General features: G+C 56.4%; 11 protein-coding genes across 11 annotated transcripts; 5 read left to right on the forward strand and 6 right to left on the reverse strand.

The window, feature by feature from the left end:
- The first annotated feature begins 2,053 nt into the window (after nucleotides 1–2,053).
- Nucleotides 2,054–5,289, forward strand: VOLCADRAFT_121229 (uncharacterized protein). Its single transcript, XM_002953856.1, has 7 exons — nucleotides 2,054–2,247; nucleotides 2,336–2,413; nucleotides 2,872–2,968; nucleotides 3,520–3,682; nucleotides 3,929–4,115; nucleotides 4,295–4,465; nucleotides 4,995–5,289. Exons 1-7 carry the CDS (start codon nucleotides 2,126–2,128, stop codon nucleotides 5,059–5,061), a joined length of 885 nt encoding a protein of 294 aa, XP_002953902.1. The 5' UTR covers nucleotides 2,054–2,125; the 3' UTR covers nucleotides 5,062–5,289.
- Nucleotides 5,290–6,478: 1,189 nt separating this feature from the next.
- Nucleotides 6,479–10,283, reverse strand: VOLCADRAFT_76038 (uncharacterized protein). The gene is made up of 8 exons (XM_002953938.1): nucleotides 10,091–10,283; nucleotides 9,663–9,832; nucleotides 9,505–9,576; nucleotides 9,029–9,212; nucleotides 8,705–8,848; nucleotides 8,093–8,290; nucleotides 7,677–7,787; nucleotides 6,479–7,477 (listed from the first exon to the last, which is right to left on the reverse strand). Exons 1-8 carry the CDS (start codon nucleotides 10,244–10,246, stop codon nucleotides 7,244–7,246), a joined length of 1,269 nt encoding a protein of 422 aa, XP_002953984.1. The 5' UTR covers nucleotides 10,247–10,283; the 3' UTR covers nucleotides 6,479–7,243.
- A 2,163-nt stretch (nucleotides 10,284–12,446) lies between these two features.
- On the reverse strand, nucleotides 12,447–16,672 carry VOLCADRAFT_82536 (uncharacterized protein; the record flags this gene model as incomplete). The annotated part of the gene is made up of 9 exons (XM_002953939.1): nucleotides 16,634–16,672; nucleotides 16,326–16,542; nucleotides 15,628–16,029; nucleotides 15,183–15,345; nucleotides 14,460–14,736; nucleotides 13,826–14,092; nucleotides 13,328–13,490; nucleotides 12,986–13,073; nucleotides 12,447–12,639 (listed from the first exon to the last, which is right to left on the reverse strand). The coding sequence occupies exons 2-9, from the start codon at nucleotides 16,402–16,404 to the stop codon at nucleotides 12,447–12,449; spliced, it is 1,632 nt and encodes a 543-aa protein (XP_002953985.1). The 5' UTR covers nucleotides 16,405–16,542; nucleotides 16,634–16,672.
- Nucleotides 16,673–16,866: 194 nt separating this feature from the next.
- On the forward strand, nucleotides 16,867–20,726 carry VOLCADRAFT_82539 (uncharacterized protein). The gene is made up of 6 exons (XM_002953857.1): nucleotides 16,867–17,898; nucleotides 18,171–18,321; nucleotides 18,684–18,820; nucleotides 18,899–19,139; nucleotides 19,302–19,529; nucleotides 19,914–20,726. Exons 1-6 carry the CDS (start codon nucleotides 17,124–17,126, stop codon nucleotides 20,185–20,187), a joined length of 1,806 nt encoding a protein of 601 aa, XP_002953903.1. The 5' UTR covers nucleotides 16,867–17,123; the 3' UTR covers nucleotides 20,188–20,726.
- A 442-nt stretch (nucleotides 20,727–21,168) lies between these two features.
- Nucleotides 21,169–24,876, reverse strand: VOLCADRAFT_94720 (uncharacterized protein; the record flags this gene model as incomplete). The annotated part of the gene is made up of 8 exons (XM_002953940.1): nucleotides 21,169–21,271; nucleotides 21,528–21,811; nucleotides 22,242–22,424; nucleotides 22,703–23,038; nucleotides 23,678–23,749; nucleotides 23,996–24,049; nucleotides 24,330–24,473; nucleotides 24,832–24,876. The coding sequence occupies 8 exons, from the start codon at nucleotides 24,874–24,876 to the stop codon at nucleotides 21,169–21,171; spliced, it is 1,221 nt and encodes a 406-aa protein (XP_002953986.1).
- A 189-nt stretch (nucleotides 24,877–25,065) lies between these two features.
- On the reverse strand, nucleotides 25,066–27,588 carry VOLCADRAFT_76046 (uncharacterized protein). The gene is made up of 8 exons (XM_002953941.1): nucleotides 27,410–27,588; nucleotides 27,131–27,333; nucleotides 26,996–27,063; nucleotides 26,716–26,920; nucleotides 26,553–26,630; nucleotides 26,083–26,418; nucleotides 25,841–25,960; nucleotides 25,066–25,719 (listed from the first exon to the last, which is right to left on the reverse strand). The coding sequence occupies exons 1-8, from the start codon at nucleotides 27,483–27,485 to the stop codon at nucleotides 25,546–25,548; spliced, it is 1,260 nt and encodes a 419-aa protein (XP_002953987.1). The 5' UTR covers nucleotides 27,486–27,588; the 3' UTR covers nucleotides 25,066–25,545.
- A 2,111-nt stretch (nucleotides 27,589–29,699) lies between these two features.
- Nucleotides 29,700–33,231, reverse strand: VOLCADRAFT_106173 (uncharacterized protein; the record flags this gene model as incomplete). The annotated part of the gene is made up of 7 exons (XM_002953942.1): nucleotides 32,787–33,231; nucleotides 32,200–32,285; nucleotides 31,532–31,685; nucleotides 30,997–31,210; nucleotides 30,664–30,835; nucleotides 30,224–30,392; nucleotides 29,700–29,894 (listed from the first exon to the last, which is right to left on the reverse strand). Exons 1-7 carry the CDS (start codon nucleotides 33,105–33,107, stop codon nucleotides 29,700–29,702), a joined length of 1,311 nt encoding a protein of 436 aa, XP_002953988.1. The 5' UTR covers nucleotides 33,108–33,231.
- Nucleotides 33,232–33,491: 260 nt separating this feature from the next.
- On the forward strand, nucleotides 33,492–34,682 carry VOLCADRAFT_64147 (uncharacterized protein; the record flags this gene model as incomplete). Its single annotated transcript, XM_002953858.1, has 4 exons — nucleotides 33,492–33,701; nucleotides 33,823–33,965; nucleotides 34,078–34,130; nucleotides 34,369–34,682. The coding sequence occupies 4 exons, from the start codon at nucleotides 33,492–33,494 to the stop codon at nucleotides 34,680–34,682; spliced, it is 720 nt and encodes a 239-aa protein (XP_002953904.1).
- Nucleotides 34,683–35,083: 401 nt separating this feature from the next.
- On the forward strand, nucleotides 35,084–36,918 carry VOLCADRAFT_64247 (uncharacterized protein; the record flags this gene model as incomplete). Its single annotated transcript, XM_002953859.1, has 5 exons — nucleotides 35,084–35,201; nucleotides 35,467–35,563; nucleotides 35,843–36,025; nucleotides 36,443–36,526; nucleotides 36,744–36,918. 5 exons carry the CDS (start codon nucleotides 35,084–35,086, stop codon nucleotides 36,916–36,918), a joined length of 657 nt encoding a protein of 218 aa, XP_002953905.1.
- A 3,932-nt stretch (nucleotides 36,919–40,850) lies between these two features.
- Nucleotides 40,851–44,630, reverse strand: sdc1 (serine decarboxylase). Its single transcript, XM_002953943.1, has 8 exons — nucleotides 44,287–44,630; nucleotides 44,131–44,207; nucleotides 43,931–44,051; nucleotides 43,583–43,789; nucleotides 43,262–43,414; nucleotides 42,791–42,972; nucleotides 42,316–42,499; nucleotides 40,851–42,082 (listed from the first exon to the last, which is right to left on the reverse strand). The coding sequence occupies exons 1-8, from the start codon at nucleotides 44,512–44,514 to the stop codon at nucleotides 41,813–41,815; spliced, it is 1,422 nt and encodes a 473-aa protein (XP_002953989.1). The 5' UTR covers nucleotides 44,515–44,630; the 3' UTR covers nucleotides 40,851–41,812.
- A 5,280-nt stretch (nucleotides 44,631–49,910) lies between these two features.
- On the forward strand, nucleotides 49,911–52,908 carry VOLCADRAFT_34420 (uncharacterized protein; the record flags this gene model as incomplete). The annotated part of the gene is made up of 2 exons (XM_002953860.1): nucleotides 49,911–50,050; nucleotides 52,710–52,908. Coding segments are annotated over 2 exons (339 nt in total), but the record flags the coding sequence as incomplete, so codon positions are not given.
- Between the last annotated feature and the right edge of the window lie 1,981 nt (nucleotides 52,909–54,889).

The following is a 54,889-nucleotide window of genomic DNA, read 5'->3' on the forward strand; positions in this document are numbered from 1 at the left end:
TGGACGCGTTACATGTGCGTTCTTCCTCTTGGCGCCGCGCCCCATGACTCTCACTGCTCAGTGCTCAAGTCCTCCAAGCTATTCGGACGCCGGAGGTTGATGTTGTTCGCCAACTTGGGAAATTTCCCCCGAGAATCCTAATGGCCATGCACGCACCAGGCTTTGCCAACCTGTGTCACTACCACAGAGAAGCCCGTTTGGCCCTGCAGGCCCCCTGCGTCCAGCGACGTCCTCAGCGCTCAGCACTTACGCTTGAAGAGAATTCATGGCTAAACCCACTCTACCCTGCAAATGCAAGGCACGTCCGGAACCCCCGCTCGGGTCCCGCACCGCGCAGACCCACGCATGAGCCCCTGCCCCACAGCCCACAACGCGCATTGCCCTCGGTCGTGATCCGGTAGTCATCATCCAGCACAGCCTTCAAGCCCCCCGAACAGCCTTCAAGCCCCCCGAACAGCACACATTCGGGCCAGCCCAGCTCCTGCCTGGCTTCCGCCCAGCCACCCTGTCCACGACCCACCGATGGCAAAGCACACCAAGTATTTGTTGGCGCTAACCAGCAAGCTGTCCAGGGACGAGCTTGCTGCCTGGTCCGCACGAAACACCGTGTCATCGTACTCCTCGTAATCCAGGCTTTCGTAACTCCGCTGGCCGCGGCTGTCCGTACTGCCGCCACCACCACCGCCTCCCCCTGTTGCCCCGCCTGATGACATATTCCCATCCAACCGAAGCCCTCCGTCCCTCCCGTCCGCACGGTCCTTCTGCAGTGACATGGGTGTAAATGCGACGGAGGCTGTAGAAATTCCCGCGTAAAGGAACGGGGACATGCGTGTTAGCCCGTTTGGGGCTGGGGCCACGGCACTGGCCTTGTTTTGATTACGCTGAAAGGCAAGGCTTTGGGATGACAACGCCGGGAATTACCCTGGCTGCCATAACCTTCAGACATTAACCACTACCCCAGCTCCTGCCTGGCCATTAACAGCTTCAACGACCCAAAGCGGGTCAGGTGAGGTCCAGTCGCAGGAAGGTCCCGGTGGGACCCCCGGGCCGGGCTCCGATTGCAGGGGTATTCCTGCCAGAATGTGTATCACCGCCGTGCGGATTCCCCTTCGGCAATCCACGGCGGCCTCGGGGCGCACGAGGAGACGCCACGGGCCAGGCCGGGCGGCCGTGGTTTGGCGGTGCATCCAGTCCCCATACAACATGATACGCGAGCGTGTCCGTATGCGGTAGAGTACATGTTTTTTTTACCTAGTGTGTTCGGGACTGTCGAGGAGGTAGATCACTGAGCGCCCAGTGGCGATAACAAAACCCCAGTGAGAGTACATACGCAGAAGCAACGCTGACGCTGAGCTCCCTGTTAACATTAAGGTGGTAATCATGTGGATTATGCAAGGAGCCGGACTAAGGTCGTGGGACAGGGGGTACCCTAGTACCCATGTCTCTGCATGATCCAGATGAGGTAAGAGGGGAGCGACGCTAGGAGGGTCCTGGGAGGTGTGTAGCACCATGCAAAGTGGGGGCAGTGGTCAGCTCGATGGCTTACCGAAAGCAGGCTGTGTAGCTCGGGGTCGTCGGCTTGCCGAAGCCGCGCAGAGCCATCCAGCACAGAGCATCCGGCAGGAACCACACCATAAGACATGTCGACCAGAGGATCAGGGAACACGCAACAGTTGTGGCTGGTCACCGACTGGCTCTGACAGCGCACGGGGTAACGGCGCATCACTCGCTCAGCCCGGCCGTCCCGGCCGACATTGCTGTGGCCCTAAAGTGAAAAAGTCTCCCAGCATCATATGTGATTTACGCGACGAAGTTCTAATTCGACAGTAGCACACTGAATTGCTGTTGCCCTGCCGGGAACCACACAACCGTTAACTCGCACAATAAATTCAGATTAAGTACAGATCGAGCACGTCGTGTTAGTAACTATATGGTCAGGCCGGTTTAACGCGTCATGGTGGGCGGGGCCATGCAGAGTGATACGAGCGTCCAACTACCATGACGCTCAGGGGTAACCTAAGTCCCGGCCGACTTTTAGGCACAGAAATCGCAAAACATAGCCTTCACGTTGATGGTTTTACCCCATATTAGCGTCCGTGATTCATAAGGGGGATTAGCAGTCTTCATGCCCCGTTCACGAAGTCGTTCCCGCTCATATAGTCCTAGAGCTCGCCCGACTGGCGGTATGCGGCGTGAAAGGGACCTCAGGACATCCCTTTTGTTTCGTAACCTGTCAAAGACCACGACGTGAGGCACTCTATCGCCCGTTATAGCCGCCAAAGTTGTTGTTGGCTTTCGCTCCAGTTTGACTCTTTCCTTTGTATCATGCATGCAGTGCTGATGACTTACGCCATACAACAGAGCGGTTCGGGCCCATTCGGGACATCTATTTGCCGAAGGACTTTTACACAGGGTAGGACTGTTTTGAACCCGCTCTGACCCGTCTGTCTGTGACCGTCAACCAATGATTGTTGCTTTCGACAAGTACAATCTAAGGAGTTGATCCTCAAAGCACCTGCCTAGAAAGTCTTACCGGTACTGAAAGGTCGGCCTAATGGTAACTTTTTCCAGCCCACCCCAGGTGTTTCGAATGTCAATTGCATCTCTGACTTCCATGTTGAGTTTTAAAGTTATCCGGGCGGACCTCGGCCCGGCGGCCTCAGCCCCGCAACCTGTTTTGTACGGCGTACAAAAGTTTAAGGTGGCCGCGTGCTTGCCACTTCATTTGGCGTCCCTTGTCTTGTGTCCCTTGCTGAAATTGGAGACCGTGAAGGTCAGTTGTCATGCCCTTATCCCTGCCACTAGATTGCCCTTCACACGTACGCCCCTATCCGGCTGGTCGATTGCTTGTCAAATCCTTGCTTGCTGCAGGGATCCTCGGGGCTTAGGGTTTGTCGAGTTCTCTGACCCCAAGGATGCGGAGGAGGCGCGCCACTCGCTGGACGGGTCCACTTTAGCAGGACGCGTGGTGCGTTTGGGGTCATCCGGGGATATAATTCAACCGACGCGTTTGTCGAGGCGGGCTAGCCTTGCTGTTGCGCCGGCAGAAAAGCGTGCCGCTGGCCTGTGGGATGATACGGAGTTTCGGTGACAGGGAAGAAAGCCAGGGCTGCGAGCCGTAGCGGAATTGCATGCACGAGATGGAGGGGTATGTCCGGGGCCATGATGGAAATTGGAGAGGCGAGTGCGCGGGAAGGGCCGGTGACGGAGTGTTCAGGTACAGGAAATGCTAAATCAAGCTTTCCATCTGTGGCTTCTGGCACAAGTGAATAATTGGCCTTCGCACTATCAGGCGTGGCATCAATGCATAAACCACGAAAGGTTTACCTTTCCTTGTTTTCTGTCCTTCGTGGACATCTACTGCGTGGCAACTCATGAGTGTGTAAAGCGTACCACCTGAGTTGCTTCTGCAAAGCAGCAATGAGGGGGCAGAAACGCTGACATGAGGCGATCACATCCGTGGTTGATTAATCTGCCATGTGCACCGCCACTACCATCGTACCTTGTCTTTGTTCACAGATTTCGGTCCAATTTGCCCAACACGGCCGGAAGCGGCCGGAAGACTACCGCAATGGGGGCAGCGGTGGTTACCACAGCGGCAGTGGGGGCGGCTATGGAAGTAGCCGCGGCGGCGGCTATGATCGGGACCACCGGGACCGGGGATACCGGGACTACGACTACGGTGAGTGAATCAGCGGGCAAAGTGTGGATGCAAATTGTGCTGTAATAGGATAGCCTCTTGCCATTAAAAGCTACATACGTGCTGTCCTTAGCATTTCCTTGCAAGGATGTACTTCCCAGTACATTCCTGCAGTGACCAACATGAATGCAGGCATGCCTACTTTAAATGCCCCTAAACCTGTTGGTAATGAACTGGCCGAGAGGTAGCAGGAAACAATATGCGTTCTGGCCTTTTCACTGCTAAAAGGTCGTGACCGGGACTATCGTGACCGCGATCGGGACTACCGCGATCGGGACCGGGACTACCGAGACAGGGACCGGGACCGGGACTACCGGGGCAAGGAGCGTGACCGGGACCGAGACAGCCGACGGCATAGTCGCAGCCCGCGACGTGGCCGCAGCCGGTCTCCGCGCCGCAGCCCTCGCCGGGACAGGTGAGATGCGAGGGAGGGGGTACGCGTGGGCTACGGACGGCTGAGACCTCTGAACGGGGTAATGCCTTCTAACGCGCAGCCAACCGTTTCTGCGGTGTGCCTGCGGACCGAGTCAAGTGTCACCTGCTGCTCAAAGCGCTTCTGTTGTTTCCATCATTACTTGCTCTTTTTACCCCCAGGTCCGTGAGCCGTAGCCGCTCCCCGCCGCCCAACGTTAATAACGACACTCGAGACCGGGAAATCCGGGACGACCGTGGCCGGGACCGGGAACGGTCACCAGATCAAGGCAGGAGGGATAGCGGCAGGGAGCTGGCCCGCTCGCCGGATGCAAGGAGCCCGACACCGAACCGGTAAGGGGTTCCGGGCCTAGGACGTTGGGCTCTGGGATTCAAGGGGCGCACTCTAGCGTGGCGTTGTCAGTGCTGCTTTCAAGGTTGTTGCACGCGCTGCGTCGTGAGATGGCGTTTGAGATCTCCGTGGCGTGTTGATCTGCAGGGAATGAATGCAGGGCAAAGGTGGAGACGTAACATTTGTGCGGCTTACAGGACGAGACAACAAGGCGGCTGCAAGGTTACGGCCCTGCTTGCCTCTTGGGGACGCCGTGGCTCTACACCGCTCTTCTGCCTCTGTAGACAGTGACCATGGCGGGTTGCGATGGGGTTAGGCCTGCAGCACGTTCATTAAGGGGCAGGGGGCTATAGGGTTCTACAAATTTAGGGATGTTACAATGGCAAGGGTTATGTCAAGGGCTTTAGATCCGGCGCAGCGGCATCAGGGTAGTCTGCCTGGAAGTTCCTGCGCTACATATGCTGGTGTTACTAGTGCCGGTCTGTACGTCTTGGCGTAGTGCAGTCTCTTCGCCGATCCCCGTCCTCGCAGGTCCAACGTCCTGTCGCAAGAGATGGTCCTCGCACGGCATGATGCGCTGATGAACATGGGCCCGTGATGAAGTTGACATGGACAAGGATTTGATGATGGGGCACATGGGCCGTCTTCCTCTGCCATGATGATGCTGATGATACATGACGGAAAGGTCTGCTAGCTGGCAATCCATCTTCTTGGTCTAAGAAGCTGTGGTACAGCATCGCCATTTTTTATACACTTTGCATCATACATGTGCTCGTCATACTTGTTCACGAAATTTTTAATATATATATTGTAACAAAATTACGGTAATGTGAATAGATACATGATTTTCACGAATACTGATAACGTTCGTTTAAGATCAAGGTGTACGTACTGAGTGTATTCATTTCGATTACAGAATGTATACCTACAAAATAGGGGGGTCCTTGTGAAGCAGCTGCCCGCGTTTCCAAAGCACGTATGGTGTTGGATTGTAAGGTGCCCAAGTACGTTTGCGAGGAAGAGAATGTGGCCAGGCTGGAGAGGAAAGTGCAGTGGCATATTGGAATGTGAGATTAGCGTAAGCGAGTTACAGGGCGTTTTATTGCACGGGCGAATTTACGTGCAAATCTTTCACCGTAGCATCAGTCCTCAGTTCATTTCTTGGAACGAACATCAGCATAGGTGCAAGCCCTCTCGCTTGGAGGGATATGCAAACAAACATCCTGATAGGGGTAAACTCGCACGCTACCGAGCATTCAACCGAGCACATGCATGCTTAGTTGGATGGTGAGATGCGATCCCCCCTTCATTTCGTGCTCGGCAAGCCTGCCACCGCGTACCGGATATGTTGGCGATGTTACAGAGACGCTGCACCTTGGTTTCTGTGCGCATTGCGTACGTTGCTCGACCCCGCCGACCAAAACTACACGTGCCCAACTGAAGACATTCCCGGTGGTTGTGCAGCAGCTCTTGAGGCTGTTGCTGGCTGAAATCCATCCTGAGCTGTTGCAACACGGCTAACGCGGGCACGTCCCTATGCACAGCAAATAGCTGTTCCAAGCCAACAGCGGCGTCCATGTCACCGACAAGGCTCTAAACGTCTTATCTGTTCTTATGTTTAATTAAGTTTATGTATGTTATACTTTGCGCAACTTTGTAATTTAACTTTACTCTGAACAAGGTGCTGCATACAACTGCCTCTTCGCCAGCGCTTCATCTTCCGCGGCGGTTTCACGAGCCCAGAGTTGCAAGCTAGGACGTTGGCATTCGGTGCTTTCAGTTACTGCAAAGCATCCAGGCAATAGTCCAGCCTGCATGCCGCGTGCGGCTATGGCCAACATGCCCACTTGCGCAACGCGCTGGCGCACGTGGTCCTCATCCGCCATGAAAATTTATATACACTTGTACAGGCGCATTTTGTGAATCGCACGCGCGCATCTGCGCGGCAAAATTCGCTCCTGATTTTTAGGACGATGTACGAACACTTTATTCGCGAAGTACGACCGGACACATTTCTGCGAGGGGCTGCTTAACCAGAAATTCTCATATGATGCATAATTAGCTCAGTATTCCTGAATATGCATCGCTACACAAACAACGAGTGGTAAACAGCGAAGGAAGCCGTAAAAAACATTGAAACGTGTACATGGGTCTTTTGAGTCACGATAGAACACATGAAAGGAATGGTACACCATACAAAACAAACACGTCTCTGGCTGAATTCTGTCGTTTCTTCGGCCGAAAATGGTGGAGTCTTGAAATGAACAAGGAAACGTCATTCCTTGGATTCACACGCTCACTCAAACCCTCGGAACCTTGCGCACGCGTCTGCACCTCACCCCTGGCGGCAAGAAACCAAAGGTCGTGTACAGATCACCAACAAGGCGAACCCGTGTTCACTTGGGAGACTCATGCTTAGTCACCCGAAGCCGTCCCAACGGCCAACCCCGCTGCTGCTTAGCCGGGATGGCGTGAAGTGCTAACGCAGGTCCACACTCATCGCAGCTGATGTCACATCTCATCGCCGACAAGCACATTATATCCTAAAGCCCAGCTTTATCGGCTCCGGCAGTCAACCAATATCCAGCAGCACACGAGATGTCTTTCCCCTTAGCTAAAAGGAACAACCAATACATGAAACCTCCGCCCTTCCAAAGCGGCACATTTATCAATTGGCGTGCCAGAATGGCCCTCTGAACCTTTGTACTCCGCGCCAGCTGAAACACCCCTAACGCTAGAGGTCGTCAGCTAGCGCACTACCAGTCCCCAAAGCCAGTCCATTACTGCTTGGGACTGGCAGTGGCAGCGGAACCGATCGACGGGAACTTGGGGTCCGTCTCGTAGAACACGATGTCGCCAGTGTCGGCAACGTAGTGGTCCTTAGTGAAGGAGCGCACCAACGGCTCCACCAGGTGGAATGGCAGAGGGCCCGGTGACTTGACAGGCTCACGGTAATAAGGCCCCATGACGGGCTTGACAGCCTCAGTGGCCGCCTCGAGGTTGTAGTGCGGGATCTGCAGGACGCACAGGCACACGCAAAACCATGTTGCCTTTAGCGCAGGCGATGACATGCTTACCGTTCCATATCCACAGCAAGGCCAGAACGTCAGAAGCGGGAAGGATGCGTATTTGCATAGCATCCATAACGCTGGGGTGGCACAGCACAGTTGCTGCAGCTGAACTTAGATGGCTCACTCGCCCCGCGCAACGCACCTGGGGAAATAGGTGATGCACGACGTGGGTGCCGATGTCATGGTGGATCTTGTTAAAGATACCGTAATCGCGGTCAATGGTCGTAAGCCCACCACGCAGGTAGCTCCACTCCTGCGCCATGCCAACCCACAGCGGTAGGGCGTAAAATACAAATGTCACAAAGTATTACGACGAACCATGAGTATTGCACATGAAATGTAGGACTGTGAGCGCTGCCGTCTTCGCCGCCCTCACCTCATCCTATAGTCACATCTGGCTGCCTCCATCCCAGAATCCAAAGCATGCTACAAAACATAGCCACCATGCCAACCACGAAACCTTTTCGCCCTCAGCCCATGAATACTGACGTGCATATATCGGAATGTAACATCCGCACGGGCGGCATGGGCACAGGTCCTCATCCGCTCCAGTCTTACCTCGCCACGGTACCAAGGCATCTTCTCATTCATATCGTGACTGCCGTGGTGGTGCAGGTAAGTAACGACATCGAGCCATACAACGTTGATCCAGTATGGCAGAAAGTACAAGTTCAACATGGCTAGCGGGCCCAGTTTGACGGTGCACGCCACGAGGACCGCGACCATTCCGAGTAGGTAGGCGTTTGTGGTGAGGACCTGCGGGAATGTTTACATGTTAGTGAACAACATTAGTCGGCGGACGTCCTGGGTTTGTGAATCCTCGGTTATACCGTAGAGCATACCTGAAAACCCATGTCCCAACACATAGCATGCACCACCGTTATCATCTGGACTGACTCAATAGGTTGCTTCCTAGCTGCCGCCCCGAACCCTAGTTGCTCCATTGGCCCGGCCTCTGACCTAGATGAAAGCATGCATTCCATCCACAATCAAATAAGGAGGCAGTCGGTTGCGCACGGACATTTCATATAGAGGCGCTTCGGGCGGCAAACCTCTCGGTTGACCCGTACCGCGGCTCATTTGACGAGCTTGTATCGTGTTTGGGCATTCACCTGCCCATTGCCAGATACTCATTAGGCTAACCCCGGCTTCGGTTTCTCTCCCGCCCACCTGGTTGCGCTCAGACTCCGTGAACAAATCGCACTCCGGGTCGTAGTGGCTACCCTCCTTGCCCGGGCTGCGCTTCCACAAGTAGAATGGGAAGGCGAAAAGAGCCCATGGCATGGACAGGCGGCCAACCCGACCCCAGGAGTCCTGAGCAGTGCAAAAGGTCCAACGAGGGTTAAGTGTCATTTTGGCATTCGGGGGCTTTCCAAGCCATGGGGGATTACGACTCTTTTTGAATTGCGCAGCGAGGGTAACGTAGCGTGCAGGCCCTTATCCACACAGGAGTTTGGATCATCAGTATGTAGTTCGAGATGCCGCGAGACCTACCAGTTTGTCGTAGAGTTTCTTGGTGACTGGGTGCCACGACTCATCGTTCTCGACGTGACCGTGGTTGGCGTGATGCGTGCGGTGGCTAATGCGCCAGCCATGGTATGGCACAAGAATTGATGAGTGCGTCAGATGACCCACGAAGTCGTTCAGGGCCTTGTTGTTCGAAAAGCTCTGGTGGCCGCTACAAGGGCAGCAGCGCAAGGGGCGAGGTACCAACTAAAGCCTGTCGACATCCGCGAGCATGGCTCTACGCACTGTCATACGAGGCACAGGCAGAGTACAATCAAGACGGCAAGCTTTCAAGGTGAAACTCCTCAGTGAAGCTGCACACCACTGGATTTGTACTTCAGCGAACGACAACACCGTGGATCTCTTTCGCTCACAGCTGCAAGGTGACATAACCATGCACCCAAACTAATATGGGAAAAATCTCCAGGAAGCTCTGTAGCAGCCCGAGTCGCGAAGCCACTTACCAGTCGTGACCGACAACGAACAGCGCCCAAAACATAGTACCCTGGGCGAACCAGTAAAGAGGCCACAGCCACCTGAAGGGCACAAAAATAATTGGTTATCATGTAGATGGGCTTACATAGCCGCTAAGAATGTTGTTCGCAGTGCAAGTCCCTCCTACCACTGGTTAATGGTGTAGGCAGCCGCAGCCAGGCCGAACACAATTCCAACATCCAAGGCCATATGCGCCATGGACTTGAATGTGTTCTTCTCCCAACATTGGGCAGGGATGGCAGCGCGCAAGTCTTGCAGGGTGAAGGGTGGAGGCGCCGAAAGGTCATAGGTGCCATCCTGCCGAAATTGGAAAACATACAGCAAGCGACAACAAGAAACGCAGCGGTGAGCCAAATCGGCACGGCCAAGCATTTACAACCATCCCATCCTTCCCTGTTACAGCACCCGGATAGGAAGTCATAAGTCCTTTAGTGCATTGCCAGGTGTTATTTCCGTTAAGATTATGTCATGGGCCGCATCAAAGACAGAACAAACCACTAGAGGTCATCAGACGGAGATATCAATGCCAAGTCGATAACAAGGCCCAAGTCTTACCGCATTGCGTTTGAAGCGATCTGTCGATGGCGCCTCAGGTATAGCTGCAACGTTGGCGACACGGACCACAGTCCTCCTCCCTACTGCCGGCGCGTGCGCGCGACGCGCGCGCGTAAGCGCTGGGACCCTAACACCACTGCTTACAAGGCACTGCATCTTCAAGTGCCGAAAGGTTGTACGTGAGGCGACAAAGAGCCGACCTGCTGATCAATACGCTGCCGGTCATTTTTAGCCGGGGAAATGTTTCCGTACGACCATCCGTGCATGGACAATCACATGTGTGCGAAATCCTCGATGAAGCTGATGAATCGGTAAGAGAACAATTCGACTGATGACAAGCGTCATTCCAAATAGAATTGATTGGTCACTTTAGGATCGGAGGCGTTGCACTTTAGGCCTTGGCAGCGTGATATGCATCTGCTATAGCTTTGCAGATAATGCTTCTCCAGTTGACCTTAAAACACTCAGTCGCTGTGACCTTTGGGCCGTTGGGCTCTCAGCAACCCCAACAGAAGTGTATGAAGTAAGTTTGTTATAAGATACGAACTTGCACGTTGTTACTAGATGAGGCCTGAGCGAGCTTGTGTATGAACAGCCACATTGCATTGCTCTGACAGACGAAGCCGCAAGCCGCAAGCCACTTCAGCATATTTGCGCTTGCGATCGGCCATAGCCGGCAGACACGGAAGCCACGAATGCGCAGTTGTTTACAACATACAGGCGCGAATCACGTACGTATTCGCGTAAAAAGATGGGCGAGATTTTGCGAGTTGCGAGCTTCGAGTTGCGACTTTAGCCGTACGTAAGAGTTCACTTCGCCTCGCATCCCGCAATTTGTTTGTAACCAGCCATAACGCGTTATATGCAACTTATTGTCGGCCATGCGATTTTTTAAAAATTACCAGGGGCGGTGGAAGGCTAGACGCTAATGCAGAACAGAAATACGTATTCGCTCGTCAACCCTCGTCTTGAGCTAGGCCAGTTCTGGTGCGTAACCCCACGAATATACAGGTCTGGCGACAGCAATATTATTGCCGTCGACAGGAAGCCTCGGCCTCCTCGCATGGCAGAATTGCTGCAGGCAGGTTTAACAGTATGGTCATTGATGGGCGATGCCCGGACTGTTGAGAGCGGCACAGGAAACCCGGATGCAAGCGGCCCAAGGACCCCGCGCCCGGCGCGCCGTGCTCCTTAAAAGCCAAAAGCTCAAGCATCTTTGTTTCATCTAGCCTGCCGGCAGGGACAGATAACCCCCTGCCGGCCGCATAGGCCGGCAGGGGGTGGCCGCATAGGTGGCCGCCACCTTCATCTTGCATGAGTGGTAGAATCTCGCGAGCAATATGCTCAAACGAAGGGAAATTAGCTCTGGTGGCGTCCAGCCCAGCCCGGCATTGTTTTCTGGCTTACAGATATCGTTGAGGAAAACCTTGTGACAAGATGGCCAACGGGCACCGTGTACCCTTTGTCAGTTGTCCAGCTTGCTCATCTTCCCTATTTACCCACTTTAAGAGCAATTGTTGCGTTCGGGTTCAAAGCCTGGTTTGCAAGCTTAGCAACCAGAGCAGCACGCACACACACCGTGACCCGCCGCACTAATGAGAAATACGCCCATGATACACGAACCCTCTCTCCATGGGGATGCACGGCTCGCGTTCGAATGCATTAAGCCAGTTGCAGACATAATTCCCAGGTCCATCGGGACTACATGTAACGACACCCAGGCAGCAATTACCGGTCCGGAAGCGCCACCGGTATAGATTATACCAAATACCCTGGATGCACGCACGCATATCATATGCGTTGCCTTTTCGGGTCCACGACACATGTTCACACCATACCAGTCCGTACAAACCACGTCCATCCCAGGCCCACAACCAGCTGGCCATCCCATACAAGATATGCACTTTAGACCGCATCTTTAATGCAATCGACAGGCGCCACAACGGGCATGCCTCGTGCACACAACCCCTACAACCACTCAGTAGTCACCTACTGCCAATACCAGTCAACTGCTCGATGTTCATCACATGTCGGCCACCACCGTAAGATCTTCACACGTGGGCAGTCCCCTTCGCTTAGGAAATGTTATGGAAGGGTAAGAGCGATGGGAAACACGCTGCAAGCAACCCTTAATGCAACATGCAATACTCTCGCTGAATCACCCAGCTGCTGCACAACTGCAGGGCTGTGCCATATGCGCCATGTGAGCAAAGACGTCCCTGCAGCCCATGACCATAAGAACTGGGCAGGGAGGCCCGGGGTTATTCCCCACCAGTGGCACCCCCTACGGCCGTCCTACAGCCTCCCCGCAATGCCGCCCGGAACCCAAAATAGGTTGTCGGCGCTGCCGCACCTCTCACGCCGGGCTTGGGGTCAGCTGCTGCTGCTGTTGGTCAAGGAAACCTTGGGCGACAGAGCCCAGAGCCTTGCCGTATTGTGCCACTGCCGCTGCCATGGCGATGGGGTACTGCACGTTCAGCAAGTACATGGTGGCCGCCCGCCAGTCCCATTTGGCCACCTCCTGGCGTGCGCGAGCACCCACACGGGCCCTGTTGTGCACGAAGAAGAAGAGGGGAGTAAGTGGTAGGCACGGTGGGTTAGGGGTTAGTGGGTACATAGCAAAACTACATTGCCAAGACAGGCGTGTGCATCTTGCGGCCCTGGAAACTGGGCGGTATACCTCTTCATTGCACATCGACGTCGAAAGCGGCGCTCTGGACGGGCAGGTTTGAAAAAACTGGCCAACGCCCCATCAGTCTGTCCGTCACGACATTGCAACGCTTATCCACATTCCACCACTATCAGTCTTGTCCACAATGGCCCTGCTGACAGGATCCCCGAACCCAGCATGGAAAGTGACAAATACCCCTATCGCACATCCAGCTGCTGCATCACCTCAGCTCAGGGTTGGCTGCCAGAGTTCCGATCAGCTCCGAAGCCTTGTCCACATCCGCCGGCTCGTACAGGAAGCCCGTGACGCCTGCTTGAGAGGTCCACAAGGGATTGAGGGCGGACAGTAAGGGCCTACAAGCGAAGCTGAAGCTGCTCGGTATCCTGACTGGGCTTCCTGTGCGCTGCTGAAGCAGGATCCTAGAGGCCATTAGTACAACCAGCAATGCAGTCTGCAATGGGATAGTAAGCCTGGCTGCCAGGTCCACCATGTCCGGGCCCTAGATGGTTAAACCAGCAGATGACACATGACATCACAGATTACTTAACTCCCCTTCCCGAACGTACCGCTGTCCTCGGGGCATATAATGTCCGGGATGCCTCCAGCTCGTACTGCTACCACCGGCAGCTCCGAAGCCATGGCTTCCAGCACCACGAAACCCAGCGTCTCACTCTCGCTGGGCATCACGAAGATGTCCGCGGAGGCGTAAGCGGCGGACAAGTCCTCACCCTGGTACGAGGTGTGTTCAGGGGAGGAAGGGGTGTTCAAGGGTCGGGATGGTTTGCCCACTTCATCATGAAGGGGCCGGGGCACGAGCAAGAGACGGCTGCACGTGCGGTTTGCCTCCTTCGCCCAGCTCTCTGCATGTAGGACTGGCACGGCCCACGGCCATGAAGCCTGAACTCTGGACTTCACCCCTCCATTCATCCCTCCCGCCTTCACACCCTTTACTCATTAACGCCATTTCCAGGCGCCTCCCGAAGTGCTGGAGAGAGATAGTGCTTCGTTCCAGGCCCCAGTCTTCTATCCCCCTATCAAGACCCTTCCCGGACTGCAGCCCTCACATGCAACATGCCCAAGAAGGTAGTAGGTGTGCCCTTGAAGGTGGCTTGCAGCTCCGAGCGCGCGGGACCGTCGCCCACAAACGCCAAACTGACACCTGGGTTGCGATTCAGCAGCTCCCTCAGAAAGAAAAGGTTCTTCTCAAAGCCCAGCCGCCCAACGTACACAATGACGGGCCGTTCGGGGTGGCCGCCCGTGAGGCGAGTGCGCATGGCTTCGGAGCGGAAGCGAGGGTGGAAGGTCTCCGAGTCGACACCCTTCTTCCACACCTAGGCATTGAACAAGCGGGGAAAATATGTACAGAAGAACGGACACAATAACAGTAGGGGTAATGGAGAGGGCGTACGGAAAGGAGGTACAGCGCGGCCATTTGGGCACGTCGTGCCCACTACGTGCTGTTGGGTGATAATGCTCAGCGCAACTGTTTCCCCTGACATCTAACCCACCAAGACTGCGATAATAACATCCACAGCCAATCCTATGAACCATGACGATGGCGAAATTTTACGCTAGGGCCCGGTCCTCGCAGTGTGCCGCCTTGCAGCAACGCTTCCCGTCCCAGCGCCCTCCCGACCCCAAGTCCCTATATGCACCTTGATACATGCCCAGCGTGCGATCCGCTTCACGTCAACGTACCTGGACCTGCTTGCGGTCATTCACCGCCCGGTTCGCCACTAGCTCGTCCACCATGGCGGGGCTGACGGTGAGGGTCAGGTGCGCCGTGACGTGCAGGATGCGCAGGAAGCCCCACATGGCGGGCACCAGGCACTGGATACCGTACCGCGGAAGGTATGACGGTACGTGCGTGTGATACGACAGTACAATCGGCAACTTGAGCAGCCAGGCGTAAAATTTTGCGGCAAAGACCATAACGCCTGGGGAGGAGCAGTGGATGAGTTCGGGCCGGAAGTCCCTGCGGGAGCCCGGGTGATGGTGGCGGTGGGGCGGCAACATAGCACGAGGAAGGACGGCAGCAGTAGCTGTTGAGGCGGCAACCTCCCAACAGTAACAGGCGCCGCTGGCCACATTCATCCAACCATTGCAATGACCCGTGGTTCAGCCGTTAATGGAGGGAAACCAATTACATAAAAGCCCTGCAAATCAGGCCCATGGCATTGAGACACGAAGGAATGGTATCACAGTAGACAGGACACGGCAAGAGCCAGTGGCCACGTGAGCGTTAGGTGAGGTCAGGTCAAGTCAGCGCTTCCATCCTCTTCTGTCATTCGAATGGTCTCTCTGGTAGTTCCTGAGCAGACTTCTGACGGAGTCAGCCCCTCCACGCCACGTTGCATAACTCCTGATCTCTTTCAGAGGACTTTGGTCCGAATGGCGCAATCCCCCGGATCGACCGCGTACCTGACCTCCCGCCAAATACGCGGGGACAGCGCGAAGCTGAGGGGCACTTGCAGGTACCAGGGGCATCCAAAGCTAAGCGCCGAAACCACTCGCGCACCACAAAACGTCTCAGGCTGGTCACAGAAGCTTGAGCTGTCCACGCTTGGGAGTGTGAAGCCCTTGCCTGCATGTAAGGCCAAGCCCCGAAACATGTCCGAATGAGGACGGAGCGGGAACGTCGGGAGAAAAGACCAGAGGCCAGCTGGACACGTGTCCCCTAGAGCTCCTCGGCGTTCGCATACGTCATTCACCGCAACTCATATAATGACGTGGTCATGACATTGACCAGAAGGCTATCTGGTGTGACCCAAATCAGACACTTATTGTTTGGAATACCACATGTTCGAAAAATGCTATACAAGGCGTTTTGTCCAAACGGATGTATGATACCCCCTAAGGCACGCACCTGTAGTGACGACCAGCACTTCGCAGCCCGCCTCCACCAGGTACTTGATCATGGTGGTGAAGCGGTTCTTGTAGCCGGATACGTAGGTAAAGGGTGACGGCTCAACGAAAATGCACACACGGCGTGGCGCATTTGGTGACCGGGTCTGCTGACCCGAAGTTGAGGGTTGTTGAGAAGTATCCCAGGTACTGGCCGCTGGGTCAGACACACTGGAGGTGGAGGCCCCGTTTCCATACTCGGGGAGGTTGTACGACGGCGTAGTGGGCTGGGAGCTACATGTGCGCACCTGCCGCGTTCGTTGACGCAGGCGCGGACAAGTTGCAAGGTGCCCAAGGACAAGGGTTGACGGGACCACAGCGGTCTGCACTTTCGCCAATCGGACAGCGCGGGTATGCGCCCAACCTGTCGTATGTCATCCAGTTTGGTTCAGCGCGTTTGGTAATCGATAGGTTTGCAGGCTGACACTACCCGGGCACTGGTGATCACAAGCAGACAGCGGTTGGGTCCCTCAGGTGCAAACGTGAGTTAAATTATGCCGATAATCGGTCGCCAATTCACTGCAGGCTAACGGCTTTTGACACCGTTCGCTATCATCGGGATGACTAATTAACCGTCAGCATTCAAGGCTAACAAGGATAAGCATGAAAATGCCACTCGACAAAGGGCACAGGGTCAGCGCGATGTCTTCATAGGCACACCTGTCACATTGATCAGGACGCCAACGCGCTGGGGCCTTGACGCTGCATCTGGAGCTGTCGCATGGTGAATAACGTTCATTTTGTCACAACATAAAGAGCGTCACTGATTTCTGATCACTGGGTTGCGTGAATCGTCAGGCCAAGAGGCCTATCGAAAGTATCTTTCTTGTCCTTCACGTTATGTAAAAAGGTAATATTTCAGGTGGTATTGCAGCACCTGCAGATTGCATATTAGATGGTTTCAAAATTTACGATCATGCTTCGGCATATGCCAATGTTATGCTTGCCGGGTGGACTATGCGCCGCACCTGATGTAGCCGCTACTCACGGCGTAGCCTCCTCAAAAATCAAACCGTAATCATGCAAAGTCCACAAGGACTAGAAGACTCGCATCCGCTCCAGCAGTGCTCCGGATCCTGTACGATACCGCTTGCCGTTGAGTTGCGCTTTAGTCAGGAAAGATGCAGGTTTCATTACTATATCTACATGAAGTCAATGAGCAATGTCATGTCCACAAATTGTCTTTGCAATACGTGTCGTGGACAATGCAGGAGCGCAATTTGCATAGTTGACAGAGAACTTGGATCTCTCAGCGATTCACACTCCTGGTCGTGTGCGTCTTCTGCTTATGAATTGAATTAGATGATCAGCGCATTCCTGCAATGCGACAGTGAACCTATCCGTGAAGCCTCAGCACGCTACAGGGCGCATCGCACCGCATGCGTCCCGCGACGAGCAAACAAAGCCGACAGTTAATGGGTTGCCCCCTGCCCCATCAACACTGGTTGACAGCTTAGCATGGCCGTAGGCGCCATTCCAGCCTGGAGTCGATGCGGCCCCGGACGCACGCCATGTGCGGGTGTCACGCGAGCCAACGCCAACGCAGCACAGCCTGTAGCCATTCACCCACCTGTAGAAGCCCCCGCCGTGGCCCCGCGGCCTCAACCGCCAATCTCCGCCATGTATTCCTTAAGAGCTGTGGCGCAGAAAAATGTTGCCACGTCCAGTAATAGGACCACCGGCGGCGGCAGCAGCAACGCCGTACCTGCAGCCTCCGGCGACCTCCGACTGGACCTCTGGTTTAGTCTGCTGCAGGCCACTGCCGTGCAGCTGACGGCTGCAACAGCTGCCGCCGCCACCGCCGCCAACGGCGTAGCGTTGCGTCTGCAGCGCCTATCGGAGCCGGCCCCCATGAACTTCCCGCCCGGGCCGGAGGGCGACCAAACACTTTCCCTCCTCTCCGACCCCCTAGGCTTCCTTACTTCCACCACTGCCCAGTACGGCCCGCTGGTGGGCCTGCTGCTAGGCGGTGAGCGTGTTGTACTCGTGACGGGACGAGAAGCGGCGCGTACAGTGCTAGTGGAGCAAGCCGGGTCGGTGTACGTCAAGGAGGGTACGGCGTTTTTCCCTGGCAGCAGCCTGGCTGGGAATGGGCTGCTGGTGAGCGATGGGCCGGTCTGGCAGAGGCAGCGGCGGCTGTCCAACCCTGCGTTCCGCCGGGCTGCTGTGGAGGCGTACTCCGGGGCCATGGTGGCGGCCACATGCGACATGCTGGACAACCAGTGGGTGGCAGGTAGGTTTGCCGTCTATCCTAGTACTTGGCTGCACAGCTGCGGGTGGGCGGGTGAATGGTCTAGGCATCTCACTGCATTTGCGTGCTGCGAGGGCGGGTGATCCTTGGGGGTCATCCTTGGCTGGCATAACCGGATGGGGGGAACTTTCACTTCTTTGAGTGACCCTTCCATGGAAACTGCTCAAGTGCCGGGACGCGCCTCGTGTACTGTCACGTACCGGGGAAGGTTGGATGAAGCTGGCATCGCTCCGCCTGCCCGGTGCACCCCACAGGCGGCACTCGGGACGTGTATGCGGATTTCAACGAGCTGACGCTGCGAGTGACGCTGGAGGCGCTGTTTGGGTTCGTCACCACCAAGCAGCAACACCATGACCAGCAGCGGCTGGCTGCGAGCGAACCGCCTTTATTCGCATCCTCCTTAAAGTCATCGCCATCACCGTCCTCAGGTACAGGCAGTGAGGAAGCGCAACAGATCGTGGCGGCAGTGGAGAAGGCTTTCACGTTCTTCACGCAACGGTACGGCTGCTTAGACAGATTTTGTTTAGGGGTCGTTTGGGGGAAGTTGGGCCCTTGAGCGCTGCCTGACCGACCGCTGGACATCACCCGCTTGCAAGTTTCCGCGCGCAGCCATACGCTAAGGGTCTTTCTTTCCTTTGAGGACGGCACAGGTTTGTCGCCGAAAATCTAAACGGAACGTGAGCGAAACCAGACGCAAGCCAAAGCAAAGCTTCAGCGACACGTGAGCCCCAGGGCATTGCATGTTGGTCCCCTTACGTGCCCCACAGAGCCGCGACCGGCTTCATCATCCCCGAGTGGCTGCCCACATGGGACAACCTAGAGTTTGCCGCTGCCGTACAGCAGCTCGACAGAGTGGTGTACGGCATGATCGCAAGGCGGCGTGAGGAGCTCGATGCTGCGTTTGGTTCACTTGCGGCAGCGGCAGCCGCAGCTGCGGCGGCCGGGCCCCGCGGCGGCGGCTCTACCGCCACTGCTGCCGCAGACGCCCTTCCTTCTGACTTGTTGACCAGTCTGCTGCTGTCGCGCGATGATGATGGCACCGGAATGAGCGATCAGGCTCTGCGGGATGAGCTGATGACGCTGCTGGTGGCGGGGCAGGAGACCAGCGCCATTCTGCTGGGCTGGGCGGCAGCGCTACTGGCAGCGCACCCCGAGGTGCAGGCGCGTGCGGCTGCAGAGGTGGCGTCGGTATGCGGCCGGGGCGTGGCGCCGACAGCTGCCAGGTGAGTGCGCGCGAGCAGGACATGATCCGTGCCTTGTGATGAGGAACTTGTGTCAGTAGTACTCCCCTGGGGAACGCGGTATACGCGAAGGCCACTACAGGGTGATAGTCCTCAATAAGCACGTGCTGACGCGCACCTCTAAATTCCTCTAAATTGCCTCAGTGTACGGGACATGCCTTACTTGGAGTCCATCGTGCTAGAGACGCTGCGGCTGTACAGCCCGGCCTATATGGTGGGTCGCTGCGCACAAGTGGACGCCACGCTGGGTCCCTACAGCCTGCCCACCGGTACGACAGTCCTTGTGTCGCCGTTCGTCATGCACCGGGATGCGGCGGTATGGGACCAGCCCAACGTCTTCCTGCCGGAACGCTGGCAGGAGCTACAGACCAGGTGCGAGATGAGCGGATATTGCGGGATGTGCTTCGTTGCGGGTCGGTGGCAGCCGTGGTGCCTGTCCCCTCAGCAAGCCCACGTGGGCAGCAGTGAAACCTACCAATGATGTAGCAGGCGTATAGTAGGGGCGCGTGGATGGACGGAATTGTAGCGGTGGTTGCCTGATGAAAGTTTCAGGCTACGGTGTGCGGGTGCTAGGCTGCCGTCTCGGGATGCCGTAGCTGCCGTCCTGGCTTAAATTGGCTAGACGGAACCTGGTGGCAAACCTTCCAGTCGTCGTCCGCTGCTCTGAAGCACAACGTCATCGCGGTTGATGAATGCTTGCCTTGCTCCCCCGTCCTCCTCCAGGGAGGGTTATCAGGGTTACATGAGCCTTATGAGCAACCTGGGCCCCAATGGAGCCTATTTGCCCTTTGGCGGCGGGCCACGCAATTGCATCGGCACCGGCTTTGCAATGATGGAAGGGATGCTGGTGCTGGCCGCAGTCCTGCAGCGTTACGACCTTACGCTGCCGCCTCAGACGCTGCAACAAGCGCAACATGCGGCTGTGGATGCAGCCGCGGTAGCCGGGGTCCTACCGGCGTCCTTCCCTAAGCCCAAGCCGCTTCTGACGCTCCGACCGGAGTCTGTAGTGCTGCGGATTACCCCGCGGTGAAGTCATTCGATCGCTTACAAGCAGAGTACACTAGGCGTGTGCCCCCGGCTGGCGCTGTCCCTGGCAGGGTAGATGAGCAAGGTGTCCCTCCACTGACACTATGTGGGATGTGCGGCCATGGACTGTCGCCGAGGAGGGGGGTAGGGTTTGAGCACCGAGAGATGGGAAGGGGCACCAAGCGTCGAAAATGGTGCTCTTGAAAGGGTTGTGGTCCACACACAAGGGCTTTGGCGGCGTCGGTTCGGTCGAATGGATTGTGGAAAGCAGCTGCGCCTTCGTGCTCAGGCGAATGAGGTCGTGGGCATGGCTCTAGCGCGGACATGAACTGTGGAACGGAGCGAAGGGCTACCGGTCCGTTGCGTAGTCTGTTTATGGCTAGCTCAAACCGCATTGACGCAGCAGTATGTTCACCTCTTCACATCCATCTTACACATTTTATGGAGTTCCGTTTAGTGTGCTACACAGTGCGCGTGTGACAACACGGATCAGCTGGCTGGTACGCTAGCTCGGATGCAGGTCCTGTACATACGGCAACCCTTATAGCCTTAAGTTTCACCGTCCGTCATTCGTTGTACCGGCAGCGGCTGGCTGCATTTTCAGTAGCGAACCCTGCCGCCCCGTTGGATAGGCCCCCGTGTCCTCTCCTCCCTTCGCCTGCTCGGCTCCTGACTGCCCTGCTGCATTGCTTGACTTAAGGGCAGCGGCGCAACTGCCACTGCCGTACACACGCTTTGCTACCCGCCACTCTTTCAACTGCAAGCAACTTACGTGGCAATGTGCTGACAACAAACCGCCGTAAGAGAGCAAAATGTTCCGGACTGCATGTAACTATTCTATTGGACATGCGACAGCACATCTCGTACAGAAGCTGAACCATGACTACTCTAGCACTGCAGCCCACGTGTGTGCGTGCAACACGGACACACATTGCGCCTGGTCGTAACCGACATAATGCCGGAATGCCAAGGAGGCTAGCGACGGCTATGGCGCAGGAGTGTTGTCGGTCGGCTCCGCCGCCGCAGACGTTGTGCCAACTTTTCTCTCCTTGGACCCATCCTCCTCCGTCAGGTGTCGTGCGGCGTTCCTGCGTTGTAGGAAGCCATGGCGGCGCGGGACTGGTCTTCAACAAAAAGCCGCAGCCCCCGCCTCCCAGCTTCTCTTCGTGCCGTGACACTAAGCGCCGTAGACAAAGCCGAAATATGTCAACGCCCACCAGACATCGAGTCCTGCACTGCTCCCCATCCAGCACGACAGCATGTCCCATGGCATCGTGGTATCATAGGACATTGCCCGTCGAGAGCTTTCCACGCGAGCATCTAATTCCCTGCGCCAGATCTCACCCAAGCATCTGGCCAGCGCTCCTTGCCGTGGTCCGAGCCACGTCCACAACGCCCTCCAGGGAGCGCGCCGCCTTGCTGCCCATCACCGCCGCGGCGCCGGCAATCCCCCCAGGGTTTACTTCTCCGCGGGACCCACTAGAGTCGTGTTCGCCTGGGTGACCTGCAGCCGGAATCGCATTTCCGGCACTGCCTTCGCCGCTGCTTTCCGCACTGCCGGCGACGCTGCCTGCCGCAGAGCTGGTAGAGTGGGTCGACAGGCTGATGGCCGCCTCTACGGCACGTACCTGCGGGAGGCGGTGGAAACCAAGGGCCGTGTGGGGCCCTGCATGATGTGCCAATAGATGGTTCTGTGGTGAATGCATCCCAGTACGTGAAGCGTTCTTGCCTGGGGGGAGAGCGAAGTCCTGCATAACCAACGAGCAGCGCCAAGTTGCTGGCGGGGATCCGGGCATACGCTTGAATATGCTTGCAGGTGCAGGTGGAACCCTGGTCACACCAGTTTGCTGACAGCGATGGACCCTCCCTGACTATTCTTTTTCGACAAGATTTCACAACAGCTCACAGATCTGCAGCTTGCCGTGTGAACGTCAGTCGCTACTAGCATGGGTTTACAACACGCCCAGCTGCCCAGCATGGCAGCTACGGCCAGCGAGGCACCTAACTTCACATCCGAAATCGACGGCCCGGCGCCCTGACAGGCCCCTACTTCCTCACCGCTCCCTGGGAACCCATCACTGTGGCGGTATGCTGGTCAGCGGCCAGGTGGCCCCGGTAGCGCGGCGGTGGCGACGGGAAGGTCCCTGGGGCGTCGCTATGGCCTCCGAAGCGCTCCGGGTGCGACAGCATATCTCCGGTGTTGGCGGTTCCACCGCTGATGAGCTGCTCCACCTCCCGGACCTGCAGTCGCAATGTGGCAGTGGGGCGACTGGGAGGGGCCACCCGCCAGTCGACATAGGATACATAGACCGCAAACCTGAAGACACGGCTGCAACCTCTGCTTGCACACAAGGCGGGGCTCAGCGCAATGCAATGCACCCTATACGGGACGCCCGGAGCCAGAAACGTATACGCAACAGTCCAGCAGCACTTGTGGGGCAGATATAACGGCAATACAATCGGCAGTGAGCTCATCCGTTTGGAGCCTAATGGTGTGAAGGAACTCAGGTGACTCGCACCTGCGCCTCACTGCCTAGCGTGATGCCCTTGGCCGCCAGCTCGGCAGTCTGAGCAGGAGACCACTCCGCCGCGTGCGCATCATCCATGATTCCGGTCATGTCCGACATGCCGGAACCGGAAGAGGGGCTGACAACCTCAGCTCCGACAGAGGTGCCCCACAGAGTGCTGCTTCCGCTGCGGAAGCCGCCGCCGCCGCCACTGCCACCTTCGTATCCATGTCCCCTACTACCCAACACATCTTCGTCACGCTCCGCGCCCACGGGGCCGCGGCTGGCGTCCCCGTGATGGCGCTCCACCTGACGCCTTGGTTCCCCCGTTGCACCTGGCTCCTCGTCCTGGGGTCCACCACGCGGCCGCCATAGAAATAGTCCCGCGCATCATTCGTCAGGCCTTGGTAAAATCCCAGATCGGAGGTGACTATTGCTAAAATACATGCTTCTACGGGCATTTAAGAGTGAATCGACAGGCGAAATCCGACATTGGCATGAAAAACCTATCGCAGGTGCAAGTTCACAGAACGTGCGCATTGTTTCGACAGCGAATACCCCTCGGCATGGAAAATGGGGAATACCTGCCCGTTGGGCCATAGAGAACTACACTGCTTGACACATGCCAAAAGTGGCTACGGTAAAGGCAAACGAAACGGGTCACACATTCCGAAGAGCATCTCGAACAGCATTCTTGCCACAACTACATCGTTTGTTTTTTGCTGCTACAACAAATCTGGTGCAACGGTGAAAAGGCGATATCGTCTACTCAGAGCTGCGAGCAGGAGCTGCCAGGCAGTTGCTAGAACGGGCACCCTCCTGCGCTGCAACGACACTCTTTCAACGGGGCCAATGCTAATGGAAGCTTCACATAGTTTCATGCCCGCAGAAGAACAGGATCCAGGAGGCGGGAAGACGCCCTTCCAGAAACCTTATCGTGGAACCTGCAGCTTGCAGCTCTCTGCCTAAGTTTCAACCCATGCCTACCCCGCCTAGCCCCGGCAGACCCCGTGCTTGATCGATGTCCTCCGGAGCGATATCCTCCATACGCCGCAGCACCTGAGGACATACGCCGCAGCACCTGTGAACGTCAGCACTTGGTGTGAAAGGCGGTCTAACAGGCACAGGTACAGCGCGAGGGCCGAGATTACACGGTAAAATGCTCCCACGTAATTGTATTGGATCCACTGCATCTGAAACCCCATCTCGCAATGATAGCCCCTATATCTATCTTCCTTCCCCTCTCGCCTCTGTTGCTCGCTTCCCGGCGCCTGGTGGGATGAGGTGGTGCAGATGCATGCCCACGGCCACATCCGCCTCGGTGTAATCCAGGCTACCCTGCAGCGCCGGGCAGCGGTGCTGCAGTGTGCCGCGAGGGCCAGAGGGTGACGTGGTGGGTTGGGGTAAAACGTAAAGCATCCACCCCGCGACATGCATAACGCAGTTGCATAACGCAGCGTTGCATAACGCAGCGTTGCATAATGGCCAACTGTGCTGTGTGCAGTCGCTAAGCATGCCTGCAAGCGGCGGCTACGTCATGCTAGTAATGGACTCTCACAGGTAGAATAGCTTAATCGCAGCTATCACACCGGTCAGAGTTCACCGCGCGATACCGGGCATGCACGACTCATACGCTGACCTTTCCCGTGTCGGAGTAATGTGTGTGAATTTCTTCGTAAGCGCTTACGTCCATATGAGGTGAAACCTCTTGCTCAGCTCGTGTATCAGGTTGGGCCCTGCTATTACGCAGCTGCGAATCCTCCCAGTTATGCGATCTGGCAACCTGCAGCATGCATCGGCGTGGAACGAGTTTGAACGAAAGCAGCAGTTTCCAAACCCCGACTAGAAGCGCGCACTTATGTCTCGAGCATCATGCATACTGACATCATTCATCGTTTGCGATACGCGCGCCCGCGACAATGGATGCCGTCACGGGGTATCCACGATAGAGGCACTGTTAATGAACATTTCAACGAACATGGAAAGGCTGACCCGTGGGCCGGTCACATTAAGAAACTCCTTCCTATCAGGCTATATCTGGCGAAGACTCTTTTGAGCCAAAATTTGAGGCTGCGAACCTGTAGGTGACGTCGCTTTTCGCCACGTGCTGGTCGATGTAAAGCATATGCTCCAAGCCGAACCTTGCCAAACTGCTTACAATAAAAGTTGGTCGTGCGACCTATCATGGTCGTGACAAAAACCTATTACCTTGCTTTGTATTGGTCTAGGCAGGTGTTGTAAGGTTTCTAGCAAGGCTCCTAATATGTAGTGTTCAGTGATACGGCTTGACCGATTTATATTGAGTAGAGCTCACAGTGTTGTGCGGAAGACGTTCCTTGAAGAGTTGCATCCGAACCGATCGAGATCCACCATAACAACCACGTGCTATTAAAATACTTCTCCGCAGAGGTGAGCAGTTTCCGTACACCATGGCACTGCCGTACCAAATGCCGGAATGACATTGGCTCTCGAGTTGGTGTTCTGGATCCTCTGTCCCACTGCCCACTCCTTTTCTTGCACACAATGTACGGTGATCATTACAGTGCAGTCTTCCGACGCTATCACAACGCAGCAGATTTTCGCCGAGCCGCGATCGCATGCGACTACCCCACTGCAGATCAAATATACACACGCATGGCTTTCATATTGTCAATCTTAATGTAAGCAAAGTTTTACATCCTTCGTCTACCGAGCGCCTGCCCGAACAGTCATCCTGCCTAAATCAAGTCATCGGTCTCCCATTTCTCGTTAGCTTAAGAGTCAGGTCACGAATGGTCACGTCTATCTAACACGGTCATGTGCCCAAGCAAGCCCCACGCGAGCAGAACATCTATCCTAAAGAAGTCTCGCTCAGTCTAGAGTTCATCATGTCCACTGGACTCCTCCTCATCCGGCAGCTTAATGGTGCCGACGTGAGCCGGCTCCTCCTTGGAGTCCTCGTACTCATCGTCCTCGTCCTCCTCGGCAGGCTCCTCGGAAGATGGCGGCGGGGCCTCCTTCGCCTTCTTCTCGTCCTCCTCCTTCTTTACCTGTAACCAGTATACATCACCGTTGGGTTATCCTAGGCGAGGGTCTAAGGACCTGTGTGCAGAGTGGAGATAACCAAGCCCGGCTGTGCTGCAGACACTGACCCGCCAAAATGATTCATACCTTATCAAACATCTCCTTCTCAGCATCCTTGGTCTTCTGCCAGGTCTCCTCAGCAAAAGCCTTAGCAACATCGAAGTCATCTGTGACAATGATGTTATCGAAGATGGAGCCCGATTTCACCTGCGAAAGCACGATGGAAGGAACGATTGACCACTTAAGCAGTTTGCCACCATTAATGCCTACAGAGCTCCGCATCCCATCCGGCAAACCATTAGGGCCTTCACTGTTTATAGAGTCCACACCTGCCAGAGCTCGAAGCCCACGAATTTGAGGTCCTTGAAGTTATAGAGGGTGTCATCGTGGACGTACTCGGGGTTATCAATGTCAGGGGCAACCCATTTGCCCTTGTAGGCAGGGTTCGGAATCATCTTCGGTTTCCACTCGCCCTTGTACTCAGGGTTCGGGATGGTTGGAGCCTCCCAGGCGCCGTCCTCCTCGTCATCCCAGTCATCCGGCTTAGTGGCAGTCTTATCCGGGATGGTAGCGGGGATGTCATCCCAGCCATCGGGCTTCTTGTCCTCGGGATCCGCAATCTCCTCACGCTCGTCCCAGTCCTCAGGTTTCTTGGCCTTAGGGTCCTGCCGATACAGTTAATACTTTCGATCGGCATCATTTCATCTTGCACCTAGCAATACTCACCGCCACCTAGCTTTCCGCTACCCTGGGTGCAGGACACAAGTTCCTAGCTTCAACAGACTTATTCAGGGCCTACCTTAACAGTCTTTGGAGGCAGCATGTCCCAGTCCTCGAAGAGAGAGCCCGAGGCAACCTCCTTCAGGTCGACGTAAACCTGCACCAGTGGGAACCCAGAGACGCCCGTCGGTTACAGATTCCGCTTTTAAGGACAAGCACTGCATTACATAAACTTTAATTACCTTGTAAGTGTTGTCGGGCTTAATCACCAGGGTGTAAACGTGCGTCAGCTGATCAGACTCCGCCTTCAGGTCCTTCTTGATCAAGTAATTCTTACCCTTGTAAGTAAGAATGACATGAATCTTGCGAGTAGAGTAGCCGCAAATATCAGGACCGAACATGACGGAGTAGGGTGTCTCACCGCCGAAGGACTCCATCTGCTTCTCGCTGCATGGTCCGAAGACACAGATCACACGTTAGCTAGAAACTAAGCTAAAAGCATTGTGTAATCGTTTCTCTCACCTGGAAGCTGGAATCAGCTTAATGTAACCGCCTCCGCAGTCCAGGTCTTGCTCATGCTTCACCGAGAACTGCAACAAAGAAACAACAACCTATCACCACTGAACCCAACGAACGGTTCTGACAATAGTAAAATACCTGCACAACTGTATCCTTGCCAGTGTTGTCGAAGACCTTGTCCAAGGTCGCATAAGTCGCAAAGAATTTGGAGTCCGGTCCCGTCTGGATACCCTTGTCCGCCTCAGCGTCGCCATACCATTTCCCGGCGCTGAGCGTAAAATCGCCAGCTTGACCCTCGCTCTGCTTCCACTTAGACTTCACCCAACGATCCGCCCAGGAATCTGTGACATTCACCAGAACAGTCTAGATCACGACTACGTTCAACTTCCCTCCTTCCCAGTTACAAGCACTTCTCACCATCAAAGGTTTCCTTAAGGTAGACCTCGGCGCTTGCGGCCACCGCCAAGGTGGCCAACAGGAACGCCACCTTCATTGTTACGGGCAGCAGATCACTACACCGACTCAGGCAAGGCAGCCTGTCTGTATAATAAAATACTAAGGCCAAACCTGACCACCTAAGGAAACTATTCGCCAATTGCGCGATCACCACTTTATTTAACGCGTTCTGAAGACAAAAGCGAGGCACGTACGGCGAATGTACGACGGACACGGTGTTTTCGCGGTTACAGACCGTTGCGGAAGGGTCCAGAAGATGACATTATGCCCGTGCTTGCTTCCCTAATGTATTTATGAACATGGACCTCCACAAGCTGCTTGGATGCAACTTACAGATAGGTAATTCATGTAGGATGTTAATATAATGGCAATATCGTTAATTAGCTCCCTAAATACGGGTAAATATTGAAGTTATACTTCGCATAGTAGACGAACTGGCCCGCTGACAAGGATATCAAAGAGCCGGCAAGGGAATCAGGAAGGTCAACATCGACGTCTAATTGTAAGATCTAAACCAAACAAATAGATATGATTGAGTTAGAGGTTTGTGCTGATATATCTTGGCAGTTACTAATGTTATGTCCCGCGGGCCGGGCAACGTGCAACACGACTGCCGCGTCCCCTTCATACGTATTCACAGCCGTTCAGAGACCCACTACTTGTATTGTGCTATACCTGACGAACACAATCAGGAAATAGTCTTTTGGACTTACGAGTGCTTCGCTTGTACAACAGCTGGAGAGACGCGCGCCACCCGTACCAGACGCTTATTACCGTGTAACCTCTAATGGGACAGGCCGGGAAATGCTACTATCCTTCAGTAGTTGTACCACGCATACTCTATACCCAGGAGCCTACACAGCATTTAATGCGTCCTTATCCTTCTTGGGGTGCACCAGGGAGAAAGGGTTCACGACCCTTCGAAATGCTTAGCCAAATGCGCTCAGTACGGATAACGGACTACTTAGGTACTGGGACTGCCAGAGGGCGCAAACCTGCGACCTGGGCTTCCTGTACATATGCACAGGCAACATGTACGGCATGTTGCTTTTACCTTAACTCGAATCGGTCCTTGGTGCCACGGTGCATACGCCAACAATTCCCTTCAAGGATACAAAAGGCATCCTGTGCAGACTTAATGATTAGGTGTGAAGCATTATCTTGTGGTCGGTCGCTGATGCGGCCATTCTCCTCCCGAGCACAGCAGGGCACAGTTTGGCCGCCAGTTCATGAGCCCTTCCGGTGCCATCCGCGTGCTAGCCTTCCCTGCTGTCGGCACGTGCCCAAAAGCACTCCGCCTAGCTTCCTAAGCGATGCTTTGGGCAAAGCGCACCTCCCAGAAGCGATTACCCCTGAGGAACCACGACCTCAACACGACGCCCTCCACAAGGGAAGTAGGTACGTGAGCCAGCCGCACTTCAACACGGCCTCATGCCCGCCACCCCACATATGCGCGTCCTCCACATCCCTAGCGCTAAAATGGTACATGGCCGAAAAGTTAGAGAAAAAGAAACCTGAGGCCAAGGCAAAATCGCCCCCTCGCCCTGGGACCGGTTAAAATAAACGCAACGCACGAAATACCAACCCCGATTGCACAGCATGCGACAAAAGCACACCCAGGAGGAAGAATCGAGCTAGGGTTAAAAGTGTGAAAGGCGTCCTTTATTGAGCCCCTGAGTCTAGCTCCGACGCCCTGGCTATACTCAGCTCAAAGGACGAAATGCCTGGTCCGGAGTCAGTCTTGCGTGGTCCAGATCCGCGATGACATTATTCGTGTATGATGCCTTATCATATTCGCTGGGCATGCTCTATAAACCCAATCTTTGCTCACTAAAGATTGACCGCTGTTCCTGCGCGGGAGACTGCCCTCCCTAAGCAACTATCCCGAGGAAAGCTTTACCACGATGCTTCCTGAGCATGAGGCCTCCATATACGTCCGGACTCGGCCGGGGAGCATCAGGCAAGAGATACACCAACACCTCAACGACCTGTGTACCCACCCACTCTTCCGGGTTTCGTGTGATTCGTCGTAAGCTTCCGCGTTCACCAGAATAGTGAGCACAACACCTCCCGTGTCAGACCAATAGATTAAGGCGTCAGGTAATCACAAGTGATGATTTTAGGAATGTTCCTTGCCACAAGCCCGAAGCGGAAAAAAGCGGCGGGGTCCTCGCGGGTGAGAAGAGTCCAGCCGGCATTCCTTGCCCGCGCACAAGCGGATGAACCACGATGACACCAGTACAGACCTGCATCATGTCAGTAGCTGCCGCGCCCGCCAACAGCGCAAGCCTTCCTCCTCGCACGTTGGCAGCACGCGTTTAAGGCGCAGCGGTTGTCCGCCAGGACGCGACCGCAATTCATATACGAAGGTGAAGGTGTTGCTGACGAACGAGTCCACGGCCTCCGGCTTCGTGACACGCGCCTCCACCTCGATGACCACACGGCCCTGGGTCAGCGACGGACAGGGACACGCTCAGGGCATGAGGCGGAAGCAGCGGCAGGGATTTTCGAGACCGCTCCAGCCTCACACTACCCGTGGCACGATGCCCACAGGACTATGCGCAGATTGGCGTTGCCATGCGAACTCGCTAGTTGGCGATCTGGTGTTCCTGGAGACATCCCTTTGCAGAGCCTGCGCGGCCGTGTGTCCTGCGCCTTGCCAAGTTACAGGATGATGCCGGCCGGCTGGCAACACACCACCGGCGGCGGAACCCTCCTTCGCCAAACAGGCATTTTGCCGCCACATCCTTTCCTCGTGATACTCGCCCTACTCACCCGATCTTGCTGCTCGCCCAGAGGCGCCGCGTGAGCTACCGTGGAAGTGAGGCGCAGCAGGTCGCCCACGTCCACGGGCCGCGTAAATGTTATCTCGTCCACTTTCTGGAACGTGGGTCGTACACCACCGAACATGTATGTGGTGGCGAAGGCCAGCTCATAGGCGCGCCTGCGACATCGGGCACCCCGCGCAGCGCAACGCTTAAAAATAAGCACGACCGCGAGCAGAAAACGTCCGCGTTGATCCAGCCCGGAATGCAGGAGAAGGAGGAAGCTTCTCCACCAGATTAGTCGAAAATGCTTACAGCGGAACGAGACACGTCAGCCACAGGTCACGGGGCCTGGCTGCACAAGCGCACTTGCACTACTCATTTGCAAACCGCTGGGCCTTCATCCATACTCCACCGCCGCCAGCATTCCACACGTACTACTTCACCAACCTCATAAGGAAGCCGCCAAACACTCGACCAGAGGTATTACGGTGCTGCGGCTGGCAAATGAAGGTGTTGTGCTGGCAGGTGAAGGGCATGAGCACCGCATCCAGGGAGGCGAGCGCGGGCAGCTCCTGCAGTCGCCTCGCTGCGCGGATCCACTCGCGAGCCTCGGGTGGCACTGCGTGCGGAAACAGGTTGGGAGCCCAGCAGGCAACGGCCGCAACGCGCACTCGTTACGGTTCTAATCTCATATCAGGAGTCTCCATGGCTGGGAGCCACTATTGTACTTTACGACACGGACAAAGTACCAAGAGACAAAGTGATGGCTTAGTCGCGCACCTGTCTGCAGCTCCCCCCAGCCGCCTTGCTGCAGCTGCGCCTGCTGCCGTGCAGCCCTGCGCGCATCCGCCACCGCTTGCCGCTGCTGGAAGACATCCAGGTCCGAGGTCGATTCGGGTCGAAGCGGGGCCACGGGGGCCGCTTTGCCCGTGACAGGATCCAGGTGCACGAAGGAAAAGAGCGCCTCCAGGCTAGACTGCGGCGCGTGGTGCGCCTGAGGAACAACAACAGCAGCAGCAGCAGCAGCAGCGAACCGAGCAGATGGTACCACTTCGTCTGCATGTTGTTCTATATTGCTTGAGGGCGCTCAGCGACCAGTATCGCAACCTTCCACAAGGACAGGGAGCAAGCACTGGTGCCAGCAGGACAGGCTCTTCTCCGCTTCCTACAGCGACCGAAACACCGAGGGAGGATACCCAGATGGCCTATCTTGGTGATCATGGCGGCACATCAGGCGAAACTCCTGCGCCTACCCGCCCTGAGGTAGTCTCACGCATTCCCAGTTGGTATTCACAGATTCACTAGTTGCCCGTACCTGGAACAGCTGCATTCGTATGTCCAGGGAGGACTTGCCCGTCCACACCACCTGTCCGTGCACCACGATATCCCGCTCCACCTGGAGCGGGTGACGCACCGTGATCTCGTCCACAGCCGCCGTCACCAGCAGCGGAGGGCCGCGGCCGGTGTGACTGAGTGCGGATACGAGTTGGGTTGGATTGGATTGGATTGGCGTGGGGTGGTTTCACAGCCACTGGTGCTAGTCGCAGGTAAGAACATAAGGTAATGGCCTGCCAGACGGCCAGGCGGGCCCAGCTCGCGCGAAAGACGGTAATTGAATCTGCCGACAGAAGTGAGCAAATGGACATGCTCATGCCTGCAGTGCGTGTATGTATCTTGTGTTTTTCATGCTCGCCGTACTCTGCACTGGATTCCCGGCAGATCTTGACAGCCCCCCGGCACCTGCACGCCGGGTGTACACGTTGGACCGACGAGCTGTCAGCACTCAGCACTACGGCCACCTCGCCACCCAACGTTCCCTGGGGGACATGGCACGTAGTGTGACCCAAGACATGCGCATGAGGGAGGCTTCCAGTCTTCCTGCCCCTCTCACCGTCGCAGCCTCCTGACCATGGTCCATCCCCCCAATCCTCCTGCCATCATACTCCCCTCTCCCCGACCTCTGTTTCTGTCCTCCCAGCCTACCAATGCTCAAACGCTACGTTGCCTGCCAGGGAGTCCAGATCCTCCAGCAGCCTCCCCACACGCAGGTGGCCCCAGGGGTTCCTGCGCCACAAGGAAAGGGGGGAGATGAAGATCTCAGAGACGAGTTCAGGCGCTCAACATCCTCAACATCACTCCACAGGCCGTCCAGCGGGCGGCCTGCCGAGCTAACATCACGCCGGCTGCACTTGGCCCAGTGCTAATGTGCGCAGGAGCTTGTGCAGGGGCTTGTTCCGGCTGTACATACATAGATAAATACAGCGTGCTGGTGTCCGTCCACCAGGCCGCGTCCCTGGCTGGCGCTTCGGCCCCCGCCGTACCTGTACTGTGAATTGACAGGCACGGTGGGGGGAAAAGTCCAGCGGCGGACGGCACATGCGCGGAATACGTAGGTGATGAGTACGGGACGCCATTGAAAGCTCATGGAATTTAGCGTGAGCGGGATTGGCAAGAATTTGTTACAGAGGGGCGGCAAGAATATGATTGGCCGTGCAGAGCAGCGCAGACCAACCTCGCGATCCAGTTAATTTGTCCATGATGGAATTCGCTGTGCTGTGAAAGCCACTCACCATGTCCTGTAGCGCTCGGTCTGTGGAGAAGTTGTAGGTCACACTTATAGGCTTGGGTGACCGGCCTTCACCTGCCTGCTGTACTGGGGTAGCCCCTGCACGCTTGCTTGCCCGCTCGACCCAGAGCTTTCTGGTGATAGGCGTGTAGGCGCCCACATACGCTTCGTCCGCTCCTCCGGGAGCGCTAGATGTGTATGCGCGTGCGGCGTTCCACGCGAATGCCAAGGAGGTGCAAACCTTTCGGGAAGCAACTGTGGGAGTGTTCAGCTCCATGAGGACTAGCACCGCTTTCCCGGCTGTGCCAAGGAAAAAGGCTCCCATGTTATCCCACGCTACCAGCGGTAGCCACGGCTGTTGAGGCTGTTGCTATGTTCTCAGCTGGCGGGACTGCGGAAGGGTCAAAGTATGATCTCCATTTCGTGCACTAGCGCAACACTCGCATCGGTATCCCTGGCTCAAGCAGGTAGGCATGTTGGCCGATGTACCCAAGCCTTCACAGGGTCCCGGTGGTCGCTTGCGTCGTACAACCACCTTGCTAAGGGAGTTACCAATCTTCTCTCAGACGTTGTATTTAAATTGTGTTTCTACGATACCGAAGCCTCCTGTTGAGAATCATCCCAGGCATTTCGAAATGGGTAACTTGTTGTAAGGTCCACCCTGACGCCAGCAGTTCTTTAGTGCCAGCGTGGCACTAGCTAAAGGAAAATGGAGAACCCAAGGGTATGGTTTGATATCCAAATAGGTAGTGAGGCCGCCGGCCGCGTAGTCATGGAACTCTTTGCTGATATTGTCCCGCGCACGGTTGAGAACTTCCGTGCGCTTTGCACTGGTGAGAAGGGAATTGGTAAATCTGGCAAGCGGCTACACTACAAAGGTTGCGTCTTCCACCGTATCATTCCCGAGTTTATGTGCCAGGTGCGAGCTGAGGACAGCGTGGTGCTATTGATGAAGTAGAGAGCAAAGGCTCTTATCCGTTACTTCGGGTCTTTGCATTTTTGCGTTCAGTATATGTCTTCTTGCGGATCTTGGCTCGCAGGGTGGGGACTTCACAGCGGGTGACGGGACCGGCGGCGAATCTATTTACGGGGAGCGCTTTGAGGACGAGCGCCCGGGCCTAGCTGTGAAGCATGACAAGCCAGGGATCCTATCCATGGCGAACGCGGGGCCTAACACGAACGGGTGAGGGCGTGCGCGAGGTGTGTAACCCGTCCGTCTCCCTTGGAGCTTCCGTGGCTAGCTGTCCGCCATATTGGTACTTACTGACGTGCATTGTTGTGGGCACTTCCTGCAGGTCACAATTCTTCATTTGCACGGTTCCGTGCCCCTGGCTGAACGGCAAGCACGGTGAGGTGGCAGGGATGCTGGTGGAGGTGTCGTATGCTTCCAGCTGTTGTCCACGAGTGTATTTTCTATTGCCACGTTGTCTATATACACTCTACTGCTATTACCCCAAACGTGCGTGGGCAGTTCCATGCAGTCGGTATGGCTCCTGCGCTGTCCTTGATTCTCTTTCTGTTTCCATTTCCAGTCCTTGCCCACGCCCCTTGCATAGACCAGGCTTGTCCCCACCACCTGTTTGCAGTTGTCTTCGGTCGTGTGGTGGAGGGGATGACCACCGTGAAGCGCATGGAGGTAGTGGGCCAACGGAGCGGCAAGCCAAGTCGGCGCGTCACTATTACCGATTGCGGGCAGGTGCGAGTTTCGGGAAGGGTGTGTTATGCTTGCCGCGAGGGCCCTATTGGACACACTAATCAACGGGCTGCGATGTCTTCTGCGGTGGTTTTATTTACTATGCCTCTTGTTTTATTGAGTCGCAGCATACGTGGTGACTGTGAGTTTATGCTTGTCACTGATCTCCTGCCGCGCAGTTTCCGAGCAAGCTGCAAACGATGCTGAAACTCAAAGCAGAGAAGGAGGAGGCGACGAAGCTGAGGTCTGACCCCAACGAAGTCAACCCGGACCAGGAGTCACTGCAGCGGCTCAAAGCTCTTCAGCAGCAACAACCAGCCAAGAAGCCTTCTGCGCCGCCAGCCATGGCTCTGGGGACTGTCGCAGCTGCACTGGGTTTCGGCAAGCCAGCGGCACAGCAACACCAGCAGCTGCAAGAGCAACAGACGGGAGGGCAAAGCGGATCAGGGATGCGGGAGAACAGCCGGGAACCTGCCGGAGCGCAGAACGGAGGTGAAGAAGAAGAGCGAGGGCCAACGTCAGCGCCCGAAGCGGAGGACAATGGAGGCGAGCCGGACAGTGGACCTGGCGCCGATGATGGTGTAGAGGGTGCAGATCCGTACGCGGGGATGCCGGCCAAGCAGCGGAAGCTTCTAGAGCTGCGACAGCGGTTACAGCAGTGCCGCAAGCAAAATCAAAATGCGGTGATTGCGGAGAAGAAACGGCAAAAGGTAGGGACTGGAGAAAGTTATTCAGTTGTTCTGTCGTCGGCTATCTCCGAGCCCAACACATACGCAATAGGAAGGCCTGGTGTGTTACGAAAGGAAGGCTCTGCACCAATAGCTGTTACTGCAAGTTTACGACTCCCACTGGAGTGCGGAAGCGTCTGTAAGGCGCGGGGCAGCCCTGATGGGATAATCATGGTTACTTGTGGTTTTATTTCGGTGTTGGTGTTATGTATGTTACCTGTTCATTCGCTACTGTGCGCAGAGCCCTGGTGCAGAAGCTAGAGGTGGCGGCGATGACAAGCGGCGGTGGTACGAGGAGAAGCAGAAGCGGCGTGCGGAGGAGTTGGAGAGGTTAGGGCTGGACCCCTCGCAGGCACACAGGTGGGAAGAGAGACCATGTTGCATCCCTTTGCTAGGGGCGCAGGACGTGGGAAGTTCGTAGGAAGGGGGAAGTCCGGCGGTCAGCATACGGCGACGCAAGGAGAAGTTGACAAAGCACATGTTCCAAGGTTGAGGAAGGCCGTAGCAGCAGGCATGCCGTCCCCTGAAACCTCTTATCTGGAGCCGGGCTTGTGCGTACGTATGTATTGCAGTTGAGCGCACATATTATACATTAATTTACACGCATATTAACCGAGGCCTGTTCCACGGTGACGCCAGGCTCGAGACCGCTGAGGCGGCATCACTCAAGCACGAGAAACGTGAGAAGAAGGGCGGCCCCACGGGCTGGGGTGTATTCGCCAGCGAGAACCTATACAGAGCGTACCTAAAGCGCGCCGAGAATGTACCGTATACGCAGGAGGATTACGAGAAGGCTAAGGCAGCGGATCCCGACTTCTACAGGTAGGGTCCGAGCTCAGCATTTGTTGACTCGTTGATGGTGGGAGGCACACGATGTGCTGTAAGTGTGTTGCGGTGCGTCGTCTGCGATTTTATCCGGGCAAGGACTGGATGATACGGTACGCGCTGTAGATTGTCTGCTTGCAGGATTGTTGCATATAAAGTGATGCCATGGCATGGGAATGGCAAATGTACTCCATGATCGATTACTGCATGCATGTCGAGGCGGAACTGTTCGTCGAGTTTTCGATAACGTGAGGGGCAATCACTTGAGGAACTGGTAGACGCGGCATGATTGAAGTGTCACTCTCTGTGTTAAATGCAAGCACCACTTGCTGCTCACTCACTTTTGGAAATGAAATCTTACCCCTCGGGGACGTATGCTGGGCCATGTTGTCCCTTCGCTTCCACCATCCGCAGAGATGCCGACAGCCTGATGTATGGTCAGAACCCTAAGCTGCCCGCGGAAAACGTGGACAAGATGGTGGCAGAGCTGGTGGACCGGTGAGTATTGGAGCTGGTTTACATGTTTACCAAGCTGCAGGACCGCATTCCTGTCACCGCGTCATGGACACCTGCATATCCTTGTCCATAAGTCCTTGTAGGCATGCTTTTTCGAGGGGCTGCAAAAGCAATCATGGGGGAGTATGGCGGATGGCGGTGTTGCCAACAGCAAAGTTGTCATGTCTCTTTTCCGCGCCGCCTGATGTTGCTGCCGCAGCGACCGCAAGAAGGATGAGTTCAGCCGGCGGCGGCGCTACAACGACAGCGCCGATGTGGACTTCATCAACGACCGCAACGCGCACTTCAACAAGAAGATACAGCGTGCATTCGGGCAGTACACCTCGGAGATCAAGGCAAACCTGGAGCGCGGCACCGCACTACCCGACCGGTAGCGCCGCCCAGCAGCGGCGGCACATCACCCTGCGGCGGCGCGCTGGGCTATACAAGTTTCACGCGAGGGTAAGTGGCCGCGCAAGCTTGCGGTATAGACTATCTCGTCATCCCTGTGGCCTTGCACAAGGAAATGTGGGTGAAATACTTCTTACGCCCCTCTGAGCTAGGGAGCGAGTTGCGGTGGGTCCATGCACAAGGCTGTGCCTCCGGGAAGCGCACTGAAGCACACAACTACAACCGCCAGCGGCCGAGTCTCCAAGCCGAAAGACCAAGGCTGGGGGTGGTATACGGAGAGAAGGTATTCCCAGCGCACGTACGTGCGCTTGGCGGACATTGAAACGGAGAGTCCTCGGGGCCGTACGCCTTAAGCGACAGGCGTACATGGTACTGGAACCTCTCCTACATGGCCCGCATGTACACACGCATTTATGCATGCAGATTTTTGTACTTCGCTATGCGAAATGCGATTACCGTTTTAAGGAGTGGATTGTGAATTGCAGACCAGATGGGGAGCTGTGTTCGCAAGGTATTGTAAGAAGTTAATATCGCATCAATCCCTTGGCCCGGTTTAGGCTACCCTTTGTTGTCGTGAATTGGCCTGGGAAATTGTGTGCGACCATGTTCTAGTTGGCTGGAAGAAGCTGAAAACACCCGAACGTGTACCTCTCCTGAACTTCATGCCCATCGTGTGCTTATTCCATCATGTGCTTATTTGACATTTTAACACATGTCGGTCTCCGGGTAAGTTAACATGTATGGTGCAACTCCCTCTCCTGCAATTTGATGTCCGTCGGACGTATTCCCGCGTGCCCTGTGCAGGTTGTGGTGTTATTCACACGTGTGTGAAGGGGGCTGGAGTTCCGGGAGTTCCGCAGATGAGCGTGCATGTTTGGCGCGCCCGATGAGGTTTTCGTTGCGAGTATGGCGGAACACATGTTGTAATGTAATGTTACAGGAGCGGAGAAGTTTCTTTGATGGTCATTTCTCGATACGCAAGACGTCGGCTTGACTGGACTGCATAAGTATGTCTTGACGGCATCTTAGTGTTCGCTGTTGAATATGTTGATATATATCACCATAACAAGTTTTGCAGCGTGGAGTGACGCTCAACGGCTTCCGACGGCAGGGGCTAGATGTGCGCTTTATGATGTGTGAGACAGGGGGGTGTATCTTCGCCCGTGGCAGCTACCCGGCGAAACCCTGCCCTCCCCGGTATTTCGGGGCACCCTCATCCAGTCACCCTAGTCAACATCTCAGTGGATCGCTCAGGTTCCGCACCCACCACCAGCATCCAACGGAATCTGCCGGGTCGACAGCTTTACGTATGGATAACTGCGGTATGCCCTTCCTGCATGCACGTGTGCGGTTAAGATTGACTTGTTCTAATAGCACGCCGTTTGATGGAAGCTGACATATTGGCGCAATGGTTCAAAGCGTGGATACCAACTGGATCAGCCTAAGGTTACTGTAAGTTGTCCATCGCTGTAACCTGCATCGCCAACTCCGCAGCGGTGTCCTGTCTGTCATGAATGAAACATAGGATGAGACATATTAAGTAATATGGACCCACAACTGGGGTTTACCGTCATGTTCATATGTGGATGACCAGGCGTTCTCCTATGTATGACCCCAGGGTCGGTGCAAACAAGCTGTGGGTTATCAAGGCGGTTATGGAAATATTTCTACGTGGATTATGATAAGGACTCAAGCTTATGGCTTCATCGATGTACACAATTAGAAAGGTCAAGATGCAGGAAAGTGACATTATGTATGATACGTTCTTCCCCGTTTCATCGCATCCCAAATCCTCAGCATGACAGAATAAATAGGGAACAATTGTTATTACGTCGGTAAAAAGTATACGGCGCCTTAACACTTAACCCTTGCTATGAATTCGGAATGACAGCGGAAGACCAAGAATGCTCACGGCAGTGGCAAGACATACTATTCGATAGTACTGGCTCTCATTCCAGCGTCTACAGATGGCGCTTGCAATAAGAGGGCTACTGTGTCGACATAAAGGGTCGCCAGCCTTCTCCCGCGCAGTTCTTACGCGATGGGTACGGGTGTGCACTAGGCTGCCTAATACCAGACGTGAGAGGGGCTACGTGAACCCCGCCGCATATGCTAAGGACCTGGCTGCCCTGGGGCTGTCGGCAGAAGACCTCATGCGGGTGGAGGATGTTATCGCAAAGACCCAGGCGACTGACATTTCCGAGTCCATCAGGGTTTTAACGTCCTACGCGGGGTCAGAAAGCGCGGCAAGTGTGTTGCTTCGAAAGCACCCCAACCTGCTGTGCTGTCAGCTCCCGAGCTGGGTCGAGTTCTTGACGGCTTTCGGCCTCACCAAGGCAAGGGGGACTTTGGGTGCCGCCGCTGCTTCTCCGGCTTGCTGGTGCCTGTTGCTCCCCGTCACACTTCCTATCTCCGCCTTGCAGGCTCAAGTGCAGCACGTACTGTGCCAGACGCCGGAAGCACTGATTGAGGGTGACCTGGTGTGTGCTGGCGAGTCTTTGCTGGTATTTCGTCGTCTGGGCTTGAGCGATTATGCGTCCGCGCAACTAGTCACGTATTATCCCCAGGTACGCGGGCGAAGCCACATCGTATCATGTGTTTGCTGGGAAGCTTATCGCATGGGAGGGCATGGGTCTATAGCAGAAATGCCGTGGCACGGCTGTACCAAGGGCCGATTTCCTTTTCACGCCCGACTTGCCTTGCATATGCAGTTATTGAGCAAAGGAGAAGAGGATATCAAGGCGCTGCTGGGGTTGCTTGCTCGGTACCAAACCGGCATCGATTCGCTTGGCTGCTGATATCGGCATGATCGCATCGCCAGTGGGTACATGGCAGCTCCTGACTATAGAACGAGGCGCAACATAGTCCCTGCAGTCTTGGCCACTGCTTTCACTACATATCCAGTATGAGTACTGCGATTTTTAGGCTATGCGGTGTGATGGCGGACAGGAGTGACATGGCGGGATCGCACTGCGTGTACATATCCATGGCGGAATGTTCGGCTTGCCGTGCCAGGACTTGCCATTGTATGCACGAGGCCGGGGCACGGCGCAATACATAGCTGGTTTAAGCGGTTTGCATAGGCGAAGTTTCATTTGTGCATATTGTTTGGAGCAGGATGGCGAGATATTTTATTGCGGGGTTGTGCTATTGTTTAAAGAAAGACCCGCGCTCTTTGTGACGGGACAGCAGCGTCGGGAGCACGGTAACATCGGATTGTCTGTTTAGGACAGCTACCTTTATACCCTACTTTAAGTGGTAGGCCAGTTGAGCTTGCCCTTGAGTGACAGGAACGAACACGAACGGTTACGGAACGTGCGGCAGGGTTGTTTTGGTAACCAACGGCACAGCTATGACCACCGGCCTGCGCAACTATGCACCTGCGCAACTATGACCACCGGCCTGCGCATCTTGGGGCGTGGGCATTGCATGGGCCAACAATCCATCGGCATCGTATAAACGACAGACGGTCGTTGTGGGTGAGCATGATCGGTGCTAGCAACGTGACCTAGTCGACCGCATGGCGTAACCTTTCCTATCCTGCTGGTTAGGAGAGGCCTTATCAAACAGGTTCCTTCAATGTGCTCTTCAAATACATCATGACAGCTCAGGTCAATTACGGCCATATTGTACGACACCAAGCCCTCTTCACCCCGTATACACACTTCCAATTAATTTGGACAATTCCTAGATGCTTTTCACGGTTTCCACACGCCGTGGATGCTTTTCACCGTTTCCACAACTTGTCGGTTACTGTACCGACCGGCAGCTCTTCATTAAGACTAGTACTGGGCGGGCCGCGTCGCGTATGAATGGCTAAGTTAGGGATGCTTGTCATTCCACCCAAAGGTGAAATGACGAGCATCGGATCTTAAAGCTGTTTGTGAACTTGATTCACGTTTTGAAATTCACCTTTGTACAGCGTATGTTAAAAATCAAATCTCAAGGGCAGCCTAACTAGGAAAATACTTATCTGTCAGCATGCACCAGCCAGCACAGTAGCACGCAACAGCTCCGCAGGCAGGTCTGGTCGCTTCACTGAACCAGGTGTAAAACAAGGCACTTCTCATGCATGGTTAAGCACTTCCCCTTACATTCCATTACGGTCAACCGAGTCTTGTCCCAGCCGGTAACCATTTGGTAGGGTAGCCTATCGGTAGGGTAAAGGCTCGGTAACCCTACCAAAGCCCCACCCTACCGGACCCGGTTACCGAGCCATAGGGCTCATGGTGCATCACTAAGGAAAAAAACTCTCAACATTAGATCAAACCAATGGCTTTGCGACTCGATTTCATCAATCCGGACAGTTATGGCAGTGCCGCAGATTGTACGCCGCCCATGATACATGGACCAAAGCGCTCGTACATAACCTCCGAAGAGGAAAGCAAGGGATATGAAATGCACCTGCAAAAAATGTCTTCGCAGGCCCTTGAAATGGCGTTATGCCCTAAATTATCCGGGGGGAGACTGTGCGTACATGCCTTGGCTTCACACTACACGATGCAAGCAAGAATGGTCATCAGCACTCAAGTTAACCGGCATAAGGAGAAGCTCGCTTTCCATCGCATAATCCTGCAAATACATAACATCTATCACATTCGTATGCCTGCAGGGAGTGCATCCATCAATGGGGTGAGCGGCAATCTTGCCGCATGGCAGTCACGTGGACCTGCTGGCCCGCAAGCTCTCTGACGGTCTCACGGAAGCATCCCTTGCTTAATCCGCATGCATTCGCACGACGCATAAGGGATGAGGAAGCATACAATGCGTCCCCAAACAAACACAAATGAAACCTTCTTTTCAATACAATACAATGCAATGTGTAACTGCCCACATTGACACCACGGGGGCCCTGACAGGGCCGCCGACATAGTCCCACTACGCGTCCAGATCCTCTTCCGCTGCCTTTGCCTCACAGGCAACGCGCTTGGCTGCCGCAATCGCAACGCGTGCTCTGCTCTGCACGTAGTCCGCTACGAACTCCTCCAGCTTCTCGACTGTGATGTTGGGCATCACCACGACGTGCGCGATATCTCCCTCACAAGCAAGCTGCCACTTGCGCACAAAAGCCTCCTCCTTGGGCCGCTCGAACACGACGGTGTTCGAGAGCTCGTTGAGCATGGTGCGGATGCCGGCGCTTTCCAGCATCTGAAAGCCACGGACGGGGCAGGGTCATTAGCCAGGAGTCGCCGGGACTGACCTGCATGTTAACTGTCATAATGAAGGCAGTGCAGGTGAGCCGGTTGCACGGCTCCAAGAGTATGAGGAAGCTTTGGCCCCGGTTCCCTCGGCTTACATACTTTTTGGCAATAGCCGTAAAGCTACACGGCTTCCTGTAAACGCGGCTGCCTTTCAACAGTCCGGCACGCGAGCCTGCTCACCTGCTTCAGGACGTGGGCATTGCGCATGCAGCGCTCCACGTCACGGCGCATGCCCTCGTAACCCTTACGCGTCAGGGTATACCACAGGTAGATCGGGGCATGGCCATTGCGGCTGCCCATAATGGTGGCATCCCGGCTGTTGAGGTACTCCACATCTGACGAAAGCGCCATGACGTGCTTAAACCTTAAGAGGCAGCAGGGAAGATATTAGAAATGGCAAACCCAATCAGTTAGGCCGATTGAGCATCGGCACATTACCATTTGGGTTGCAACGCAGGCCGCAGGGCTAAGGAATCCACCTTGCGTCAGGTACAACTACGATGCCGTGCGTGTGTTTGCGGCGACGACATTCCAAGCTATATGACCTCCAGGTCCGCCCCTCCCCGTTGGCTACACGGACTTTGGCTTCAGATGCGTATGAGCGTTAACACTTAGTATGTCTCTTCGCCTCTCCCGCCATCGGCGACATGCTCACCTGGTGATGACAACACCGCACGGGACGGGCGCGCCGACAAACTTGTGGCCCGACACCGACACCGATCCAATGGGTTTCCTGAATGTCACCATGGGCGCGTCACGGCGCAAGAAAGGCATCATCATGCCAAAGAGCGCGCCGTCGCAGTGAATGAAGAACTGGTCCTCACTGTATCCCGCCTCCTGCAATGGCCGTCGGGCACCAACAAGGCACGAAGTTGGGTGCTTGCGACCGTAGGAGTGAGGCGGTAGGAAAGGCCGGCATGGGCGCAACAAAACCCATGTCAACACTTTCGCAGTCGATCTAAAAAGACCCTTTTGCAGAGCACATCCAGGGCGGAAGGGCTCCCTCATCGAAAGCTGGCTCCTGACAGCACTCAAGTTGAAATAACCCGCTCTGAACCGCCCTATCCAATGCGGTGATGAAAACCCTAAAACTCAGTTACGGGGTCCCAAGCCACACAGCTCGTACCTTAAGCACCTCCAGCACGCGGTCCACGTCATCAACTGCGCCCTTTACTGTCGTCCCAATGTTAAGGTTTAGGACGGCGGGCTTGCCCTGGTTTGCTATAAGGGCGGTTTTCAGCTCCTCGTAATTGATCTCACCGCTTTCCAGCGTCGAAATCTGTTAGAAAAACCACAGCAAAACAAACGTTGCCATCACGTAAGGTGTATGACGCAATTTTCTGATAGGCTTTGCGTGCTGCTTTGAGATGGTCAAGCGTGCCCCATACACGACGTCGAGCTCCAGCAGCAACCGGGAGTGAAAAGCCTTTTCGGCCAGCCCTCGCACCTTCTCAGCTTGCATCCGGTACATGCGCGCCGCCTTGAAGACCGAGTAGTGCGACTCAGCGGACGCATACATGATACCGTCCGGGAAGTTCTCACGGCCCACCAGGATACCGTGTAGGTTGCCCTCGGTGCCGCAGGTGGTGATATACCCCCAGTACTCCTCCTCGTCAATCTCCCACAATCGTGCGAACCAGTTGAGGACGCCGACCTGTGCGGGGACTAGCGTGGGAACTCAGCCACCAAAGGTGCTCGCTAACCCAAGCACAGTTGGTCCTGCAACAGCACCTCAACCATCCCTGCACACCAGCTCTATATGGTTTTCAGACGTACGTATATTGCGGATCCATACCTCAAATTCACGCGAGTGAACACCATAGTTGCTCTCGATGAATGGGTCGCCCAAGTTGTTGATGCTGTATTTCGTAAGACCCTCCAGAAGCCCGTAGTCAAAGTCCAGGTTGTAAGGATATCTACAAAGATACAAGCACACGGCAGCCATCAGGGCTTCCCTGAGGTCCAAAGAAGACACACCAGCCGAAGGAAACCCACCCCATATGATGATGCGTACGCTCCGCCAGCTTCTTCATATAGTTGCCAATCATTTCCGCAATGCGTGCCTCGCGCTCCTACGCAGACGCAATCATACGCCATCTCTGCCTCCGCTAAACCACACGCGTCGCATCGAGAAGCGCGGGCGCCGCCTACCTCCTCGGTCATTTCTGGGTGAGGCTCCATGACGGGAAGCGCAGTAGATTTATGATGCGTGATAACTGGACCAGCGACCGGCATAGCCTGGTAGGGTGCCACCGCCGCGACGTTGTAAGTGTCCACCTTCAGATGAGCGGATCGGAGCGTCTTGGGCTGCTCCGTCACAGCAGACCGAGAAAGCACTGGCGGCATTGCGCAGGACGTGGCAAGCTCTACTGGGTCCATTTGTCGGGTGCGATGATGCGCAGAAGTCAGCGGTCCGAAGGTCAAAGCAATTCAATCAGAACGTGCTTAACAGGAACGAACTTCTAAGGAAGTTACCAAACGTCCTCTGGTCTACTGTGCAGAGTTAGAGAATAATTTTGTAGAAATGCGATGTTATAAGATGCCAGATGCGGTTGTACAAGTAAGCGAGTACGGCTTGCTCGCCTGCGGCTATATAACATGGACACCTGTAATGTTTTATTGTTCCAAATCACACTAACACAACAGCCAAGCTTAACGCAGCACTGTCAACACAGGGACACAGCGTACGGCCTAACTTGTGGCGGTTGGGACGTGCAAGACGGCTCGTTTGACACATTAGCACGCAAACCTTCGTTTCATAAGTGCCCGCAAAGGTCAATCTTTTCAAAGTTATCTATGGGCTGCACCCTCAAAAGGGAGTCGAAAGCAGCTAGCCTGGCCGGTGGAGTGCGTTTTGCTACTGATAAAGGTCGGGGCGGAGTCTGTAGGGATCGTGTGCATTGCGGTTCTGCTGGTCTGTGGTTTTCTTGGAATTGTACTTCTGGTTAGCAAGCAGGTGGCTGCAGGCAGGCGGGCACGGTCGGGCTCAAGTGAGCGCATTGATATGGCGCTCAACATCATAACAAAATCCCCAGGAAACGGGCGGGCTAGCTACCTACCTATGAAGATTGCGTAACTTTCTAGCTGTTATCTTGTCGAATTCAGAGGTCAAGGGGGAAGGCCCCATATTTTCCCCTGCTTCACGCCTACTTGGTGCGTGTCTTTCATAGGATGCAGCTACCTAAGGTTATGAAGCATGTTACAAACATTGTCAGGACAAGAATCTTGGAACTCTTTGTTCGGCAGTGAAAGACAGCTACACAGCAGACAGCACGATCTGTTTATCCCGTACGGAAAGGTGGTTGGCCTTGGGTTTCCTTGTAACCAAACGTCAAAGTACCTTGCACTCCTACCTACATATGTAATTATACATCTGATTGATTTTAGAGGATGTGACACGATGCCCGCAAAGAAAAAGAAGAAGGGCCGAGCTCAAAAGGCAACTGCCTCCAATGCGGTGCGATGGTTGCTTTTAGACGTGCTTCTACATATACTACTTTTGCACGTTGTGAATTGAATTGTGCGCGATTATTGAACGATGTGGACATTTTTTCGCCCTGTGTTCGGCAGGAGAGGGAGGAGGAGGTGCTTGCTCTAGCTGCCATATTTGGCGATGACTTTTCCAAGCATCATGATGGGCTTGGATTTGACCTTATCGTCGTGCCTCACCCGGGCATGCTGGATGAAAACCTTGTCCGCGTGAAACTTTCCATCCGGTAAGATGGTGGATTACTGAAAACTGTACGCGGCATGTTGCTTTCACGGCAAGATTTGCATGGAGCTGTCGGGGATGCGAAGCGACACTGGCTGCAAGCGGCTGACAGCCCACCACCTGCAAAGCAACTATGCAAAGCCTCTTATCTGTTTCTGATGCCCCCTACCTCCTGCCTTTCATCTGCACAGTTACCCTCACCACTATCCGGCACAGCCGGTTACCCTCAAGCTAAAGGAACCTGAAGGCTTGTCCGCCGAAGAATGCCGGGACCTCCTCTCACATCTGGCCGAAAGCGCCGCAGAACACGCGGAGTTGGAGGAGGTAGGCCGGGCACCTGCTCCGGTGACTGGCAGCGGGCGCAAAAGCCTGCTTCGTCCCGCCTATCTGGCTCCCAGCCAGAGGGCTTCATGCGCAGCTTAACTCCCGGATCAGCTGGGCTCCAGCAAGCAATCCACCAGTTGGGTCTTCGTGGGAGGTCAGCTGTGGGATCGAATGAGCACTCGGGGTCGCGTCGCTCGATGCGAGGCCGCCTGCAATACGCAGCTACTTGGTGAAACAGCTTTTGCATCTCTAGAGTGTTTCATCTGAATCACCGTGTCGGCAACGGCCGGCGCCCCTCTGTACAGGTGTGTGCCTTCAACCTTGCGGATATGTGTCAGGAGGTTTTAAGGGCCGCCAACGAGCGCCGACAACAGGGGCTGCTGCAGGAGCAGCAGCAGGGCCCCGGGGGCCAGCAGCACGGCGCAGCTGCAGCATCTGATGACCAGGTAGGGTGGGAACCACAAAGCACCCTGTGCTTGACCGGTACAGGCCCCTTAAGGCTGCAGTACTACACAATGCTCCATTCCCGGAGCTCCAAGAGGGCTCCGGGTTGTGAATGGGCTAGCTTGTCGAACTGGGTTACACCTCCGATGGGGCTATGTGTCTCGGAACTGGTTCAACACCTTCGAGGCAGCACGGCGGGACATAGTTGCCACTGCGCGGTGGGGCGATTTCGGTTCCCCGAAGGTGCCAACATGCTCGCTCCTCCGCCTGACACGCCATAACTGCGTTTGACTGGATTTGGTATGTGGGTCAGCTTGCCATTATTTGACTGAGGCGATGTCCGTGCATGCCACTCGGGCCGCAGGCATACGGCCAGTCGCTCTGGCACTCCATGCAGCGCCGTAACGGTGGTCTCGGGCCGGAGGAGCTGCAACAACCAAGGTCCTCTATGGAGCGTCAGGGCTCCATGTTGGGTTCCTTGCCAGCCGCGGAGGCCTCGGTGATGTCCCTAGGCGACGAGCTGCCGTCTATGGGTCAAGTTGGTGGCCTCAGCGGCGGCTTGTGGGGGTACGACGACGGCCTGTACGATATGGACGACAGCGTCAGCATGGATGCGGGCATGTTTGAAGCGTCGTCGCCGCCTCCGCCGCAGCTGCAACGGCAGGTGTCTTCGGCTGCGGCGGCCACTGCCGCCGCTGCCGGGCCTGGGCCAGGGTCTGCCAAAGCGGATTCACGGGATCTGCGGGGTGGTGGAGGAGCACTGGCCGCTGGCACGCAGCCAGGTCTGGATACAGGTCCCACGGCCGTTGCTGCGCCAGCAGGAACTAGCCCGCAGGCAGGTATACGGGCGGCGGGTGGAGTCACAGGCTCCTCGGTGAGCCCCCCAACGGAAGGGTCGGGAGGCATGGCGGCGGCTCAGGGGACTCATGGTCGGGGCCGCAGGGCGGAGGCGGTTCCGGAGCCGAAGGGACGTGGCGGACCAGCCACGGTGCGGCCTTCGCCCTTCGAGCGCCGAGTGCCTGCCTCCGTGCTGGCGAGGAGGCTGCCCAGGTGCGTGTGTGGCTGGGCATTGCTATTGCTACTGTGGCTATTCCGGTGGCGAGCATGGGAGCGGTAGTTCGCGCTGAGACTATCCAGCGCTGGTGGGGATGTGGGTTACGAGATTGCCAACGATGAGTTGGCAGTCTACCGTACCGCAAGCCTTCAAAACATAAACGTCGGGCATCGGAATTTGTAAGAGGCGCGGGGCAGCTGACGAGAGAATAGCTTCTGGCATGTAATGTAGACCCGTAATGCCATTTAGGGTTCCAAGCTTACACATACGTGGTGCTTCACTATCATTTAGGAAACCTCCCAGTCCCGTCATGTGAGGAAATAATGCCTGTTGGCCGCGTTGCGCAGAGCCATGCGCGCCCTGGTCGCCGGCGGCAGCAGCGCCAGCACCACCCTCAGCGTTGATGAGCGCTCCCGTCGCCGCCTGCGTCGCTCTCGTGCCGACGGACCTGGCAAAGCCTCAGCGGCCGCAGCTCACACACACGGGCGCCAGGGGAGCGATACAAGAGGACGTGACGACAGCGCCAGTAGCAGCAGCAGCAACAACAGTAGCAGTAGTAGTAGCAATATTGGAAGCGGCGACGGCGCCAAGCAGCCCAACAGCAGCCGGGCAGGTGTGACGGCGTCAAGCGCTGGGGATACAGCTAAGAAATGGGTCCCGCCTGGCCGGTTGTGGGCGCGGGGTGGCGATAGCAGCGGCACCAGCAGTGGTGGGAGCAGCGAGGAGGACAAGACGGATGGCACGAGCTGCGAAAGCAGCACCGACAGCAGCGGCAGCGAGAGCAGTGGCCCCTACCCTCCGAGAAGCGGTGGCGTCAGCGGGGCGTCTTTGCAGAGGGAACAGGGCACTACGGATGTGAAGCTGCCACTGCTGCTGGGCCACCTGCTCACGTTGGCTGCAGCGGGTGAGTGGGTCGATTGCTCTATGGATGCTGGGGTGAGGAATTGCGAATGGATGGGTGGTCGTGTCTGCCGCGAAGCGCACTTCGAAGCGCACATAATTGCTGTCGCTAGTGTGCCGGTGACTGCTGCTGCTGCTGCTGCTATCGCCGCTGTTGAGGCACCCGCCCGCGCCTTACGTGGTGCAGCGACAACCTTCCGCAGCCCTGTCGCTCGTCAATGACGAGATCCCGTTCCTTGGCTAAGGCCCTTGCGCTGGCTAAGCTAGGCTATGCCACCTCCGTGCGGATCCCCCCTCAGTTTCACCGGCCCCGCATACCCACCCCACAGGCTCAAGCCTGGACACCGGGGGGAAGGGGCTCGCGGCGGTATGCGACCACCTGCGGCGGCGGGGCCTCCTGCCGCAGTGGCTGCACTGGCTAGTGACCCGCCAGCCGCAACTATTCGAGCGGGCCTTCAACCGGGTGTTTGACGAGGTGTAGATGGGCGGGCGGCGGGGGTGGGGGCAGGCGGGGTCGCGGGGGGACTGACGGCTGAGGGCCAAAGCGTTGCATGCAACGCCTTTTGCCTGGGAGTTTCGGTGTTGAAGGGTAAGGAGGCGATGCGTCGGTCTGTGGTGTGGCGTTGACTTAATCGCATCGGATGCATGTCACCGGCTAATTTGGCACATGTCTCTTTCGCGGTGTGGCCGCTCCCGACAGGACATTCGCGCCGCTGCCACGGCGGCGGTAGCTGGCCGGGCCAGCGCTGCCGTGCGCGCCGATTCGCAGATGCTGACGCGCTTCTGGAACCGCCAGAGCATCGCAGGATTGTTGGGCCAGACTGACGCCGGGGGCTCGCACAGACAGCAGCCCGTGGGCGGTCGCACCCACCAGCAGCCGCAGCTGCCAGGCGCGCGGGGCCGCACTGTCAGCGGCGGAGGCGGTATGGCTGGCCTGCTAGCGAGCCGCTACCTGTCGGACTTCCAGGAGCTGCGCAGGCTGGGCAAGGGAGGTTTCGGGGTCGTGGTGGCGGCTGTAAACAGGTACGGACATGATGGTGGTGTAGTTGGTAGTAGCTGCGTGCACGAGAGCGCGTGCACTGGCTCGCAGGCCGTTGCGGGGCACCGAATAGAGCCCAATGTCCTTTTCCGATGGAGTAGGGCTTTTCCTGGCCCAGAGTCCTGAGGCTCCAGACGCGGCTGGCATGCAGCGGGCCCCGTTGGTCCACTTCGGTGGGGGAGGAATGAACCCAGTGGTGGATCGCATCCGTGGCGTGTTGCCTCAGTTGCACGGACCGAGCAGTTGGGCCCTGCGCAGCCGCGGGACACCACACGTTGCTCCCTGCCTGCCCCCTTTGCAGGCTGGACGGTCGGCAGTACGCTGTGAAGAAGATCAAGCTAGAGAGCGGCTCGCCGTCCGCCTACGCGCGCATCACGCGCGAGGTGGCTACGCTGAGTCGGCTGCAGCACCCCAACGTGGTGCGGTACTTCCAGGTAAGCGGGTGCGAGGGGCGGGCTGGAGGGTGTCGGAAACATCGGGGACTAGGTACCCGGGGGAAATGAGGAGCCTTCCGGAGGGTTGGCGGCGCGTTTCGTTCTCCACGGCCCACGCAGCGTTGTGAGGTGCGCGAGGGCGCCACCGTCCTCGGCATTATACAGCGACATTGGAAGCCCTAGGCCGCACTCTGTGGCTAGCAGCTTCACACTGAGGTATTCGAGGGCTGAGTCGTTCCGAGGTCCGTGCGAGGTGTCACTGGACACAGACACAGGGTTTTTTCAGTATTGCAGCCCGACGTACCGTACGGCGACTTGCACGGTGCTGAGTAGTAAGTACCCAGGGAGCTGCTCCCGCAGCCCCACACAGCCCACAGTCACGCGGTGTGCCCCTTTCTTTGCAGGCGTGGTGTGAAACCCTGCCGCCCGGTTTGGGTCCAGACTGCAGCGAGGATGAGGACGAGGAGGACGAGCTCGGGGGGTACTTTGAAGACGGAGACGTCGACGAGCAGGAGATGGACGGCGAAGAGAGCCAGGCCACAGACGACATTGACAAGGAGGAGGAAGACGATGTTGCGTGGGGATTTGGCTACGCCCAGTCGTCGTCATTCGAGCGCCAGCAGCCGGGTATGGTGGGCCGTGGGCGGAAAGCGCCATTCCCTGGTACATATTGCCCTAGCTGTGCGGCGTGCTGTCCGTCGCCTTGCATAACGGCTTGTGTTATACCCCTGCTTATCCGAGTCCTCCACTGGCCTCCCTACGGTTGTTCCTCTTGCATGTCCAGACAAGTCCCGACAGCGGGCGCAAGCGCGCGGCCAGCAGCATCAGCGCCGTGGTGCCGGTCCTGGAGGGCCCCTGTCGGCGCTAGGGGCTGCTGGGCAACAAGCTTCCCAGCCACACCAACTCCGCCACCAGAACCAGCATCGCCATCAGTACCATGACCCTGCGCACATTAGCGGCTTGGCGCCGGTGCGCGAGGAGGCTGGAGAGCTCACGTCCGCTTTCGGCAGCAGCGTCGACGACCCCGTCGAGAGCGGCTGCTCCGAGATGTCGGCCTCCGCCAGCCCCGGCGGCGGCGGCGGCGGCGGCGGTGCAGGGTCGGGTTCTGGGGCTCCACATGGACCTGGCTCCGGTGATACCGACACGACGGGGACGACACACGTAGGGCCCGAGAGCGACAGCGACGGTCTCACGATACCGCACGCCGGGGGCAGCGTGGGGACGCGGAGGGCTGTGCTGTCGAGGTTTTCGGAAGGTCGAGGGGGAGGAGGAGGCGGTGGGGCTGCTGGCAGTGGTTGTGGCAGCGGTGCTGGAGGCTATGGTGTCCGGGGTTTCGAAACCAGCAGTGAGACCAACACGACAGCGAACACCACCACCACCACCATCACCACCACGACTGCAACCACGACGACGGCCACAACTGCGACAACGACAACGGCGGGCGCGGGACAGGGCGCGCGGCGGGAGGTACGGCGTGTGCAGGTTGAGAGGCCACTTTATCTCCACGACTTTATAGATTTGGGAGGTATACATGCCGCCCTGCAGCTATTTCCAACCGGCTTCTCCTGAAGGGCACGCATTTTTTAGCGTCCTTCTGTGTTGTCCTTACAAGATGGGTCTTATGCGCGGCAGCGGTGTCAGCGGTAGAGCTACAGGGCGTGGGATGCAAGTACCGTTTGTGTTTACACCGCTGGCTATGTACTGGGTACTCAGTTTACTCGATCGCAACACGGATCACTTGCTGGACCCTGGTCTGTCCTTCTGTCTGCGAGTGGCGGTCCACCGTTGCCTGCGGCTGATAACCGAACCCTTGGAGAGTCCCGGTCTCCTGCCGCTGCCCTCCCATTGCCGCAGCGTGGTGACCGCCGCCGTCGTCCAGGAGGCCGTCGACGTGAGGCCAGTGGGACCAGCAACAGCGGTTCACCCACGCAGATGTTGTACATACAGGTACCATCATTGGGTGACTATTTGTATGGTCGGTCATGCAAGCATGCGAACCATGGGGCATGAAAGACGGTGACAACTTCTACCCTGCCCACGCCGGTCCTGTGACCCACGGGTCGCCAACCCCTCCTCCCAAGTCGTATGGGGTTTCATGAACTCGCATTACTTGGTTCGCACCTTGCGGCGTCATATCGTTTTTTTGCTTTTTTCTCGCTGCCGACCACCTGACCGTTTTCCGCTGGCCCTTCCGGTGGCGGCCGTGTTGTCGGTGGTACTGGTGGGCGGTGACCGGTGGTGGCGGGCGGTGGCGGGTCTTGCAGATGGAGTTCTGTCCCCGCACGCTGGCGGAGGTACTCCAGGAGGGGCCCCTGCAGGAGGAGGACGCGTGGAGAGTGCTGCGGGGCATCCTGGCTGGTAGGTTAGCCAGGGCGCCGCGGATCCAGAGTATGGACGACGCCCCTTACCTACATGCACATGAAACCCCAAGATACCAATTTGGCTGAGCACGTTATCAACGTGCTCAGCCAAAGGCGCTTTTAGCAATGCTGAACAGATCCTTCCAAATACCTTGTGGCACGGTTACGGCACGGCACCTGGCACGCCAGCCACGTCCTGATGGTTGGTCGCAGAACTGCAACCCTTGAGTCCTCGTCCTCCGCCACACTACTCCGTTTGCGGCCAACGGGTAATCTTAACTCGGGATGATGTTCGTGAAATGTGGAGCTTCACACGGCACATGCTCGGATCAACACTTTCCTCTCCCTCGCATCCTTCGGGTCTCTCCCATGTCGGTTGCCTCTTTCGCCCCCAACGCCCAGGCCTGGCGTACATCCACAGCCAGGGTGTCATTCACCGCGACCTAAAGCCCGCCAATATCTTCTATGGTGCTAACGGCGAAATAAAGCTGGGTGACTTTGGCCTGGTGCGTCTCCCAAGTGTGCGAAAGCCTGACTGTGTTACGTACTTATTTTGTGAGTTATTGTTCTCAGTTATGGATGGCCAGACCAGGCGCCGAGTAAGGACCTCTCCTGTGATGGACTTTGCGTGCTGCTGGCTACCGAGGACTGTTTGAGAGGACTGTTTGACCTAGCGCGCGGAGACGACTGCGAATGGTGGTTGCCCGCGACATCCTGAATGAAGCGGCATGTCTTGCCACATAAAAGGCCACGGCGGCGGCCGCGTGCGATGCCGCTGTTTGTTGTGGGTACACCACCTGCCCCGTCTCATCGCCGTTCTTCCATTGCTTCCCCATGACCTGGACGACATTTGGTGCCAGCTTGCCTTGCCATTGCCATGGCCCGCCCACTCGCGCTTCCACAGGCCAAGTTCCACAGCAGCGCTTCCGCAGAGGACGCAGCCGCCTCGGCCGCGTTGACCAATCTAACAAGCGGGGCCGGCGGGGTGGCCACCAGCGCGGCTGCGGGTGAGTGGGGAACAGGTCCAAGAACAAGGGGGCTGAGGCACCGACGTGGCGTATAGATCCTACCGTTTCATGGGCGGCATCCGGCTGCATGTCTTCCGTTTTGAGTTATCAGGGCCCTGCTAACAGTTCCGATACCGTGTGAACAGCTCAATGAGGTCCGAGATCTTTCTCGCCCTGGCTGTTGTTGCGTACTCCAGCTGCGCACTGCATCACACCGCCTGGAGGCGCGGTCGCGTCCGCTCCAGGGGTCCAAGGGGGGTTTCCGGGCGGCGTGTCTGTGAGGGATGGGATCAGGCCATGTGTTGCACCCCCGTTAGCCAGGCCACCATAAAAGCCTGAGGCCGCCGCTCTGCACCTTTGTTTCACTACCCGTGCGTTCATGCCTAAGCGACATATATCGGACATATCGTACATATATGTGCATGTGCAGGGACTGCTGCGGCAGCGGCTGGCACGGGCGGGGGCGCGGCAGGCCCGGCTGCGGCTGGTGCCGGACATAGCTGGCGCGGCACTGGCGGCGCGGACGGCACGGCGCCCAGCGAGCGGACTGGTGTTTGCGGGTCGTTCTTCTACATCTCCCCCGAAATAAAGAACGTGTGTCGGGCAGCAGACACGCTCTTGAGGCCGGTAGCCCGGCTTTACACGTGTACCGTTGCACGCCCACCCAAAACGTTGTGATGCTCCTTGTGAGAGTTCTTTCGCATCTTTGGCCAGTTAGCCATGATGAGGCATGTGCTCCTCAGACGGTCATGTGTCATTGCATCAAGCGATGCGTTGCTGCAAAGTTCGGGGTAGCGGGTTTATGTGTTCGGTGTCCTTTATTCAGCTTGCCATCAGGAGTGTTGAGGTAACTCCTAGCGCGTCCGAGGAATGCACTTATTATGCCTAGCTCGATATGGGATATACCGTGTCTTGCCGTACGCAGGGCTGGGCGCGGTACGACGAGAAGGTGGACCTGTGGAGTCTGGGCGTCGTGGTGTTCGAGCTGTGGCACCCCTTCGCTACGGGTGTGTGGATCCGCCGATGTGCGCTGTGCTGCGCATGCTGTGCCGTGCTGTGTCGTGCTGTGTCGTGTTATACCATGCCATGGGCCCAGGAGGTTGGGCTAGCTCTTGCTACGTTCTCTTTGCGTTGCAGCAAGACTGTATCGCTGTATCGCTGAACTGTATCCTTCCACGAGCCTGGCTTGTGCGTAATCAAGGAAATCCACGGCAAGCGTCGGAAGGGCGCACGAGCCCAGTGCGTACATGCGTGGTGTGCGCTTCCGCCTTTCCTGTCCATTTGTGGTTCCACAACTGTTCGCTATGAGCTTCTTTCTGTCAGTCACATTTTTGGGCGGTAATATTGGCAATGATGAACCACGGGTAACCAGGCATGGAGCGCGCTGTGCTGCTCAACGACCTGCGGGATCACGCCCGGCTACCCGAGGTCTGGGAGCAGGCGCACCCGCGAGTAGCCCGACTGATCAGGTGGGCGAGCG

Source organism: Volvox carteri, assembly GCF_000143455.1.
Source record: "Volvox carteri f. nagariensis unplaced genomic scaffold VOLCAscaffold_39, whole genome shotgun sequence".
Classification (NCBI taxonomy): domain Eukaryota; kingdom Viridiplantae; phylum Chlorophyta; class Chlorophyceae; order Chlamydomonadales; family Volvocaceae; genus Volvox; species Volvox carteri.

Excerpts from the sequence above, each read along its gene's own strand:
- VOLCADRAFT_76046 (XM_002953941.1), bottom strand. The coding sequence starts at position 27,485 with ATGAAGGTGGCGTTCCTGTTGGCCACCTTGGCGGTGGCCGCAAGCGCC. Across the intron at positions 27,064-27,130 it reads GCAAGGATACAGTTGTGCAG|TTCTCGGTGAAGCATGAGCA; the intron begins GTATTTTACTAT and ends TCTTTGTTGCAG. Across the intron at positions 26,631-26,715 it reads AGCCCGACAACACTTACAAG|GTTTACGTCGACCTGAAGGA; the intron begins GTAATTAAAGTT and ends CCACTGGTGCAG.
- VOLCADRAFT_76038 (XM_002953938.1), bottom strand. The coding sequence starts at position 10,246 with ATGCAGTGCCTTGTAAGCAGTGGTGTTAGGGTCCCAGCGCTTACGCGC. Across the intron at positions 9,213-9,504 it reads TTCGTTGTCGGTCACGACTG|CGGCCACCAGAGCTTTTCGA; the intron begins GTAAGTGGCTTC and ends CTGCCCTTGTAG. Across the intron at positions 7,478-7,676 it reads TGCATCACCTATTTCCCCAG|ATCCCGCACTACAACCTCGA; the intron begins GTGCGTTGCGCG and ends TGCGTCCTGCAG.
- VOLCADRAFT_82539 (XM_002953857.1), top strand. The coding sequence starts at position 17,124 with ATGGCCGTAGGCGCCATTCCAGCCTGGAGTCGATGCGGCCCCGGACGC. Across the intron at positions 19,140-19,301 it reads GTGGCGCCGACAGCTGCCAG|TGTACGGGACATGCCTTACT; the intron begins GTGAGTGCGCGC and ends AAATTGCCTCAG. Across the intron at positions 19,530-19,913 it reads TGGCAGGAGCTACAGACCAG|CAACCTGGGCCCCAATGGAG; the intron begins GTGCGAGATGAG and ends GAGCCTTATGAG.
- sdc1 (XM_002953943.1), bottom strand. The coding sequence starts at position 44,514 with ATGGACCCAGTAGAGCTTGCCACGTCCTGCGCAATGCCGCCAGTGCTT. Across the intron at positions 43,790-43,930 it reads TTCACTCGCGTGAATTTGAG|GTCGGCGTCCTCAACTGGTT; the intron begins GTATGGATCCGC and ends GTCCCCGCACAG. Across the intron at positions 42,500-42,790 it reads TGCGGTGTTGTCATCACCAG|GTTTAAGCACGTCATGGCGC; the intron begins GTGAGCATGTCG and ends CTGCCTCTTAAG.
- VOLCADRAFT_121229 (XM_002953856.1), top strand. The coding sequence starts at position 2,126 with ATGCCCCGTTCACGAAGTCGTTCCCGCTCATATAGTCCTAGAGCTCGC. Across the intron at positions 2,969-3,519 it reads CCACTTTAGCAGGACGCGTG|ATTTCGGTCCAATTTGCCCA; the intron begins GTGCGTTTGGGG and ends CTTTGTTCACAG. Across the intron at positions 4,116-4,294 it reads CGCAGCCCTCGCCGGGACAG|GTCCGTGAGCCGTAGCCGCT; the intron begins GTGAGATGCGAG and ends TTTTACCCCCAG.